Below are 72,089 nucleotides of genomic sequence, written 5' to 3'. Positions count from 1 at the left end.
CCACAAGATGATCCTCGAAATGATAAAGTACTTCACTCTTCCTAAATGATAAGATATCCTCATCTACTACAGACTTCGCACTTTAGGGGGCAATCTGTTACACAAAAATATCATCACCATGATTATTTGCAATCAGTATGGGTCTATCATCACGTGTACTATCCTCCTAAGCAAGTCTCAGACCTCAACTCTTCAAATCAAGCTTTGGAAATGAGAGAAAGACATTAAAAATCAATGTAACTCTGGTTCTGCACTTTCTCTCATGGTCACCTGCGGTCCCGCACCTTCTCTATACAAAAATTGCGGACCTGCCCGCTTTGTCCCTAACGGTGTAGGTGCGGACCCCTGTGAAAGTCAAAAGGCTCAAGTTTTATCTTAAAAAACTCACTTTGGTTTAATTCTAGACGTTTCTAGAAGGAATTTTGACGTGGATTGTTCGCTCTGAGGTGGTTCATGCATCCCAAAAGAGAAGGAGCTAATCCCTTGATGAGAGGAGCTATCCCTTTGAAGGAGGGCTTTATCCCTTTGAAGGAGGACCTAGTAACCTCCCTCCATTGCACTATAAATACAGGCATTGGGCTGGTTGCTAAGGGGGTTAGAAGCTGAACATTTTTTAGGGTAAATGCTGGTGAAATTAAGACTTCCTAGTTGAGCTTAAGAGGAGAGATCACACATCTTTTTGGCTTCATTGGGGAGTGAGTGTTACACAGTAATTTGTCACTGCCTTCCTGTCAGTCACCCTGCTGTGTCAATCACTAAGCTTCATGCCTTCTGAACTAGCCCAGAAACCCATTTTTCTAAAGTTTTATGCATCAGCACGTCTGTTTGAAAAATATCCGCGATTACTGGCGCTCCATAGTGTATTCAATGCGCTGAAAGCTCGGAAGGACATCACTTTTCTGCGCTGGTCGCTAGCGCGCCTTTCCCATGTGCTTCCGCGCTGACATGACTGTCCCAGTTATGTAGACGCGGTGACATCGCGTCAGTTTCCTCATTATCCGCGCTGATCCAGTTTGGGCGAATTTGTTCAAACAACCAGCCTTCCAGATAACTCCAGGCTTGGTTGTTAGCTTTGTGAATGTCGACTCCCTTCTATGGCATGACTGTTCGACCCTTTGTAACCGTTTCCCTCAAGGATAAGCTCATCCTTCCACCCTTTTAGGAGACTCCTTATCCTATATAAACTTCCACCATTACCATGAGCAGCTAGTTAGACTTAGCTTGAAATAGCTTGGATTGTACAGAGCTTGTAGTGCTCAGATTGCTGCTATAGGTTTGGTGTGCTAGGTGTGGAAGTGATTGATTGCTTAGGGAAGGTTGTTTTGTGCTATTTTTGTGAGAGAGAGAGTTGTTTGTCTTGGGAGAATCATCCTCAAAGGTGAATGCTTGAGATACATGCTGACTGGCCCCTCCTGAGAAGGTTACCGACGTCAGAACATTTGGTTGTACTCTTCTCTATTCTGATTAATAATAGATGACTGCTATTATTGTTCCATTCTCATTTGTCTATGCAATGGTTAAATGTGAATTACATCTTTTCTGACTGATGTATGGTTACTTTTACTAGATTTCACGCTTGTGTTTGTTTCCTCTTCGTGTGTGTAGGTATCTATTCGCGGAGATCGCGGAGGATTGTGACCAGCCGAAGCGGAGGAGCGAAGGCAACATCTCTTCGTCAAACGACAGCGCAGGAATCCAAGTAGGTGCTTTTTACCTCTTGTTTAATTGTAATTAGGAACATGCGTAGCAGCATTGTGTGATTGTTGCTAGACCCCTGCTGGGCTAGTAGGGATCGCCTCTATCCGTAGAGGGGATTTACCTCTCCAACAATTTGGCGACTCCACTGGGGATCAGCCTTTTTGTCTCTTGAGTCCACTTTTGTGTTTGGCTGTGATTGATCTCTTTTCGAGTTTTTGGGATTGTCTTTTTTGCTTATGAACTTTCTAGGCGTTTCTGGGAAGCATCTTTATTGTTAAAAAGCTCTTGCCTTTGGTTTGGGAAGTTTTTAGTTTGGCCTTGCTTGTTTTTGCGCTCAGCGCGTTTTAATTCCAAACAGTCGCGCTAACATCGCGACCCTGTTTTTGGGTTTTCTTTCCATCGCGCCTGTATGTCTAACAGTCGCGCTGACCTCGTTTTCAGAGACAACGCGCTTTATTCGTGTCCTTCCGCGCTGGCATCGCGCCGCCGCTTCTTTGTGTTTCTTGTCATCGCGTCTATGTGTTTTCTTTCCGCGCTGACCTCGTTTTCCTGAGACAGCACGCTTTATTCCTGTCTTTCCGCGCTGACGTCGCAAAGTTGCTACAGGCCTCCCCCTGTCAGCGCCGAGTTGCTGAAGGCTACCCGCGCTGATCCTGTAAAGCTCATTTTTGACCAAATTGGCCTCCTGAACCTCTTGCTGTGACTTTCCCTTCTTCTCTCCACCTGTCTGATGACTTGTTTTTCATTGTTTGAACTCTAAACTGCTTGATTGCGGAGCTTGTTTCCATAAGGTTTCGTTTTTGCTCAGTTTCAAGTTTACAAATACCTTCCCCTTTTTGCTTTCGCTGCTTGGTTTGTGTTCCCATCATCGCTTTTGCAATTGTTGGATTGTGTTGTGTCTCTAGTTGACTGGTTGTGACTCTCGTCCTTCGGGTGTTTGCTTTTTTCTATTGATTTCGCACTCTAGCTCTAGGACATCTAGAGGCCGTGTGTGTGTCAAGCCTGCCGTAGGGAGCTTATTTGCTTGTTCGACCAGCCGAGTTCAGATCTATTCATGCACTTGTTCAGTGATTGTTGGAGTGTTTTGGGTTGTGTTTCCAAGTGGTTTCTTTTCGCTTCCTCCTTGCTTGCGATCCTTGCTTGTCTTGCAGAGCTTAGATCACATAGCTCGTGCAGACCTTTGTTTTCCTTTGATTTGGAAGCTTTGGTTGAGTGTTTCGGGAACTTTGCGTGCTTTCATTAAGTAGTTTACTTGGTGTTCCGGTTCCTCCAAATTATTTTAGATGCTTTGTGTCACTGAAAGAAAATCAAACTAGTGGCTTTGCTTTTGAAAATTGAAAAGGAAAAGAACATTTCGTTGATTTGCATCTTCAAAAGAAAAGTTTCCTTTCCTCGCTTTAGTTGCATTAAGTGGCTTGTTTGCTTGTACTTGTTTTGTTTGGTTAAAAATTCCTTGCCCTCTCGTAGCTAGAATTCATCGAACAAAACGAAATCCTTTGGCATATAGATTGCATCTAGGTAATTGTGAGCGAACATACGATAGAGCTTGAAACCGAAACTTAATCTCAAGATCAACTATAAAATGAACCAAATGAATCTAAAAACGCATTGGAACTAAACGCAAATATCTAGAGGTCTAGGTTAGAGACGTGTTCCAGCGTCTTTAAACATAGTCACTGTTGTTTCACATTAGGTTGGGTGATTCCTCCTTCTGTGACTCGATAGTGGTCTAACACGGACTGCGCTCCCACGTACCGTCGCATATATAGGGAGACCCCACTAGGCTTTTATCCTTTATCCATAGGAAGCCGAGTCGGCCGCCCTACGATTCGCAATGCAGTGAACACAGCATTCACGAAGATTGACCACCCGTACCCTAAAAAGTATTATGTGGTTTTGCGAAAAGTTTGGCACACCCTCTACCTAGAATTCCAGAGCAGTCACTTTGATCCTTTTCGGACTCCCTAAACGAAAAGGTGCCTGTGAGCGTCTTGTCACTTCGTGCTCATTAAACATTCGAAGGAGACTGGAGTCATCTTTTCGTCCTTTTCTCGACTCCTGAAACATGAAAAGGTCAAGTTTGGTTCTTGTGTCTTAAAATTAATTTGGCCACGATAACATCACCTATTTTAGATCTTGTGTGCGACAGTTTTGAGTAGGGTTTTATCGTTAGTTTCCTTTAGGTTTTCTAAGGGGTCTAGTCATCCTGGCTGACCCATCAACTCCCGGTCTAAGTGATCAAGGTTCTCCGTCCTCTGTTGCTCCAGAGGTACCAGTTGTAAGCGGTACTCTTCCCATTGTTCCGAGTATCCGGCCTATCAACGTACGTGCCCCAGGCAACGAAGATTACATAGAGGATTGGAATCCCATCTGGGAGCCCGATTATACCCCCCGTACCCCTCGTACCCCTCTCGGTATGTCGTCTCCAATGTCTTCTTCCCACATGGATGAGACAGCTTCCAGCACCGGTGAGACACCCGTGGTCACAGACATCGAGACCCCGATCCCGGCTTCCTCTCCCCTCCCTCCACGATATCAATCACTGAGGGATAGGTATGCCGCTAGAACGAATTCTACAACTATATGGGATCCTAGTCTTGCTGCCTCCACCGGGCCTTTTGTTTCGCAGCCCCTTAGTACACCCCTTACGACAGGGCTTAACACGCCCGTCACCTCAGTTCCCACTCAACCTACTGTCTGTGTAGCACGTTCGACTCCGGTCGTCAGTGCTGTACCGGTTTCCTCGTCTGAAATCCCTCAAGCTGGTTCCTTTGTTGGTGGAATTCCAGGATCAGGGTCGTATGATGCTTATGGGGAACCCATAACGAACCCGGATTACGAAGGTCCCTTCTTTTTCTATGATGAAAACGGTGAGTTCCTTGAGAGCGTCTCAGGCCTCCCTCATCGCCCTTTCGAAGAAAACGAGGAACCCTTGCATATCATGTACGATTACGCTACTCATATGTTCAAAGGGAACTGGGATCCTCCGAGGCAACCCATAGGACCACCCAATCAAGGCCAGCCATTCTACGTGCAAACCCCCCAGGGGCAACCACTTTATGGCCCGCCTGACCCGGGACAATCTGGGGGCCCACAAGGTCAACCTTACCAGGAACAACCCATGGGCATTGGAGGTCCGCCATATCCATATCAAAATCAACCCACTGGACAACCAGAGCAACCTTCTTTTCAACAAGGCCAACTCGGTTTCCAGCAAGGGTACCCTCCTGGACAAACTGGCTCAGTTTACAACCCTCCAAATTAACCGGTAGTCCGGCAAGGGTATCCTCTTGGACAGGGTGGACAACCCTATGTACAACAGGGCCAACCTACCGCCCAGTCTGGTCAATTCCCTGGGCAGGGTGGACAACCCTATGTTCAACAGGGCCAACCCACCCCTCAAATCACGAATCCTTCTGGGCAAGGGGGGCAACCTGCTCTACAGCAAGGCCAACCCTCTGCTCAGCCCATACATCAAGGAGGGCAGCCTGCCATACAGCAAGCCCAGCCCTCTTCTCAATCTGCTTACGCTGGGGGACAAACGGGCCAACCGTCTATACAGCCAAATCAACCCGGTATCCACCCTCATCGTCAAACTAGACAAGCTGGCCAACCTCGGCGTCAACCAGCTATCCAGCCAATTCGACCATCCGTTCCGCAAAGACAACCCTTGGTGGCACATGGACAACCTGGTGCCCAGCAAGGCTATCCTGCTGGCCAACCAGGTCCATCTCGAATCCGACCAAGTCAACCTTCGGGACATATGGTTCAACCCCAGCCGGTTCAAGGACATTACTCTGGGCCCCAAACTCAAACAAGTTATCAACCCGCATACCAAACGCAGCCTGTCTACCAGGCTCCGTATGGGACCCAGCAGTCATCTGGCTACCAGCCACCCCAGGGGCAAAATCAGTATGCTCCTTATCAAAATTATCAGCAACCACAGGTCACTCCTTATCAAAATTATCAATATGGTCAACCTGTCGGACAAGCTGCTAATACTTGGGGAGCTTGGGGGCAGACACAGGGACAGCCGTCCGCATATGGCCAAAATCCATACGGACAAAACTCCTACGAACAAACTCCCTATGCGCCAGGTCCTTTTGGACCAGGTCCATCGGGACAAAATTCCTACGCGTCGGGTCCTTTTGGGCCGGGCCTGTCCGGACAAAGTTCGTGGGGGCAACCCCAATCTGGGTGGAACCCTAATGTCGCCTCGAATCCGCAGCCACAGATGTCCTTCAACCCGCAGCTACCATTTTTGGTAACATTGGAACTACCTGATGTGTCCAAGTTAACAAATGACCCTATTTTGCATAATCCATATTGGCCACCGGTTCCAACCAAAATACCAGGTGACTGTTCAAAGTTCGACGGCAAAGCCGGAGAGGATCCTCAGGCACATGTAATGACTTATCACCTTTGGTGCTCATCTAACTCATGGCTTGATGATTCTATCCGACTTCGCCTCTTCCAGAGGACCCTCACTGGTTCAGCTGCTAAATGGTACATCGAGCTCAATCGCGGCATGTTTTCTGATTTTAACTCGTTGGCTATGGCCTTTTTAACTCATTTTCAGTTACCCATTCGGTACGAGACTGGGACCCATCTTCTCACGTCTCTAAAACAGGATACGGCAACGCACATCTCCGATCATATACATGAATGGAGAAGGCGCCGTCACTTGATTAAATTTTGGATCCCTGATCAACTCCTGACCGACTGGTTTACCACGTCCTTTGTCCCTAAAATTGCTAAGGATATCGCAATGGGGGCGTGTGTAACTGAGGAGCAAGCAATCGCGCGAGCTCAATACTTGGACTTAGTGTATTCTCAGTCAGGTACCTTGTATGAGTATTTGCCAAATGCCCCGAGGCACGGACAACCCAAAGCTCCACCAAAGCCTTCTGTTGATGGAGTTATCGGTTCCGTAAACTCATCATCTAAGAAATCGGCCGCGAACCCTGGGAAGCAGAAACAAAATGCCTCTAACGAAAATGCTTCTCAGAGCCAATCTATTCCTGGGAATACCTCCGAGGTAAATGCCGTCCAGTCCACCGCGGCAGACAAATCCTCAAAAGGAAAAAAGAAAGGGAAGGGCAAAGATAAATCTGGACAGCCGAAGCAGAACCCTCCTAAACCTCCCTCCGAGGAAGGAGCCAAACGGAAGCCTAAGTATTCTTGTCTCATTTGCGAAGAGGATCACTACACCAAGGATTGCCCCAGGCGGTTCGAGGTTAGTCGGCTTTTGAAAGGTGCTCCAGGGTCCCCTGCCGTGCTTAAAGAGCCTTTCCCGTCCCAGCAGACGCATCAGGTGGCAGATCCTTCTCAATCCTCTTCCTCGTTCGGTTCTCAAGTGTTCATGGCTGGAACCATCCCCATCCAAGTCACGACTCGAGTGAAAGATTATCCATCTTCAGCCGGGAAAGAGCCGGAGGTTCCCTCCAGCGCTCCTCCGTCCAGTTCTGGTCCCCTTCACATTGAACGGCCCAGCACCGAGACGATCCCCCGACCCCCTCCCAAAGGTGTACTCAGGAAGTCATCTTATAACCCCAATGCTCGTGCTGCACAACATTATAGCATTGTCGAGGACTTAGCTCAGGCTCCGTCTGCTATGTCCGCATTAGAAGTCCTCCAGAGCTGCCCCTCCCAGAGGAAGTCCCTGCTATCAGCGATTGGTGGCATAGACCCGGCAGATTCGGATTTAATCTCTTTTGATCTCGAGGGTTTTACGCAGAGATTGCCTCACCAGGTGGCCTTCCTTATACAGGTTCTCATCAATGGCAAAACGATCCATCGTATGTTCATTGATGAAGGTGCCTCAACCTGCATCATGTCGGTTCCCCTGCTCTGAGCCAGTCTCCTACCACCCTAGAGGCTTTCGATGGAAGAGAATCTCGTCCATATGGTATCCTCCCGCGATTGCCTATCTCTTTAGAAGGGAAAACGGTAGAGGTCGAGGTTGAAGTCGTTGACGCTAATCTCACTTACAACCTCCTCCTTGGATGAAGTTGGACATATACCATGCATGCCGTGGCTTCCTCTTTGTTCCGTGTCGTTCTCTTTCCCCATCAAGGGAAAATCGTCACAATGGACCAGCTGTCCTTTTTCGCTTCCTCTTCTGAAAGGAATGTGCCATTCGTAGAGCATACCTCCAAATCGCTAGTGAGTGTGGGTGCTGGATTATTTAAAGATCCCTCCCTGATGGGAGTCTTTCCCCTCCCACCTCCAAATCTCGCCTCTGTTAACATGATCTCAGTGCGTTCCGATCCATGGGTTCTCCCTCCCTTGAATCAGGAAGACTCTTGGGGCGAGATGATGCCGTTGAGTCCCGCCGAGCTCAACTACATCGAGATAGTCGCTGCATCGGCTCCACCTCCCGAACCTGCTTTTCCAAGCAGCGTTCCCGATTCATATGACCGCTTCCCTTGGATGGGAGGAGAGGCCACTTCGGATCCCCTGAAGGAATTATTTCCCTCCGACGAGGCTATCATTGAGACTATGTCTCCCGAGGAGCTCCCTTGGTCAGATTACCACCATCGCTCTTCGTTTCTCCCTCCTCATTCGGAAATGGCCACATGTCTCGAGCGGTTTGCTTCATGTGTCCCATCTATCCCTCTCCAAACGCCTGTTCAGTTGTATCAAGTGTCTTCGGAAGGAAACATGGGTAACATTACGCAAACTCTGGCTATCGACATCTCTGTCAAAACAGGGGTTGTCGAAAATATTCATATTGGAGTCACATGCACTCCTGAGGAAATTCAACTTTACACTGATTTATTTCGTGAATTCCGTGACGTTTTCGCATGGTCTTACGAGGAAATGCCCGGCATTGACCCCAGTATCGTGGAGCACGAAATCCCTACTTATCCCGGCGCTAAGCCTGTTCGTCAACGCTTACGCCCAGTGCACCCTCGAAAGGCTGCAGCCATCAAGGCCGAAGTTGAAAAACTCCTTCGAGCTGGTTTCATCTATGCCATTCCTCTCACGGAATGGGTATCTAATATAGTCCCTGTGAATAAAAAACAGGGTACTATTCGGGTTTGTGTTGACTATCGCGACATCAATCGCGCCTGTCCAAAAGATAACTTTCCTACGCCTTTTATTGATCAGCTTATCGACGATTGCGCAGGAAGCGAAATGTATTCATTTATGGACGGCTTCTCTGGTTACAACCAGATCAACATAGCCCCCGCAGACCAGCACAAGACTGCTTTCATTTGTCCTTGGGGCACCTTCGCTTACAAGAAGCTACCTTTCGGTCTCAAAAATGCCGGTGCCACTTTCCAGCGTGCGATGTCGTATGCTTTTCATGATATCCGACAGATCGTACAACCTTACCTGGATGACCTACCCGCTCATTCAGCTAAACGTCAAGACCATCCATCTCATTTACGCGAAATCTTTCTCCGCTGTCGACACTACCGTATTCGACTCAATCCGCATAAGTGTGTCTTCTGCGTAGAATCTGGCCGACTGCTCGGGTTTATCGTCTCCCGGGAAGGTATCCGCCTGGATCCCCTTAAGGTCGAGGCCATTTTGAATCTTCCTCCCCCTGCCTCTCTACAGCAGTTACAGAGCCTGCAGGGGAAAGCCAATTTTCTCAGACGATTCATCCCAAATTATGCAGAGGTGGCTAAGGGTTTCACGCGATTATTGAAGCGAGACCCACCCTTTTGCTGGGACGCTATCGCTCAACAATCTTTTGAGCGTCTTAAAGACCTTCTGGTCTCAGCTCCACTCCTAAGACCTCCAAATTACCACCGTGACTACACCCTTTATTTGGCCGCCGCCGATACCACCATCGGCATGGTTTTAGTGCAAGATGACGATGATGGCACCGAGCATGTTGTATATTATCTTAGCCGCAACCTTCTGGACAAGGAAACTCGCTATGCATACGTCGAGAAGTTGGCATTGGTAGTTGTCTGTGCCGTCCAACGTTTCCTTCATTACATCCTGTTGCGCACGACGACCGTGATCTCTGATTGCAACCCCATGACCTATATTTTGTCACGTCAGTTGCTGGGGGGCAAATACTCAAAGTGGATCGTAATCCTCCAAGAGTTCGACTTGGAATTCACTGCAGCCAAGTCTAAGAAATCGCTGGTCTTCGCCGAACTACTCTGCTCCTTACCATCTCAGTCTACACCATCTCGTTCAGAGGAACATATTCCGGATGAAACGCTATTTCTCATCAGCACTCTCGACCCATGGTACGGGGACATTATCGTATATTTACAAACGTCTTCGTTTCGTCCCAACACATCGAAAGATGCTCGACGACGAATTCGTCACCAAGCTCAACCATACCGCATTTTGGGCGATACCCTGTACCGCCTCGGCGTCGATTCTGTTCTTCGCCGATGCTTAACCCTTGAGGAGGCTGAGCGAGTCTTGAATGACTGCCACTCCGGCGCTTGTGGCGGCCATATGTCCGGATATGCTACCGCTCAGAAGATCCTCCGCGCTGGTTATTTCTGGCCTTCTATCTTCAAGGATTGCATCCTTGCTGTACGTGCATGTCATGAATGCTAGGTTTACCACCGGAAGATGCGTGCACCTGTTGCACCACTGCACCCTGTCGTAATCGTAGGTCCATTTGCAAAATGGGGCATCGATTATACGTCCTGTAACCCTCGTTCGGCCGGGGGGCATGGGTACATTATCGTTGCTGTGGACTATTTCACCAAGTGGGCCGAAGCGATGCCTACATTAAACGAAGACGGTTACACCGCGACGCAGTTTTTATTCAATCATATTATCACTCGTTTCGGAGTCCCTCAAGCTATTGTTACAGATCATGGAAAGCATTTCCGAAATCATATGATGACGGAGCTAACGTCCCAGCTAGGCTTGCGCCAAGATAGTTCGTCACCGTACTATCCACAATCTAACGGGCAAGTTGAAGCCGTGAACAAAGTCTTGATCACTATGCTTCAGCGCACCGTCAATATGCACAAGTCTAACTGGCACCTTATGCTTTTCCCAGCCTTGTGGGCCTACCGGACTTCTGTGAAGGATGCCACCGATTTCACCCCTTTCCAGTTGGTTTATGGACTGGAGGCTACCCTTCCCGTCGAATGCGAGATTCCTTCATTAAAATTAGCTGTCGAGTTACTCCCCAACACCACTTCGGTGGAGGAACGGCTTCTTTACCTAGAACGGTTAGACGAGACTCGTCGTTTGGCTTCTCTGGCTATCGAAGCACAGAAGAAGAGAGTCAAGGCTCACTTCGACCAGAATATCCATCCGCGTTCCTTTGTTGAGGGAGATTTAGTACTGCTCTACGATCAAGCTAAGGATAAGCTGGGGGCAAGGAAACTCGAATCTATGTGGTTAGGTCCCTACATCGTGAAAAGAGTTTTACAAAAGGGCGCATATGAGTTGATTGATTATGAAGGAAATCCTCTTGACAAGCCCCGCAACGGGCTGTATCTGAAGAAATATTATGCATAACTTCGCGCACTCACTTTGTATATACGTGTGTTTCGTGTGTTTTGTGCATGTTTTCGTTTTGCCTTGGTGTGCAAGCGTGTTTTCCTCTTATTGTGTTTTCTTCTTCTTGTGCAGATGTCTAGTGCACCTTATGTTGGTTTCGCTGATGGCGCCTGCCGTAGTACTTGCAATTTGTCATCTGCGGCGTGGGTGATCTACGATCCTCACGGAGAATTGTTAGACCTTCAGGGGGTCTGCCTAGGTCGTACCACTAACAACGTTGCCGAATACAGCGCTGTAATTGAATTACTTGCCGAAGCGGTTGACCTTGGCATCCGCGAACTAGTGGTGAACCTGGACTCCCAGCTAGTTGTCCATCAACTCAACGGGCGATATTCCGTCAGAGACCAGCGCATATTAAGGTTGTACCTACGTGTAAGATTGTTGGAACGGAACTTTGATTACATTACTTATCAACACATTCCGAGACGATTAAATACGTTGACCGACGCATTGGCAAATCATGTGTTAGATAGACATTTGCGTAACAGATAAACATCATGCAAGAAGACATAGAAAGCATAATAAAGTTAAGCATATGTAAATAAATCATTTCAAGCATAGTTTGCATATAGATGCTTTTTAGCTTGCATCAAAAAATGTAAAATCCATGGGTCATGTGTCGTGCAAATTCATACATAAGATCACAATTGTATTGAATAAATGCATAACATAAACAAAACATCATCACATGTAACAATGATCCATCCAAAAACCGGTATGTATATATATATATATCGTATGGCGCACTAAGGCGCTCAAAAATAAGTGTATATGTCCAAAAATCAGTATGTCTGAGTCATGAGTCTCAAAATAACAGTGGAAATAAAGCCTAGGCGACTATTCGGCTGGATGATGCTCTCTGTAGTACACAGCTGCTCGTGCCACCCGCCTCAGAAGGCGGTGCACCCTGGGTTGCACCCCCACTATATGGATCTGATGCTCTATGGGGACCTCCTCGACCCCCTGGTAGTCAGGCACCCCCTCCAGCAACCCCTCAAGGTTGCGAGCCACAGTCTCTGACGTATCAACCCCTAGAGGGGCTAAGGCTAGGACCCCAGCTCCTTGTCCTTCTCTCCGTGCCGTGGCAGCCAGGCCAATCGGTCTAGTAGGCCCCACATCTGCATACCATGACATTTGTTAAAGACATGTACATAAAAAATCCAAAAACATTAAAAAATTCAAAAGTCAAAGTGTTATACCTGCATCATCCCACTGTTCACCTGGGGGCAGTGCCAGATCAGGGTCATTGCGGAAATCCATGCCCGCATATGGCCAGTCCTCCACAAAGATCTCCTGCTGATCCAGCCAGTCTCGGAAAAATGCTCCCCAGGTATGTGGCCGGCCGCCACCTCCGCGTGGCATGATGCGAGCCCATCGTGAGGCCCTCGTCTCCCGAGGATCCCTGGGAGCATCCACGGCCATCGTCTGCAGCCGCATGGCTGGCACTCGCTCTAGAATGAGCGGGACTAAGATGGACCCGTAGCCGAACTGTTTCGTCTCCCCACGACGACAGTTGCTCAGCTGCCTCTTCATGTTATTGGTCACTGCTGTGCACCAATCAAACACTGTAGGCTCAAGGCAATCGAGAGCTAGCAAGAGATGAGTCTTTGAGGCCTCGTGGTTGGCCATACTACCCGCTGCCTGGGTCACCATGAATAGAATGGTGCGAAGCACTATGTTTCCCACTGTGGGGATTGCTACTTTCCCACTTCGCGCTTTCTCAGCCTCCGGACATACCCGAGCCATCAGATCATCTAGCGTGCCGCCGCTAGGTCGCTGCCCCTCTATGATGGGCCTCGCACCTTGGCGTGACAGCCCGGTCAAGAAGAAAATGTCCATGTGGTCAAATTCGATATCCTGGCCCCGGATAGTGAATTTCATATCCACCGGGTTCCATGCCCTGATCAGTAGCTCGAGAAGATCATGCTGAGCTCTTAGGCGAGGTGTGAGGAAAAATTTCATAAAACCGCAAGCCCGCATGGCATTGCAGCAATCCACATTTGCCCAAGCAGCAATATCTTCGACATCATGCACTCTTTCCTGCCATTGGAAAGCCATTACGTCCTGCAGAAACCATGAAAAGAAATTAGAAGTGCTGGAATTGGATTTTTTACGTCCAAATTAAAATAAAATAATTTTTCCGCGCCAGCGCGGCTGTTTTAAAAACAGACGCGCTGGCCATGACAGCCCTTTGTTAATTTTCGAGGTCAGCGCGGAAGAACACGGGTTTTCCGCGCTGACCCGAAGTTGGCCACGTTTTGTCCTAATTCGGCCAGCGCGGACCCGCGTGGGATATCCGCGCTGACCGAGAGCGCATCCATGCACCAAGAATTCGCCCGATTGGGCAGATTCGACCGCTAAAATTCCACCAAAAACAACCAAAATGCAGGGCAAAGGAGCGAGAACCTACCTGGAGGAAGCTGTTCGAGAAATGGTGTCCGTACGGGCTGGAAATCACTCCGTCAACTTTCTGGCTTCTCCACGTCCTTCACATCCAGAAATGGTAAAATGGTAAAAATGAGTTTTCACCCTCTTCTATTTATAGCAAAAACTCATGAAATTGTCATATTTTTGGGTTTTTGCCATCTTTTGCCATAAATTTAGCCCTAGTTTTGTCAAATACATGTTTTAATATGTTTTTTACTCATATCGAATGGATTTATGCGGGTAGTGCTCTTGTGCAGGTTAGTATAAACGGTGGAAATCATCATGGTTCTGAAATCGCTTGGTCCCAAATATGTCGTCTTTAAGCTCTTTTCCGACATTAAACAAGAGAAGATAGCCGAGTCTCCTTTCAGCTCGTTAAAAGGAACGAGAGGCGGTCATTTTCAGCTCTTTTTCCGACCGTATAACTTAAAAAGATTGCCGGGTGTTTGTCGTTTCGCACTCATTATTGGTTCTAAAACGACGTGTTTTCGACCGCTTTTTTACTTTTTCGGGTCAAGAACACTATTTACGAAAAGTACTCCTCAATCGTAATGGTCGGGCGGTTCTTTCGAGCATTGTTTCATACTTTTTTGGGCTCGAGAGACACAACTGTACGAAAAAGGACCCCCCTGGAGTCTCCTTTTCTGCTGTCTTTTCAGACTCTCTAAACAAGAAAAGACGCCGAGTTTTTCCTTTGTCAGGCTCGTTAAACACTTGATGACATCGGGTATTGTCGAGATGACACTCTTCAAGCATATGCTATCCCCGTCAAGCTTGTCATCCAAAAATAACCGGGGTACCTGCCAGAAATGGTGGGGAAAATGGAACTGTAATCGTAGTCGTGTCGGCAGTATGTCGCTCTTGAACATAGCACTCTTTTGCTTCATGTCTGGGTGGGACCATCTCGTCTTGTTTTTCACTGGCCTCCGTGGGTTTGGGTTATCCTATTCGACCTCTCATCTGCCCATTTCCATCATCACTATACCCTTTGCTCATTTGATGTCAAATACTACCAAACCCGCTACAGTGCCGCCGATATGTTCAAGAGAAGTTGACCTCTGCAATAATACAACCTCATCTGCCATCTCACACAAATCATTTTTCCTCTGTCTCGCGTCGATGATGTGGGAAACATTATGGCCCACCTTCGATCAAGGTCCCTTCCTGTCGACTTCAGCTCATTATCCGGGAAGGTGACTTAGAGACTCCCTTCAGGTGCCTTAGAACCTGCATGCCTCAATGGCAGGTTCTTCGTGTTCGACGCGAGGTTTACATCATTGGCCTCCGATCGAATGATTTCGTGGGTGTTCGACACCAGCACATTGATTCACATGCCGCGGATTGTACCTATAGTACCTTGAGGGCCATTGTCATTATTGGTGGTACCTCTCGCGTCTGTTAACAGTTTTCATCATTGACTGGTAATCAGACGATGTTCATGCATGTTCGACTTCAACCCATATATTCACATGCTTGAACTTGTACTTTGTTCGGATCGGGACGGAGCGCAAGACCCTGGATCCCTCACTGTTGTGGTCCAGGTTGCGATTTTGTGGATGATCATTACATGACTCATTGATGGATGGCTGCGCCCATACCTGAGTCTTCGTGGATGGCTGTGACCATACCTTATCATTATTATGGTCTCTTTAGCTGGGTGGCTGCGTCCATTCCACAGACCTTTTCGCATGTCTTCGTGGATGGCTGCGCCCATGCCTAGACTGCATGTACTTGATTATCAGAGATATTTCGGTCCTTCCTGGTGGTGTTCCAGTTCGGCGTGTGTTGTAAAGCATTTCACCCCTCCCACTCTCTCGGTCTTCATGCTTTAGGGGGCATCTGTTACACAGTAATTTGTCACTGCCTTCCTGTCAGTCACCCTGCTGTGTCAATCACTAAGCTTCATGCCTTCTGAACTAGCCCAGAAACCCATTTTTCTAAAGTTTTATGCATCAGCACGTCTGTTTGAAAAATATCCGCGATTACTGGCGCTCCATAGTGTATTCAATGCGCTGACAGCTCAGAAGGACATCACTTTTCCGCGCTGGTCGCCAGCGCGCCTTTCCCATGTGCTTCTGCGCTGACATGACTGTCCCAGTTATGCAGACACGGCGACATCGCGTCAGTTTCCTCATTATCCGCGCTGATCCAGTTTGGGCGAATTTGTTCAAACAACCAGCCTTCCAGATAATTCCAGGCTTGGTTGTTAGCTTTGTGAATGTCGACTCCCTTCTATGGCATGACTGTTCGACCCTTTGTAACTGTTTCCCTCAAGGATAAGCTCATCCTTCCACCCTTTTAGGAGACTCCTTCTCCTAGATAAACTTCCACCATTACCATGAGCAGCTAGTTAGACTTAGCTTGAAATAGCTTGGATTGTACAGAGCTTGTAGTGCTCAGATTGCTGCTATAGGTTTGGTGTGCTAGGTGTGGAAGTGATTGATTGCTTAGGGAAGGTTGTTTTGTGCTATTTGTGTGAGAGAGAGAGTTTTTTGTCTTGGGAGAATCATCCTCAAAGGTGAATGCTTGAGATACATGCTGACTGGCCCCTCCTGAGAAGGTTACCGACGTCAGAACATTTGGTTGTACTCTTCTCTATTCTGATTAATAATAGATGACTGCTATTATTGTTCCATTCTCATTTGTCTATGCAATGGTTAAATGTGAATTACATCTTTTTTGACTGATGTATGGTTACTTTTACTAGATTTCACGCTTGTGTTTGTTTCCTCTTCGTGTGTGCAGGTATCTATTCGCGGAGATCGCGGAGGATTGTGACCAGCCGAAGCGGAGGAGCGAAGGCAACATCTCTTCGTCAAACGACAGCGCAAGAATCCAAGTAGGTGCTTTTTACCTCTTGTTTAATTGTAATTAGGAACATGCGTAGCAGCATTGTGTGATTGTTTCTAGACCCCTGCTGGGCTAGTAGGGATCGCCTCTATCCGTAGAGGGGATTTACCTCTCCAACAGTGAGTGAAACTTGTCAAAGTAGAGGAGACTTCTTGCTGGACCTTGGGAGGAGCTTGTACAGCGTCAAGGCAAAGGTTGTAAGGTTCTTCTTCTTTTGAATTAATACAATCAAACTCATTTTTCTCAACAAGTATCTTATGTTATTTGTTTCATGGACTCCTTGACTTTCATGTTAAATATGTTTTATGCAATTGGCTTTTCAGGTGCTATTTAATTTGTTTTCCTTGTTTGTGTTTGCAGATTCACGAAAAGGATCTCATTTGGATCAAAAGAGGTGAGGGCATCCACAAGCTTGCGTTGGACCTAAGGTAGGCCCTAAAAACACTTGTTTGCTATTGTTTATTAAAGCATATTTAGAGAAAGATAGTGTCTAGTTGGTTTGCTTGTCATTAGGTCTTCTTTAGATTCTAGGAAGGTCTATCTTGTCTGCAAGATCGACTTATTCCGTGTGACACTTGGTAGTTAGTTTCAGTCATGAGTTTAGCCAATCCCTATCCTTTTACAAGTTTTGTAGGTTTTATTTCAATACCATACTCTAATATAGTAGCAATCCATTTACCTCTCTTTCCTTCAATCCCCTCTTGGGTTAGGATATCTTTGGCAACAGTGCTTGGCACATAAGCTATTATATGAGAGTATCGTATGTAGAGTCTGAAATATTTTATGGCTTTCACAAGTGCATAAGCTTGTTTTTCCATGATTGGGTATTTTAGTGGTGCATCCCTCAGTGCTTTACTAAAAAAGGCTATGGGTTTTTCACATCCTTGATCATCTTTCTGTAGTAAAACAGCAACAATAGTGTGTTCTAATGCAAATGAGAAGATTATGAAGTCTCTGTCAAATTTTGGGCTTGTAAGGACTGGTGTTTTGGTCAAGGCCATTTTGATTTCCTCAAATGCTTGTTTGGCTTCTATTGTCCATTTAACCTTGGAATCCTTTTTCAGCATATTATTCAGCAATCTGATTAGCTCAGCCAAATTGGGTATGAATCTTCTTAAAAAGTTAATTTTCCCTAGGAAAGCTTGAAGTTCTTTGACATTTCTGGGATGGGGTATTTGTAGGATGGCTTCTATTCTGTCAGGATCAATTTTGATGCCATCTTTGGAGATTATATGACCTAACAGTTTGCCCTCCTCTAGACCAAACAAGGATTTCTTAGGGTTCAATGATATACCATACTTTCTGCATGTTAAAAACACTTGTCTCAGATGATCTAGATGTTGATGATCTGATTTGGAAAACACAGTAAGATCATCTAGGTATATGACTAGAAAATCATGAATTTGTTTTGCGAAATCTATGTCCATTGCACGTTGGAAGGTTTCCCCTACATTCTTGAGTCCAAATGGCATTTTCACATATTTGAAAGTTCCCCATGGGGTTGTAAAAGCAGTCTTTTCCTGATCATCAAGATGAACTAGAATTTGGTTGAAGCCTGAAAACCCATCCAAAAGTTAAATTCTAGAGGCACCTACTACCCTTTGTAAAATGTGGTCCATCTCAGGTAAGGGGTAGGGGTCTTTCAAGGAAACTTTATTTACATTCTTTAAATCTACACACAGTCTGATTTCTCCTATTTTCTTCCTAGTGGGCACTAAATTGGACACCCATTCTGAAAATCCAATAGGTGCAATTATCCCAGCTTCATACATTCTTTTGACTTCTTTTTCAATTAGAGGGAGGAGTACAGGGTTAACCCTTCTGAGTTTTTTCTTGAAAGGTTTCTGATTTTCTTTGAGGGGTATTGTATGTTGAATCACAAAAGTGTCATAGGATTTGAGATCTTCATAGCTCCAGGCAAAAACATCCTGGAATTCCTTGAAAAGTTGAACATATTTAAGCTTTTGGTTAAGAGGCAGAGTTTTGGATAATTTAATCATTTTAGGATTTTCTTCAATTTCTATGTTACAATCCTCAATGTCTGGGTTTAGAGGCTGAATTTTGGGTTTCTTTGGAATATCATTAGAATCAAAGAAATCTTCCAAAGGAGTTATTCCCGTGGGAAAATAGTTGTCTTTTAAATCAATGACTTCGGATTCTCCTCCAATAGCCTCATCAATGTCTACTTCTTTAAGCTCTTGCAACTCTTTCTTGGTAAATTATGGTGGGTGAAGTATTCATGTTGCAGTTTCTGTTGAAATGTCTGTTTCAATTTTATCTATTTGATGAACCTCAACAATAGTGTTCGTGTCTATATTAGTTCTGGAAAATTCTTCTTTTAGAGTCAAGAAATTGTTAATCTGGGTGTCGCTGTCAAACACTTGCCAGTTCTTTACATTGTCAGGTACAATTAGCCTATGTTTAATCTCAGCTGTAAACTGATGATTGGGTTCAAATGGCAGTTTACAAGTGCTGGTGAATGTTGCCAAACTGTGAGCATGCAAATTGTGTTTCCTTGGAATTTTGGCAAGCTGTGTTTCCAGAAAGGTATTGAGTATTTCAATTGCTTCTCCTCTGTAAGATATAAATATGGGATTATTTGTGAGGAAATTCCCTTTCATTTTTTGAATGACTAAATCAGAGTCTCCCAAAACTAATACCCTAACTGCCCCTAAAATTTTGATCAATTTGAGTCCTAGCAAGAGGGCTTCATATTCAGCCATATTATTAGTGCATTTAAAATTCAACCTATAAGCATGTCCTTCAGCATGATCATCTTCTAGATTATGTACCCAAATTCTTGCTCCTACCCTAATTTATTAACTGATCCATTAAATTCTAAATACCAAAGGATCTCATGTTCATAGTTAGTATCAGGAGTCTTGGAAATTTTTACTAGGGAGATCTGGATTTTTAATTTCATCTGGTTTCTCTTGAGTGTTTGTTATATCAATTATCTTAGAAATTTCTTGAATTTGAACACTGGAGATTTGGTGTATAATCTCTTCTTGTTGAAGTGGTAAAACCTTGATATTAGTTGCAAGATTAACCTCAACATTGTATAGAATGAAGGAGTCCATGTCATAATGCATGGAGTAGATGGGAAAATTCTGGGGTTTCTCCTAGCTGCTCACCACGTATTTCATCAAAGTTTCTTCGTACAATCTCTTTGGATGACCAAATACTGAAATGGTAGCATAGGACATGTCCAATTGTAAAGATCCTTGGAGCTTTGCACCCCACGATTGAGACAACAACATGCCATATTTTGGTGGAATATCAGCAACCACTACATCCATTAAAATTGTCTTGGCAGGGTATTGAACTAATGATACACATAAATCTTTGATCAATCCTAGATATCTGACCTGGCTTGAATCAAAAGAGAACAAGTCTTTGTATGGCCTAGTGATATCTAGGTCCAACTTCTCCATTATAGATTTAGGCATTAAGTTATGAGAAGCACCAAAATCAAACATTGCATTATGAAGTATATTATCATGAATGTTCAGGCTTACATAGAAAGGAAGGACCCCTCCATCTACTGATTTACCATTTACCTCAGGGCCACAAATTAATTTTGGTTGGTCATCAAGGACATTTACTGCAACTTTGTTTTTTGAAATCTGAAGTGATCTGCTAATTTGATCTCTGTAGACATCATGCTTGGCCAATTCTGACAATAGAATTGCTATCTTTAATTTTCCTATTTCAGTCTCAAGGTTGAAAGGTTTTTCTGTTTGTATTTTTGCACTTCAGGCAGTGAGATTTTCTTTTTTTGTTGTATTTCGGTGCTTTTTTCATTTTCAGGAGTGCTGTTATGGGCTGAAGTTGTTTCCAAATCAATTTATAGGAGTTCTTCCACAGTTTCTTTAGAAGGAATGGAAGTTGAAGGTTGTGTGTTAGGTGGTTGATTATCTGATATATCTTCAACTGTTGGACTATTTGAGTTAGGATTTGATTGAGAGTATGAGCTTCTTGGTCTTCTTGGGTCAAGAAAAATTTGTTGTTCACTATTGAGACCCATTAAGTTAATTTGAGTATCTTCTGTTGGTTCACTAGAAGTTGAAGCTTCAGCATAATTTTCGTGGAATGGAGGTCTAATGTTTTGGTTGGGACCAACCCAAGGGGATTTCCTCTCAATTGTTTCTACTCTATCACCCATTCTATCCATTCCTTTAATGATAACATCTAATTTTTGTTCAAAGGCAGAAGGTTCTTCTTTGATGGGTAACCTCCTTTCAGCTCTAGCTCGAGCTCATTTAGAAATCAGGTTGGCCTCAACACTGACAGCTATACTCTGCATGTCTTCTAAGCTCTTTCCCGAATCTGATATGCCATATCAGAATCAAATGCATCAGGGAATTTGATCAAGGCTAAATCTGGAGGAGGTCTGAGATTCTGAGGAATAGCATTGTATACATTATTAAATCTGAAACAATAATCTTGAACAATTTCTTGTGGGCCTCTTTTCAAGTTTTTGTACTCTGATAAAATGTGGAGAGGATCTTTCTTCTTTTCCCATCTATTCAAGAAGGTATGATAAAGGGCTTCTGGGTCATTGATAGCATTTGCAGGGAGGGCTCTAAGCCACGTTCTAACATCCCCAGTTAAACTTTAAACAAAGACTTTCATTCTGACATCATTATCATCAATCTCATAGTTTTCAAAATAATCTGCCATTTTCTTGGTATGTTGCTGAGATGTGTAAGTGCCAGTACCATCAAAATAGGTGATTTTGCTTTGCTAATCTTGAGGCATAGCCCTTGGATTTGCAGGTAGTTGCAGGGGACCATATCGGTTTTCCATGTTTGCAAATATAAGAGTGACAGTTGGAAGAGCAAGGATAACATTGGAAATGTAAGTTGTGGATGGATGAGTGGAAAGGAGGGTTTGAAGTGCTGATGGTGAGCTTGAAGAAGCTGCAGTAATGGCAGAAAAGATTGGTGTTTTTCCAGAAGTAAGCTCAGATTGGATAGGGTTCTGTTGATGTGTGTCGAGGGGTGAACTAGCAGAATGTTCTTGGCTTTCTTAGTTTCTAAGGATTCTGGGAATCCGATTAGGATTTTCAAACACAGTTGGGGGATTTGGATCAGGATTTGATCTAGTGTAATAGATCTTCTTCTTTGGAGCTAGCTTCTGAGTATGTTTTTGGTTTTTCTTGAAATAGTTTAGGAAGTTTTAGATGAGGAGATTATGAATTTTCCTAAAGATCTACTGAAACAAGGGACTGATCAAGTATTTGAGACAATTGTTCAATACATAAACTAGATTGGAGATAGACTGAAGTAGCATTCATTTATTTCTGCAATTGCAAAAAAAAAGCAGTTTCAAAGGCTACCTGGCCAACTTCAAGCTGCATCTGTAGCTTATGAAATAAACAATAGTAACAAACAATTTTTCAGGTCCCCAGTGGAGTCGCCAATGATGTTATCACTCTGGTTGTTCCCTAAAGTTTTAAGAAAGGGAATACGACCGAGGTAACCACATACCAAACTTATAGATATAGATTCTAGCCAATCTGCATCCAGAGAGGGCTCTCTCTTTATGTTTTTAGCTTTGTTTTGAGGTATATTAGGCTAGCTACGAAGTGCAAGGGTTTTGTTTTGAGTTTGGTTGGAGGGATGGTGATTCAATAGAACAGTGAGGTAAAACTGAAGAATTTCAATCCATTGGGCATGATGGAGTCAAAGGAGGATAGCTTCCTGGATTAGGTTTCTTAACAGACGAGGTATAATAGAGCAAGGTACTCAAAGATGGAACAATTTATAGGCTGGAATCAGATGGAATGGAGTCAATTGGGTGAAGGGAAATTAAGAATCCTTCATCATATTTGACAGAGGGAAAATGGATGATTACCATTAAGAAGCAATTAAGAATTACTTAGAAAATATTCAAAATGAAAGAATTAGGGGAAACATGAGCAATTAAGAATTCATTGTTTATTCTAATTCTGAAGAACACATAGAAAACAACAAAGATTGAAGACATAGTGCAGTCAAGCAAATTCTGAATTATTCTTTTTCTTTATAATTGAGATCATGAAACATAGATGATATAATAAACATAGAAACTGTAAAACACAGGTTAGAAGGACTTATTGATCCGTAAGATGATTCAATAATTCTCTAACATGGTACTTAGCATCAATTCCTTATCCAGTAAACCAGACAAAAATGGTTCCAACAGCCATTTATTCCAGAAAATTTCAGTATTACAGTCAAGAAGCTATGAACATCCACCAACTAACCCCAAATACTTTGTCTGGGGGGTATTTATACAAAAATGTCAAAATATCTTACAAAATATCTGATAGAAATAATATTTGATGACAATTAATGCTTCTTTTGCAAGAGATAGAGACGAACAATCTTAAAAACAGGGGAACAATAAATTGATGTAATAAATTTGATGTTGTGCTGGTTGTTCCGTCTTTATGAGATGTACAGGAGGTAGGTGCTGCGAGTCGGTTTGCGGCCGTCTTCTATTGATACTTTGTGCTGGTTGCTCCATCCTGCGTCGGATGTTCTTCAACTCTGATGTGATGCGCTTTGACCCACATGACTTTGATTTATTTCTGTTCTCTGCATTATAGTCGATGGTCCAAAATTTTCAATTGACTAAAGATAAGTTTATAGAATTTCTAACATACTTTGCCACCACTCCGGTCCTGGTAATTTATGTCTCTGAAGCTTCCTCAAAGTTTCTTCAGTCTCTGTGTACCTGAAGAAATTAGGTGGGATGGTGAAAAGATGCTTCACCTCATGCTTAATGTAGAACAAATTTTCCAGGCTGTCGTAGAGGGTTTGACTAGATGGAAGTGCCTTCTCTCCTGAAGTACTTGATGATGTATTAATTTGGTCAACAGCATATGTATTCAATTTAAGTGCATAGTCTTTGTGTTTCATCAGATGATCATTACTTCCCAAAGGACTTGGCAAACCTTTTTGATGCAAGACTGTAAACTTTTCTGTGAAAGAATTAACCTCTACCTGCATGTCCTGAAATCTTCTTTCCAAATTTTGCATTAGAGTTCTCATGGTTAGAACTCTCTTGATGTCTAAAATGGTGCCTGTTCTATCTCTGATTTCCAGTGCCTCCAGTTCTTCACTAGTATTGGTGTTCAAAAAATGTATTAGCCAGTTAACTTGTTCAGGCATCTCTCCCAATAAAGCTCTTGTTTTTTGAATCTCCATTTGGGCCACTCTTATAAGGTCAATCTGCTCATAAATGATTTGGATAGACCTCCACACATCACCAAGGGATTGATTGATGTTGGTCCACAGACTTCCTTTGATTTCTGCTAGAGGTTTATCCAGAGAGATCTTTTTCCAATGCTCTTAATTTGTTCTCTAATGTTTTTACCTCCCTTGTTTTCTTTGCCACATTAATTTTGGATTTATCATAATTTCTTTCCACCTTTTCCAATTTCTCTTTGACCAGTTTCAATTATGATACTTGCAGCTTTAATTCTTCCATAGCTTTGATCAGTTGTTTTGTACTCATAGTAGTATTGCTGCTTGGCACTGTTGTTGTTGCTGAGGTCCCTGTGATGATCTCTACTGTTGATGCCGGGACAATGGGTGGCAATGCTGTTATGAGTGTGGAGGGGGCAGTAGTGACTGTTGGGACCACTTCAGGTGGCTGGGAGGTCGACTCTCCCTGCTTTTCTTGTAGAGATTTCTCCAATGCCTGCTCTGTCTCACTCAATGTTTCATTCAGTCTCATGAGCAGGTCCATCATGTCCTCTTCAGATTTCTGCTTCACAACATCTGCAGTCTGTGGATGCATGGAAGGAGGCATTTTAAGTTGTTTTCTCAATGTAGCGATGTCCTCTTCTTTCTTCTTCATCAATGCCTTTATTCCTTTGGCATATTTGGGATCATGACTCAGTTCAATGATAATTTCTTCCAAGGATTTTATCATGTTGTCCTTAGCTAGATAAGAAGCTTTCTCCAAATCTAATTGAGCAGAGGTATTATTCAAGGAGTTTTGCAATTTATGAGCTAACATAGCTTTATCAGCTAGTGTGGAGTATACCATCTCTCCAGTCTGTTTATGAATCTCAATTTGGTTGATTGGATGAATATCCTTGGACAAGACCTCCAGATTTGTCCTGATGTAATAAGCTGCTGATTGTGGTTGCTGCACCTTGGGCTTGAAATAGGCAGACATCAATCTTTGTTGCTTTGTGGGGGCCATCTTAAGATACTGGTTATAAGTCTGAAGCCTTAGTGGATCGTTTCTAGCCTTTATCTCTGTGAACTTCCTTTTGATGTCAAAGGGCTCCTTACTTGGTGGCCTAGTCGATGAAACTTCCACGCTATGCTATCTTTCTAGCTCCTACCTATGTGAGCTAGTTGATGTTTCTATCACTGGGGAAGTCTACTGGTTGGTTACCCTCTCACCTCTTAAACTTTCAGTCGTTTCTTCAAAGATTTCCTCTTCTGACAAAGGATTGAGTCTTTGCCTTTTTGCACCCGGTTGTTCTACAGGTCCACTGATGGGTGTGGCCTCTTCTCTGTCTCTTTTCTTGCCTTTTTCCTCATTTAGAGGAGTCTGTAATGTAGGAATCTCTGCTGCTTTGGTTTGGACCAGAGGAATTTTCCCCTGCTGATCATTCATTACTTGCTGCTCCGTGTCTGCCACTTCCTTGCCCTTAGAAGACCCTGTAATTGGTGCATTGGTTTCTTGTATCGGCTGCTGTGAAGTTCCAGCAGAGGATGTACCCACTCCGGTTTGCTGAGGCAACTTGAAGGATACCTGTCCAAAAGAGTCTAGGTCAAGGGTTTTTTCTAAATATTTCATAGCTTTTTCCATCTTCTCTTGTTCAGTAATTTCTTCTACTAATGTACCCTCTACCCACTCATCCTGATTAGAAAATTGTTCAATTTCAGGGATCCTATGATGTATATAAGTCGATAGCCTGTTTCTTACTTTTCTGTCACTTATAAAGCTATTTGGGTCATATGGAACCCACTAAAAAATTTTCTTCAATTTAAGGTCTTCCCCTAATATCTTATCAGACTCTTCCCATGCCTCCCTCTTATGGATGATAAAAGGGCCTAATTGGGTTTTTATTCTTAGTTGAGCCTTTTTCTTTACATTGCAAAAGTGGGTTAAATCTGCATTGATAAGCTGCTTGAAATACTCCAGTGCAAATAGTCTCACGGGCACATATTTGGGCAGCTTGAAAGGACACAGTTCACAACCATATATTTTGATTTCAGTGTGATTCTGGTAAAGGTACCAGTCACCTATCCTGTACTGTTTGTACATCTGTAAAATTTTCCTCATATCACCAGAAATTCTAGGAGGAGGAGCTCCTATCAACAGGGTGGAGGTTGGATGTACAAACAAATCAATGAATTCACAGTAGGTATAAGGGGATTCACAAACATTGTGGAAGACCGAGGTCCAAAAGATCACAGACCTCCTTTCTCCTTTGAAATCCAATTTCCTGATGGGAAATGAAAAGTTGTCTGGTTGATAATATAGCAGAAGGTGATATATGAATGAGGTGTACTTGAAGACTCCTTCTCTATCCAGATCTATGAATTGCTCATTGATTTTATTGGAAATGAAAGAGGCATAATCATACTTGACAGGGGGGGTTGTCCTGGAGTAAACATTGACAACATAACTAAGATGGTCTCATCAAAAAATTCACTAATTTTGAATCCAAATATAAAGGATATCATGTCAAGAATAAGCTTGCATGTTTCAGTGAACCGGGAATGCACATAGGGAGGTGGGCCTTGAGGCTGGAAATCTGGTTTCATGAATAATTGATCAATCTGGGTTAATTCTAAACTCGGCAATTAAGAACCTTGCTCAAGCAAAAATCCCATGGAAAGAGGAGCAAGGGGCTGAGTGGGATGGAAGTGTAACATCTCATTGATAGATTCAGTAGTTATGTAAAAGAGAACAGTTTGGGATGGGGTCATAACTGCTTTACTGACAGGGTCATAGTTGGCACAACATTGGTGAATAATATCTGGGAACACATTGATTGAGGGAAGGTAATACCTGGGGAGATTAGATTCCCATATTCCATAGATATCAGAGTTGCTCAGATAACTATTCCTAATTCGGAAAAATGCTTGGAGATGGTTCATATCACCAGATAAATCTTTTATTTGAAAATCTCTGTTAGCCAAGGGGTAACCAATCCAGGTCTTTATGAGGCACATTGAGGGGTGCCACGTTCAGGGCAAAGGGATCTTCCATGTTTGATTCTTGTGTTTTCAAACTGGGTGCTCGAGCAATCAATGAACGTAATGTGCATGGAAACAGTTCACAGAAAAAATGAATGAAAATGACATTTTATCGTGGTTTTTAACAAAATTTGGCTTTGGCAGGGATTTTTGGCATTTATTGCGTGGATGGCATTAGCGTGAGTTAGTGTGATGGGACCTATTGTCATGTAGCAGGGGTACGAGAGGGTGACATGGTGATGACATGGTAGTGATGTCAGCATGAGGGCCAATGGGGAGACAGTAAGCAGTTTTGGCCCGCACCGCTTATGGGCCAGAGTGGTTTGGGGCAGAGAGGCAGCGAGCATGGCGCGAATGCCCCACGTATCCATGGTATGGGAGAAAAACCATAGTTCCCCATGCTCTAAACATCAGATAGAAGGGGGGGCGCAATATAGATCTCTGCCGTCAGATGGAGCGCCGCTGATCGGACGGCTGGCACTTTATGAACAAGGCAGGGAGTCAACATTGTTGGCCCGACCCTTATAAAATGTTATCGGGGGTATTTCTATTGGATGGGGCTTGGTTATTAATCAGCCTGAATGGTGATTAATCCCTTTAATGCGGCTTGGGGGAAGTTTATTAACAAGTTCATTGATTTCTTTGAACAACAGTGATATGGTCGTATTCGACCGGGGTGGGGATATTAAGTATTTAGGGGTTTTTAGTATATTAACAATATATGGGAAAGGGGAATTTATACAAGGGATTTATATAATGAAGTTAGCAGTTAATATGAATATGGTTTATGAACTGGGAAGCACTGAGTCTAATGTTTGAGAAACTTAGGTTAAGGGAATGAAAAGGGTTTTACACAAGAAATGTGGCTTCTTTGCCTAAAGTAAGAATGTGGTTTTACTTAGGCCTTTTTCATGAAATGAGATGGAGTGATTTAGTGATATTAAGCAGATCTTAATATCCTTGGGGGGAGGTTAGTAAGTGATTTTGGGAGAAGTGTGAAGGGAAGTTAGTCATGCCTCACTTGATTTGTAACCAAACAGTTGCCATGGTACTTATGATAACAATAAGATGAACATCTTGAGAGAAAAAATTAATCATAAGCATGCTTCTGCAACGCCAAAATTTCCTACCCAGCCTATTATACCTAACATTTTTTGTTCTTATTCCATGGGTGCACTTGGACTGGCAAACCCTCAGCAATCTTATTTTCTCTGCATGATAAGCCTATCTAAATCAATACTTGTAACTTCCAAGGGCTCAGATTTAACTGTTGAGCTCCTTTGCTTCTCTACCTAACTATTTATCTGCCAAGTTTAAACAGTTTGGACAGATTTTATTCTCTATCTCTAAAAAAGGAAATTGAAACATGAACTAGCCAAGATTAAGTTGTTTGGCCATTTATCATTAGTGGCATAACTGAACAAGTTGCACACCATCAGATTATTGCAAAAATAGAATAGTAGTGGTGTTTTGGACTTGCACACTTTCCTGGTCTATTTGATTTGGGGTTCATTTCTTTCATTTTTTGACCATTTCATCTTTTTTGCCCTTTGATCTTTCTTTTAGTGTATACCCTCTTTTCATTTTTTAAATTTTTTTGAATTTTTCACAATTTGGAAATCTTTACAGCAGGGAAGGATGAACATATCAGGGATTTCAACCAGTCAATCATGAAATATGACACCTATTGGTATAGGAGAATAATAGAACCTACCTTGACAACAGGGGAAAAAATATCACGAGAATAAATTCTCGGCACCTGGGAATAACCTTTTGCTACCAACCAAGCTTTGTATTTCTCCACCTTTCCTTCTGCATTTGTCTTCTTCTTGAACACCCATTTACTGCCAATGGGTTTCCTTCCATCTAGTAACTCCACGAGATCCCAGGCCTCATTTTTGAGCAAAGATGCCATTTCATCAGCCATGGCCTCTTTCTAGAGTTTTCCATCCTCTAAATCTACTGCTTCCTTCACAGTTATGGGATAATCATCAGTAATAAATAAAGTAAAATTTGAACAGAAATCAGATGGACTATACCTTTCTAGCTACCTTTTTTCTTGAACTGATCTTCTCACAACTGGATTTTATGGCTCTTCATCTTTTGATTCCTCTTCTATTGTAGAGTTTGATTCTTCCTCCTTAAGCTCAAACTCTATCTTCTCAGGTTCCTTTGGTTGGACTTCATGTTTAATAACATCTTTCACCTCTCTGAACACCAGATCTCGATTGTACACAACCTTATTTGTTACTGGTTTCCAAAGCTTATAACCCTTTAAACCATCCTTATACCCAATAAAGATGAACTTTAAAGATTTACTATCCAACTTTGTTCTTTTCTCCTTTGGGACATGTACATATGCATCACATCCACATACCTTTAGATGTGAAAGAGAGAGTTTCTTACCAGTCCATACCTCTTATGGAGTCTTATCCTCCAACGTTGATGAAGGTGTTGACTAGGTAACATGTTGTCTCCACCACCTCTGCCCATAATTTTTGTCCTAACCCAACACCACTGAGAATGCTTCTTGCCCTTTCCATCAATGTCTTGTTCATTCTTTCTGCAACTCCATTTTTCTCAAGTGTGTATGGAGTAGTCCTTTTCTATGCAATACCACACTTCTTACAGAAATATTCAAATTCCTTCTTGGAAAATTTTCCACTGTTATCTGTCCTCAGCGCCCTTATCTTCTTCTCTGCCTGGTTTTCCACCAAAGCCTTAAATTTTCTGAACCTTTCAAATACTTCATATTTCTTCTTGAGGAAATATATCCATGTATTCCTTGAGAAATCATCTATAAATGATACAGAGTATACAAACTTACCTAGTGATAAAACCTTCATAGGTCCAAACACATCACTGTGCACAAGCTCTAATATATGTTTCGCCCTCTTACCACAAGAGGGGAAACTCACCCGATTCCACTTCCCATATACACATTTTTCACATAAATCAAAATCCAAAGAGCTATTAGTCATACCTTTACCATGAAGTATTTGAAGGCCCTTCTCTCCAATTTGTCCAAGCCTTTGATGTCATAGCATGGTCTTTTCTCTAGAGATGACTAGATTTTCTGCTCCACTTTCAGGAACCACAAAACTACTGCACCCATCAATAATAGTGCTACCTTGTAGCTTGTACAGAGTTCCAATCTAAGCTCCCTACATCAATACCAGTGTTCCCTGAACCATCTTAAGGGTATCTTTCTTGAATATTGTTTTTACTTCTGCATCATCCAGCTTGCTTACAGAAATCAGATTTTCTGGCTAATGCAGGAATATGCAGAACACCCATAATTTTTCTAATCCTTCCACCTTGCAACTTCAACTTGACTTTTACGCGACCAAGGATTCTAGCCTTCCTGTCATCCCCCAAGAAGACATCACCGCCATTATATTTCTCATACTCGAAGAACCACGCTCTATGGGGGTGAAGTGAAAGGATGCACCTGAGTCAATCAACCATACCTCATGATATACATGTGTACTTGAAGAAGAATCCAAGAACACATCCCCGCCTTCATCTGAGGTGGTTTTTGCCTCTTCAGAATGATCATAATCAGATCCCTTTCCTTTGTCAGGAGCTTTAGATTTGCAGTCCCTTTTGTAGTTCCCTTCCTTTCCGCATTTCCAACACGCCTTTACAGGTTTTCCAGGAGATTTAGATCTCCCACTTGATGACTTATTTTTTGTTTATGTTCTGGGACCACCCTCTTACAGACATGACATCACCATTCTGGCTCTCTATATTTTTCCATCTCATCTCCTCCGTCAACAAGGATGAGACTATTTCATCAGACTGCAAGGCAATTGCATTTCTACGTATTGCAATAACTAGACTATCCCACGAATCTGGTAGAGAACACAACAAACTGATGCATTTATCTTCATCTAAAATTTTAATATCAATAGATAATAACTGAATTACCACAATATTAAATGCGTTCAGATGCTTTGTCGTCGAGTCTCCATCTTTCATCCTCAGGTTATACAACTTTTTTCATAGGAACAATTTATTCACCAGAGACTTATATTGGTACAAAGTCCCTAACTTGTCCCACAAAACCTTCGATGTAGCTTCCCCTGATCTACCATGATCCACTTATCTTTATCCACCAACATATCCTCCATATTGAGTTTCCACAACTCAAAACTCTGACCATTAAATTTTTCGATCTATATCTTTCCACTTCTCACCATCTTCTTTCACCACCAAAATCGATCCCACAGATCTCCCACTGAATAAGGTCTACCACAGGCCTGAGCGAAACCCCTCAGCAACAAGAGCATCCCCTTGAAGCCAAAAAAACTCTGATATCAAGTGTAGGTTTTAACACGATACAAAAATTACCTGCATACGAATTCTAAAATAGAAAATAAACAAAGGTGAGAACATAACACATAAAACAAATATACACAGATATTTTCCCTGGATCCCAAAATTGGGACTACCAGATTGATTTTTCATTTTTGTTCCTTTCAATGTTACAATACATATATATACATGCCAAAGCATCCAATACCATGGACCGAAAACCATCGTGCCCAAAACCATGTGCAAAAACCATGCACAAAACCATGGGCTAGTCGTGGAAACAATATAACACAACCCAACAAAAGAGAAGCAATAAACGGAAATATAATCCCTTAAACTTAGGAGTTACCTTAGTAGAGTAGGAGAGAGAGGCATAAGAAGAAGAAAGGAAGAGTCAGCGGGATTAGTTGTTGGAAAAGCAATAAGCAAAAGAAGAGAAGAGGAGGATAGAAGAAGAGAAACTAAGGCAGTCCCAAGAGGAAGAAGCAACACAAAGATTAGAGGAAGAATAGTTGACTCAAGATATGGAAGAGGAGCAGCTCGAGGAAGAAGATATCACCCATCCAATGGAGGAAGAACTGGATACTATAGGATATCGATCCTCTCACAAGTGGTCATCTTCCAGATGGGGATCACACCTCCATTAGTAGACAAATCCATCGATGTATACAATGTAACATTCGATCCGTCGAAGAAGAGGATCATGAAATAGAGGCGCAGGTATTTCTTGAAGGATGCTTAGAATGCAGTCTCAATGTCTATATGGAAGGTGATCACTGCCAACACTAGAATAAATCTGAGGGCAGTCATGGTGGAAAATGTTTCATTAGCTACAGTGGCACAGGATAAATTTGAGTACTTGTGGAACTAGAATTCCAAGTTGAGAAGAGAACTTGTTGCGATGAAGAAAAAGGAAGAACATATTGCAGCAAAAAACCAATGGCTTTCATCACAGAACTTCAACATCATGGAATGGCAGTCAACCATGCAAGAAGAGTTGGGGCAAATGGAGGATACCATGGTGCGACTATATGATGAGATGATACTCGTACAATAGGTCATGGATCCTCTCATTGGCATTCTGAAGAACGTATAGGAAGTGGTGAAACTCCTGAAGATAGTAAATAGAGAAATTGATTAGATGCAAGAGTGGACTACCAAATATCTAGATGCTCCAAAAAATTTGGAAAAGAAGGACAAGATTGTCGCAAAAATTGACAGATTTTAGTTGAAACTCCACTTACATAACTACCTGCATATTGGAGTACAATTGATTAGTATTATGGCTTCATAAAATCCACTACGTAATGGGTATGTCTCTAACATAGAAACACAAGATGCCCACAATTGGATCTCTTGAAGTAATTAGAGGCTAAGAAGTCTTCTTCTAAGAGATTAGCGAATATATTGAACAAATCAAGCAGGCAACAGAATGGGAAGGATTGGAGGTAACAAAATAAATTATTTAGTAGTACGCCTTTGCACCAATCAAAGCACACATTAAGCTCTCATGGATAAGGAATAATGTATAGTGAAGCTCCAAGAACATACTAATGGATGCATTGGAGATGAATATGTGCTACAAAGGGGACTTGCCAATTTGGGTCAAAGCAATAAAAAATGATTTTAGAGCATGGCACACTTACATCACAAGTGAACTCGATGAGGAAGAAAATGGTTTATCCAATTGACGAGTTTTGTCACATTGTTAGTTTTGTCTTATTAAGCCACTATCTCATTTCTAAATTGACTTATGTAATAAATGTTATATAATGAAGTATAAAGGACACATGTGGAATATGAAAATTCACACATTGGAATGTAATGATTCATGTATATAATATGAACAATCATAGAATTCAAAGAGTCATGAGGAAGCACAAAGGTCACTTTCAATTGTTATAAATATCTCCTCATAAAGAAAGCAAAGGGTTTTTGGAAGGATTTAGATTCTAGAGGTATTTCCTTGGCTTCTCTTGTAAGACATGGGAGATAGATCATGTAACAATGTACTTGGGATCTTACACTTTTATTCAGAAGATCAATGAGCTAGAATTCCTTCATACATGTATCATAGATGTATTTGGACTATTCTGGTCATGTTTGTGGTATATGTTGCTTTATTTACATACTAACTTGATGAACTAATTTTTTGCTTAGTTATGGCTATTATTGAATGAATATTGTCATTATTTAAATATTTTTCTTTACTATGTGGAGTAATATGCAAGTATTCAACAAGTCTTCCTCTTTATTCCTGGACCCCCCATTAGGATAATATTGTAACCGCCCTGGTAAAAATTAATGAAAAAAATATAAGACTAAGGTAATGGGACACATATTCCAAGTTGAATGGTGGGAAAAACATCCTAGTGGGTGTTCATTTTAGTTATTATGGCTAAGGAAATTGGAAAAGGCAATGGAAAAGGCTTTGGAAAGGAATGAGGCATTAATTGGCATTTTATTTATGAAAATAATGGAAATTAGGAGAAAAGGAATGTGAAAGGTGAAAGGTTGCATGTGAGGAGGAAAATGAAGAAAAATAATGGAAAATTGAAGAAAATAGAGGCCTCATTAATAAAAAGGATTCTAAGGTTCAGTTTAGACTTTTGTCAATTCAGTTTTGGAGCTCTTGCTATTCTCTCCCTCTCATACTCTTGGATACTTAGATTTTTCTTGGAGCACTCTTGGAGGAGTGTGGCATGCTTGGATTTTTGGAGTAAGAATGCAAAGGAAGATAAGGAAAGCACACAAGGACAATGGGATCAACAATTACAATGGGTTTTTCTTTGTAGGTATCTAGTTGTGTGTATGGTTTCCTTGCTAGTTTTGGCATTCATGGCACATGCATGTTGTTTCTTGGTTATGATATGTTAGTGGCATGGAGGATTGCCTGAATTGACAATGGTTTTTCCTAGCCTTTCCATTTCCTAGATAGTCATGTTGTTGTGGGGTTTACTTTTATTTTCTAGTTGGTTCTCATATTTCTTTGGTTGTGGGTTGATTTATTAGTCCCTAGAGCCCTGGTTGTACAAACGCTTTGGAGCCCTGTAGAAACTTAGGTTGAGTTACTACTCCTAGAGCCTTGGTTGGAAAAATGCTCTAGAGCCCTTGGTAGGTCAAGTTATTAGTCCTCGAGCCTTGGTTGGACAAATGATCTTGAGCTCGACAACAGTTGTGGGTTGAGTTACTAGTCCTAGAAGCCTTGGTTGGAACAAATTCTCTAGAACCCTGGAAAACTTGGGTGGAGACCAATCTGGTGATGGTTAGTGATGTCTGACCATGAGGTGGAGTCACTAGTTGAGGGTTGAGGTGCTTTTTCCTCTGGAAGCTCTGTTTCATTTTTTTAAATTTGTTCCATGAGATTCCAAATTCATGTTGGCATATGCCATGGGGGTGATTGGCTGAAAGAGAGATTTGATTCAACTCAATCTATGGTCGGGTGGTACATGGAATTCCATGGCTTGTTAAGAAGATGTATTTTATATTATGATCTATGAGCATATGTATTTATTATTATGATGATATTATGGTTGAGTTGTCATGGTTTATATGTTGGTTATTAGGTGGTTATATGATGGTTATATGATTTATATTACTTATGTCTCTTGACATTTTTGATGAATATGTGATTGGTTATCTAATGCATGACCTAATAGATGTTGTTTCAACTAATATGAGAGGGAATTAGACCTTCTTGATGATTCTCAGATAAGTATGAGACCCCTATTTTTAGATCTATTGTTATGACCTGTAGATTTCATATTTGTGATATGTTTGACAAAATGAATGTCATGGTTGGGATTGGTTAGGTTAAGTCCTTGATCAAGTTTTGTGTTAAAGGCTTTGTATTGGTGTCACTTATTGTCTTGGAAAGTCTCATCAAGTTTCGAGCAGTGCTTTAGAGAATAGCCCTAAAAAAGTGGCTTAAATATCCCAATCTCTGGCACATAACTGACTAAAAAATACTATAGTCTCTCTCTTGCATACATTGTGGGAGCAACTGGAGGGTCCTAGTCACATGCATGCCCATGTCATGGGAGTGACTATGGGTTTAATTCATTGAAAGGATAGGTTAACTCAGGGGCTGGGACCTGGAGTGGTGGATTAGATCTTAGGGGTCTTATAGCACCTAAGGGAGGTCTGTAAAGTGTTGGTTCAATGGTTTCACTTCCTTAACTACACTTAAGGAGTTGAATCATATCATAGTAACTCTTCATCACTTATTTACCCCGGTGGAAAAGTAAGCTTGGGTAAGTGAGAGAGGAGGGTGTTACAGAGTGGTATCGGAGCATGGTTCAACGTTGGACTAGATGGGTGGAATTTGTTTTTCATGCATGCATGAAGGTTGTATATGTTCTTATTATATATGCATGGTGATGGTCATTGTTGCAATTGTGTTTTCATGTAGGAGTTGATGGTGTTTTTGTTGGGACACATTAGTAATCAATGCATGTCAATTGTTTATGCATTTTTTATGCATATCAATGTCTATATATTGTTATGCATGCATTGTCATGGTGAAGGTTGTCGTGCATGAGCTCATTGTATGCAATTAGGTCATTATGATACTATTAGTATGTTATGATTCTAGTGTGTTGACTAATATGAAGTAGGAGATGCAGATCATCAAAGTGAGGTTGCGGCACTAGACTTTGGAGTAATATCAGATCGTCATATAGGTTTGTATGTTTAGCATGCATGTATGCGATTACTAGTTGTTATAAGCATTAGGGTTACTTATATTCTTGTAATTCTATTGTTATTATGGTTACATGTATGATAAATGCTAGTTGATTAGTGTGATCATATGTACATGCATGGATTAGTCATGCATGGTACTTAACTTTTTCTTATATGCATTGCAGTCATATGCATGGTAGTTATGGTGATTACAACTGAGATCCTGATGTTATATGTATCATGCTAATTTGTATTGGCCTATGCACATGGTTAGGATTATGACATTTAGGTATGAGTTGACCTATTTGTGATATTATGGCATACTAATCTAGACTGATTGTGCATATGTGATTGTTATGTGTGAATGAGAATTGTTTATGAGCTTATGATGTGAACATGTTAGTTAGTTATTGTTATGGATATACTGACCTTATTTATTTTTGAGTTACAGTGTTGTGAAGTTATCTCATGCTAAACTAGATTGAATGTGCAGATAAGATAGCCTCCCTTGAGATACATCAAGTTATGTGTTTGCTTATGTTGTCTATTTAGTGCTTGAATGTTTGATTTTGTCGTTTATTTCGTGTTTGATTGTTTGGTATCTATTATTTCATCTATTTGTTGTTTGAATGTTTGATTAGTTTCATGCTATGCGTATGTATTTGTAAGATTGCATGAAAGAGTGGTCTTGTTTTAACATGGTTGTACTAACACATTATGTGTTGAGACAACTGATATGTACTTAAGTGCAAGTGAGTGCTAATTGTAGTGTTATGATTTTAGGCTATTAGTTCACTGTTGATTATGACATGTTTGTTATTCTTTGTAAAAGATAATTAATAGATATGTTGTCTTGATCTTTGGAACATGTGGTTGACATGTGTGTTCAGTTACAAGGCAACATGCTTGGCACATCAAGGTAAAATAATTGGTCTATTGTCATATTTATTTATACACTGAAAAATATGTGTTTATGGAAGTATGATGTAGGGATTGCATGGAAAAAGAGACTAAAATGAAATCTTGAAGAAGGCTCAGGTTGAGCTTTCCCTTGGAAGTGCTGCAAAGCATGGGGATTGAGTCATGGTGTTTGTCACTAGCCTTGTGCTTTCAACATTTTTGATTTTTTTATGCTTGATTTGCGGTCTTGGTTGCATCTAGTGCATGAGCATGCCACTTTTTTTGTGGTGTCATATTGTGATTTGTTTTCATGTTTTTCCTTTGGTTGATTTCTTGGTATTTCCTTTTCTATTTGGAGGGTCTTGTAAATTGGTTTGGTAAAGAGAAAATTTAATCAAGCTTAGGGAGATATGAATGAAACCTGATAGGTAATGTAAGACCCAGATGAAGCTCAGTGCATGTATAGGGGCAGCTGAAGGCAAAATTATAACAGTGGGTTGTGTTAGCACTCCGTAAATCCCTTAAGGCTGAGGAAAGGGATCCCAGAGGTAACCACAAACCACTTGTAGGCTAAGTTACAGTCCCCATAACCTTCAAGAGGGCTCTCTCACTAGATTAACTATCAATCAAAGACTCATATAATATGGACTTTAGACTGGTTATTAAGCTTATAAGTAAATGACATAAAATTGAATGAAAAATGTTGGGAGTGAGGGCCACTGAAGTATGACTTTATAGAACATCAGGGCATGTATGATCCATCTAGATAACAGAGGCAAGGTAGGCACATATTTCAAGTCAATTATCGATTGTAGTATAGTGAAGAATGAAGGAAATAGATATATACTCGGTCAAATGTAGCAAAGCATAAGGTTATGAATTTTCTACACAACTTATAACAAATATTTAGAAGAAACATGATAGAGCAATAAATAATTCTATCATGTATAAGATCCACAATTCTCTTGAGCATATAAATATGAATTCAAGACAACAACTTCATAAATAGATATTAAAATAACATAAAGAAAACACAGACTTGAAAATGCACAGCACAGGAATCTCTGAAAACAGATGACAAAGTATGCTCTGAGCTTTTTCATTAAAAATGTTTACATATAGGGCCTCTTCCTACTGTCAACAATTCCCCATTCCCCTATTACATTGTATATTTAGCCATTAAATACCCTTTTAGCCTAAGACCAAATACATTGCATTTATCCACCTAAGTGGATAAAAAGGTGTGTTTTATCATTTTTCCTAACAGAACAAAAAGATTCATGTCAACACAAGAACAACACCTTTATCCTCATTTTCCTGGTCTAAACAACATCAATCTCACAAAATCGCTTTTATGCAGTTGTCCATATTCCCATGAAAATCTTGAACTTCCTGTTTTGGTGCCAAAAATCTTGCTAAAAATATTCATGATTCCTTCGTTCATTCCCCCTCTTCCTTTTAAATTTCCACAACAACTGCTGACTCACTTTATCAGACCTTTCTTTATATCGAAGCTTTCTATTTCGTGCCACTTTGGACTATGCAGGATATAAATATTCCGATAGGCCTAGCCCTTGGGACTTAGGTGGAAATTATATAATCAGGGCATGGGGAATTAGGACCAGAGCGTTTTGGGGCTTAAACCCTTTGGCTAGAAAGGGGGCCGATTCTTTGAAGTATTGCATTATATACAGTCCAAACATAGAAAACATAAAACCACTACACATATGCACCTGAGTCCTTTTGAATACCGAAACTTGGCAATCAGTGATTTTGTAACATGGCATTTAGTTACACCTTTCAAAACTTGTGATCTTCAATGACTGATGTGTCCTGATCCACATGGAAAGGGAATAGGGAGGGGCCACGCCAAGGCCTTAGCATATAAAACATTTGTTAAACTTTTTCTGCTAAACATTATGATTTTAACACGTAAAACATATATTTATGTTTCCACTTGCCTTATGTCAATAGCCCTTGCTCCTTTGAGCTCTTTGTAACCATAGTCCAATCCCCATATCAGAGTCCCTCTATCGAATTCTTTTCAATCGTAGGTTCTTATTTGATGTAGTGACATTGCTCAACCTGCAATTGTCGTTATGTGATATGATGTCACCCTTTGCAATGTGTCACATGGTGAGTGGTGACACGTGTCACACTGAATTGCCCCCTTAGGATCTTTGAAAATGTCAAATTTTCATGCCACATGTCCATCGTATAGCCACATCATGATGAAATCAGCTGCCATGTGGATTAATCAGAACCAATCACTGCTCACCACATGTCTCGTTGGACGAGAGACAAAGGACCCGAACCTTCTCTGGTTTGTCAATGAAATCATTTCTAAAACATTTTAGCCATCCTCCTGGTGCTTTAACACTAACAACAATTTTTCTGGTGATTTAATCCTAAAATAATTATTTGTATATTGCACATCACAATTTCATTAGGATTGACCATTTGAAAATGTCGATCACTGATATGCGATATGGCCTGGTCACCGACTGCCGATTACACTATGTATAGGACCCCGCAGATACGCTGATTGGACCCCACCGATATGTAACTTCATTGATATGTTGTTTTGTTTGTGTTGTGTATAGGACCTATGATTACTGATATGTGATATCAAAGATCGTTGATTGTTGATTCACTCTGACCTCCACTGCTTCTCTTTCCAAATCTTCGATATGCAGGATGCAGGATCAACACTTAGTTTGTTTTCCTTTGTTTCTTGGTTTTGAAGAGTAAACTTGAACTGGCTCCAACATTTGATCCAGAAGTCAGTTTGAAGAACTGGATATGCCTTTAGAAAGCTGCCTCTGAGCACTATATAGTGAAAAAACTTGCAACATAATCTGAACTAGACTTCATATACAAAAAATCTCCCAAACATTTTAGACTTATTTTAACCACAGGAATTCAAGTATTGAAAGGCTCCTTTGACAAGTAAACCTTTAGGCTATGACAACTAGTGATTCATAGGCTAAACTAACCAAAATTAATAGTAAGATAAAAACATCACTGATAGCTATTATGGGACCCTAACACTATCTCTAATGGGGATGGCATCCTCCTTGTGAGGTTCCAAGAACAAAAAGTAGACTAGCAGCCTAACCATTGGGAAATGGAGTCAACATAAAAACATAAAACTAACTGACTAACTGCAAACTAAAAACTTTAAAGGAAATAAGAAAATTTATAACACATCACCAAAGTCTTAGGTCCTTCTCCTTGGGCTTCAAACCATGAGGATAGATGTTTGTTGTTGATAATATGTACAATCATATGATGTGATCCCTCTAGTGTAGCTAATTAAGTAAATGGCTACTTGAATGAATTATGCTATTACTTCTCATGAGTAGGCAAAAAAGATATGAAACTGGTAACCCAAACTTCCATTGAAACTGTTGTATGCAATCCAAAAATGTAAAAACAACCATTTTCCTTGATGTCTGCAACAAATCGGCCAAAGGATATTGAAGAACATGAAAAGTCACCTCTTTTGATGATTGCAGCAAATCAGCAAAAGAATCTTCAATAATCTAAAGCATTAGCCAATCTTGAAAGCCAACTAAAATACAAGCACTCTCCTTGTTTTCAACCACTAGCTTATCAACAGTAAAAATGTCCACATCCACAGTGTTTTCAACAATCTTCTCTTCTTCATAATTTTCCTGCAATGGTGAGTGGCTAGCACTTAGAGCAATTTCATTATCTAAAGCCTTTATGCATGAAAATTCAAAAATTTGATTTTCGCAGACTTCTTCTTGAAATAATAATTAAAAAAATGAATGGGTTGAAGAATATCTCAAAATAGTAGCTTGATCTTCTTCTTGGTTACTTAGCCATGGGAAAGGATATTGAATATGCCCATCAGATTCAGGAGGAAAGACATGAGATTCATCATCAAGAGTACAATCTACTTCATTTTCAGCAAAAGAAGAAACCTTTGTCTACTGGAAATTTACTTGAATACCTTCGTCCTTACCATCATCTTACAAAAAATTACAAGCCTGCTGAAAATTTTCCTATGACTTTTGTGATGAAACCACTATTGGAAAAGATAATGATGTTGGCTGCCAAACTAAGTCTCCATCACCCCTATTTTCATACTCACAACTAGCTAAAGGAGGAGAACTTTGACTGCATAAATCATCCAAGTAATCAGCTATTGGATGATCAAAAACTAAAGAAGGCTACTGCAATATTTGACTGAAGGAGTCTTCAATGTAACAAGTAACAGGGTCCTCAATATCAGAAGGTTGCTTCAAAGTTATGTTAGATTCAACTTTCTTTCTTTCCTTCTTAGTGATCTTATAATTTTATTTCAACAATTCAAATGTAGCATAAAATAAAGGTAGAGAGGTACCATCAGCAAATTCATTGTTTTCTTCATGTTCAATGTCAAAATTATAAGACTGCTCACTTGAAACAATACTTCCATCATATTCTTTAGGATTACTGCTTTCCTTAAATTGATGAAATTTAACATCCTTTTGCTAAGAACATTTCACTAGTTTCTCTTCAAAACTGTCTTCAAATGAATAGATAAAACAACTAGTTTTTGGTTATTGTGACATAAATCAACAATCTCTTCTTCTTCTACCAAATATTCTTGGAGAGGAGTTCTTCTTCGCTGCCCTCTAACAACAGTTTTGTTTTTCATAATGAATGTCTCTGTTGGGCCTCCAAATTAACCTTAATTTTCACTCCATTTTCACCTTTTATCCTCATTTTGTCATCTCATTTCACCATATTATCATTACATCACCCTATATTTCCATTACCATATGAGTTTATATTCTCATTTTCCAAAGTTATTAATTTCATGTATTTAGAGTGAATTTATGATTAAAAGTTAGAGAAATAACATGTATTTGCTTATCCCTAAAAGTGGCTTGAGTTTAATGACAAGTGTAGATCATTTGGAAGCTTCCAAGGCACCCTTATGTGGCCTCCCAAGATCAAATTCGAATTTCAACTCAAGAGGTGGACCATATTCCAAGGAGAAAGATCATGGAGATTTTGATGTGTCATGGGATTTGTTTCTAGTATTTAGGGATAAGTTGAGACAAGTGTGGGTCTAGTAGATATTTAAGGGATCTACATTTATTGAGTAGATATCCCTAATTCATGTATAAATAAGAGGAGCATCCTCCAAATCATGTAATGAAGGAGGAGGAGGGAGAGAAAACAATTATCAGTTATTCATTAGTATTAGATTTATGATCATTCAACATGAATAATACCATTTTCTCCAAATCATGAGTTATGAGTGTTGTTTGATTCTTAAGGTGTGATAATTGTTCATGTGTGCTCATTGAGGAATGGAAGGATCCCCATACTAAGATAAGTGCACTTTGTTGTAAAGTAATGTTGTGAATATACTAATCTTAATTATGATGTTCATCTTATTTCTTTCTTGTAAATACTTGTAGATAATTTTAGTATGAATTCATGTTGTGGCCATGTTTTGTTGTGTGAAGGTTGATCTCCTTTCAATAGCTAGTTTTGATGTGAGAAGGAAAACTAGGAACTCCTAAGTTAGGAGTCTCTTCTCCATGAGCTAGATTAAATTGAAATAAGATTTACTTTCTCTTATGCTTTCCTAGATTACATTTATGTGAATATTGATTCCCTTTCAGTATCTAGAGAAATCAAGTCCTCCTAAGTTAGGAGACTCTTCTCCATTAAGAACTGAACTGAAAACAATATTTACTTGCTTTCATTTACATGCTTTCTTTCCTGCTTTCTTAGGTGTTTGGCAATGTTATTATAGAAAGATGGTAGAAGGACAACCAGGACTCTTGAACAAGAGACTCTTCTCTATCTTCTAAAGTAGAATAATTCCATTGATCAAACATTATTTTTATGCTTTCATAGAATAGATCTGATAGTTTAGATTTGTAATATGCATTTCCATTCTAAACAAACTTCTTACACCTGTTTCATCTAAGGTCCCATATATATTGGTTTGCTTCTAAGTTTACGATTCCCCGGATTGATAAATTAAATGACAGGGATTTAGCGGACAACTAAATCGCCCAACAGTCTCCATTAACATTTCCATGGTTTTCATCAATGCATCCTGCTTATGATATGACAATGGAGAAAGATCCTCCTTGACCACTTCCCTTCCTTTAGCTTCCCTTTGGGATATTTTGGTCAAAAAAATTTCTTCCACATCAACAACACTTTTATGCATATCCTCCAAAGTGGTAGGATTCCTCTCTTTAAGATAATATGAAAGCTCGACATCAAAAACATCTAAATAATGGAGCATAGCCAATCCAGGGGGAGGATTTACATCAATAGGGATGGAATTATAAACACTATTAAATTTGGTTGAGAAATCTTGGACTGTATCATAAGGCTACCCCTTAAGATTCTGATACTCATCCATAACCTAGAAAGGGTTCCTTTTAAACAACCATATGTCAAAGAAAATGTGTACAAACCATTGGAAATTACGAATGCTTCTAGCTCTCAAATTTCTTTACCAATTCCTAACTTCTCCTGAAATACTTTGGGTAAACAACCTTAATTTGACATCGTCATGTTCTACTTCCTTAATTTATACACCTAAGCGCATTTATCCACCTAAGTGGATCAAAAGGTGTGTTTTATCATTTTTCCTAATAGAACAAAAATATCTGGGTCAACAAAAGGAAATCATCTTTATCCTCATTTTCCCAGTCTGAATAACATCAATCTCACAAAATTTGTTTTATAAAACTCTACATATTCCTTTGAAAATCTCGAACTACCTGCTATGGTTCCAAAAATCCTGCTAAAAATCTTCCTGATGCCTTGGTTCATTCCCCCTCTTCTTTTGAAATTGTTGCAACAATTGCCGCCTCACTTTATCAGAGCTTTCTTTATATTAGATCTTTCTGTTTCATGCCACTTTGTACTGTGCGAGATATAAATATTCTAATATCCTTTTGGGGCTTAAACCCTTTCAAAAGGGGTTGATTCTTTGAAGTATTGCATTGTATACAATCCAAACATAGAACACATATAACCACAACACATATGTGCCAGAGCCCTTTTGAATGTCAAAAATCGGCAATCAATGATTTCGTAACATGGCATTTAGTTGCACCTTTCAGAAGTTGTGATCTCTGATGAGTGACGTAGCATTTAGTTGGCATTTAGTTGTGAAAAGGAATAGTGAGGGTTTGTGCCAAGATTTAGCACATCAAACATTTGTAAAAAAGTTTCCGCCAAACCTTATGATTTTAACATGTAAACCATATATTTATGTTGCCACCCGCCTTGTGTCAATATCCCTTGCTCCTTTGAGCTCTTTCTAACCGTGGGCCAGTCCCCATATTGGAGTCTATCTATTAACGCTTTTTTAATTAGAGGTTCTTCTTTGATATAGTGACATTCCTCAACCTATGATCGTCGATATGCAATCTGATGTCATCCTTTGCCACGTCTCACATCGTGAGTGGTGACATGTGTCATTTTGAATTTCCCCCTTAGGACTCCTGAAAATGTCGAATTTGCATGCCATGTGTCCACCAGATAGCCACATCATGATAACGTCAGCTACCACATGGATTAATTGAAACCAATCAGTGTTCACCACGTGTCCTATTGGAGGAGAGAGAAAGGACCCGAACCTACTCTGGGTTTTCAGTGAAATCCTTTATAAAATATTTCAGCCATCCTCCCAACACTTTAACACTAACAACACATTTCCCAATGATTTAACACTGAAAGCATTATTTGTATATCGCACATCGCAATTTCATTAGGATTGACCCTTTGAAAATGCCAATCACTGATATGTGATATGGCCTGGTCGCTGACTGTCGATTGCACTATGTACATGACCCCACTGATATTCCACTTCATTGATCTATTGTTCTATTTTCATTGTGTATCAGACCTCCGATCATCGATATGCGATATCAGTTATTGTTGATTGCTGATTCACTCTGACCTCCACTACTTCTCTTTACAAAATCTCTGATATGCAGGATGCAGGATCAAAACTTAGCCATTTTTCCTTTGTTTTATGCTTTTGAAGAGTAAACTAGAACTTGCTCCAAATTTTGATCCAGAAGTCAATTTGAAGAACTGGATATGCCATCGGAAAGCTCCTTCTGAGCCCTATGCAATGAAAACACATCCAACATGATCTGAACTATACTTCATATAAAAAAAATATCCCAAACATTTAGACTTGTTTTGATCATAGGACTTCAAGGACTGAATGACTCCTTTGAAGAGTAAACCTTTAGGCTATGAAACCTAGTGATTCATAGGATAAATTGACCAAAATGAATAGTAAGAGACCAACACCACTGATACCTATTATGACCCTAACAGGTTGAATTGTTTGGTTCCAATGGGATAAATGGAAAATGGTAGGACATTCATGAGAAAGGTAACATGAAAGGTAAATTAAATATACCTTCGCCTAAGTTGGGAACTGTTTCTCTCAATGTTATGCATGTTTTTCATGGATAAAGGAAGTTCTATTAACCTTGACCTTATGCCATCTAGTAATTATGTTGTGAACATGATTATGTTGATATTTATATATGTATACATGTATGTCTGTATGTATGCTGTGTTTGTTAAGATCGTCATGATCATGATTGTTTAATTTTGATGTTTATATGTATATATGTATCTATGTGACTCTCTGATAGGGTTGTCAAGGATCATTCTTGTGGAGGAATGATTTCTTATGCAGGTGAATGGCATGAAGAGGTTCCTAGTCTTATGAGGAATCAAGTGGGAAGAGTAGCCATGAAAAATATATATGGTTAGCATCATGTTCATATGAATTGATATTATGTGATTATACTATATCTATGTTATGGCGGGTAATGCTAAGGGATACATCAAAACAATGAAAGCAATATGACCTACGGCTTGCTGGGGAAAGCATGGATGATGGAAGGACACTAGAAACAAAGTTTCCTAGTAGAGATAATGTGGTTTTAGATGTGCATTTCTATTGTTGTGTATATGTTGTGCATATTGTATATTTAGTGATTGTAAATATGGTGTTGTGTCCAAATTGTATATATAGTGTTGTGTGCATATTGCATATGCAGGACTGAGTATAGGTGGTTCTATGTACATGTTGTGTACATATTATACTATGCACATGATAGATATGTGGTGTTGTGTGCATATGGTGTTCTACGCATGTTGGATATGCGGTGTTGTGTACATATGGTGCTATGTACATGTTGCATATGCAGTGCTATGTACATATGGTGTTGTGTTCATGTTGTGCATGTGGTGTTGTGTACATGTTGTATATGTGGTGTTGTGTACAGGTGGTGTTGTGTGCATGTCGTTCTTGTGGCGCTATGTCATGAGTCACGTCAATAGGTATATCTTGACGTTCATTATGCTATCCTCCAGCCTTAAAACTATCATTTTCTCACATTAATTCACATGTTTGGTTATAATATGCTTAGTAAGAAGAGTAAAAGGTGTTTGTCATAATATGTGGCATAATGGTTAAATTGCGGGAAAACAGAAGCATTTTTTAGGCATTTACTATGCAGGGGCTTGATGAAGACAACCAAGAGGGAATCTAGGGAGGCTTGTCCACATCCTTAACTCTATAACGTGACTTGAGATCACCAAATCCTCACTCACAAGATCAAATTCACTAATATTCGAGTAACTCCAAGTGCATGAGAATCTCAAGGAGGACAAGATCCAAAATTTTTGATATCAATTAGGGAGTCAATCCTATTTTCAATGGAGATACTATAAGCTACCCTTTTGTACAAATAAACAAGTTGAAAGGCTCATTAGGATTCAAATTTTTTATTCAGCTAGGAGTAGCTATTGAGCCCAAGGCTTGACATTGTCATTGTTAACTTTCATGTGATGTATGAGACTACTATTTTATGAGAATGAGAAGCTGGTTATTAAGTTGCATCTGAGCTAGTTTTAGAGGGCCGAAACCGTTGGGTTTGGGCCCAACCTAGAGCCTTTCGTACCTCTTCTGTATTTATATATTATTTTTAGTTTAAAGCATTTCATGCCTTTATTTTATTGTAGTAGATGTTAAGCTATAAAAACCTATGATTGCAGGCTTCTATATCACCTCTCTTGGGGAGAATGGTTGGAAGAATTTACAATCTCAGTATAAAAACATTTTTTTATGATTTCTTGGAAAAAAGTATATGCTAGTTCTCCTTATTCATATTTACTTTTTGTAACTTAGGAGTTGGTTCAGTGACCATAATAGTGTTCTGGCATAAAATAGATGTTATTCTAATTCAACTCATCTTTTCCATCATTATTTATATCACTGTGTTATGATCAATTGATGCATGGATGTGGCTAGTTACAAGGTTATGTTGATCTATAGGTGAGGGCACCTCTTTCATATCCACTTTGACTTCTCCATATTATCATTCCACCCTTCAATTATTCTCCCAACACTCTATTTCCACAGTCACTCTGTTTAGACAATTAAGGACACCATGGGCATTCATCCTGGTACAAGATAGACCTTTGAGAGGTCATGGGCTCGGCTAGGAGGCTTCCCAAACCTTCATTCACTCCATCCTAAGTTCATCAACCTATTCATTCCCTCAAGAAACCATTTCCACCCTAAAAAGGCTCTCGAAATCCCTCTTATAGCAATACAGGTCCTCCGGTAGCAATACATGACCTCCTATAGCAGCATTGATAGCAATTCTATAACACCATTTTCCTACAGCTATTTTTCTCCCCACTTCAACTTTAGCTTATTCAAGATGAATAATGACCCCAATTTTTTATTTGATGATTAAGAGAATCTCTTAGACCACTCCAACCACATCTTTTACTCGATACAGAAAACATAGTAGAATTAGTATTTTTCATTCACAAGAATGATACAAGTTAGGTTTATGTTTTTCAAGAAAATGTGAAGTAGATCAATGATGGATGCAACTGGGATATTGATTTAATGAATTATGCAAGATAGAGTGGCTTTACCTCTGTAGGTAGATTAGCCCTTTCTCTTTCATGTAATGTTAATTAACATCTATAAGTTTAACAAATGGAATTTTCAATTTCATAGTTAAGAATAAGTTTTTCAATTGTGTTTTCATTGGAAATATTTCACTATAGTTAAGTTGAAGGAATGGTCTCTGAACATCTTGATCTAATGGTATAACTGAGGATGGCATGAGTAGAACCTAACCTACTATGCATATAGCATTGTCATCTCTAAGTTTGTACAAACCCCAGATTGATAATTTAAGTTGAGGAGGCCCTGGGAGTTGTAACACTCTCGGTGCAATAACAGGGCTCACCACTTTTTGGCACAATTGTCGAGAAGGTGTCTAATTACGTGTTGTTTATGGTTAAGCATTGTTTTTCTGTTTTACATCAGTATTATTGGTTTGAAAAAGTAGAAAATTCAAAAGAAATAACTTTTTATTTCATGCCTTGTAGGAGTAGGGATAACTAAGGAAAAATATTACCAAAAACCCCCACACCCTCAAGCAGTCAACCTTCATTCTTCTTCGATGATTGTGAACTTGCCTCTCTAACTACAGGGGATTTAGAAGACCCTCTGCATGAGAAAATTGAATTTTTTTAAGAACCTATTGGGGATGAAGATGAATACATATCACATACCCAAGCCATGGTTGAAAACCAAAACAATGTGTTCTTCCTTATTAGAGACACCAATGGAGAGGCTAGAATTAAAAATGTTTTTTTTTGTAGGTAAGGTAGTTCCATTCTTTCCATTCATGCTAAACATAGAGACCAGATACAACGTTTTGGTGGCCTCAACCAGCCCCGAGGGGAAACCAGGTCTGTTGTCCACCTAAGTTTACTATAGGCATACCAAAACCAAAATTTGATAATTTTGTCCATATTGGCTATATATACCAAGCAACTAAAACTACCTATTAATCTTCTGTTCAGCATAAAACTGTAAAAGTAGAGAAGCACAAAACATCCAGCATAGCTTCCAGAGAATCATGCCTTTCTGGTTCCAGTATCCTTGTCTGTCTCCATGGGGGAATTCATTTGTTCTTCCTAGCTTGGGTGCGAGCCTACCATCTTGGATAGAATCAGGGACATCTCCTCCAACTTATTATTCGGGTTGATCATAATAACTTGGAAATTTTTCATTTCTTTCTGCAGGTGTGGTAGCCCATTGGCAATATCTGCCATTTCTTTTGCATCTTGTTCCAGGGCCTTTGCCAGAAGGCTCTTTAGGACCCAATAAATGTGCAGAGGCCTCCGGTAAAGAGTCAGTCTGACCCTTGTATATCTTGGGTCACTTACCATAGCTGCCCACTCTTCAGTTTCCAAGTCCGACTGTTCTTCCAAGACTCTGGACTCCAAATTTTGGATTATGCGATGAATGTCTTCGTCTATTTCTTCCTGATAGGTGTGGGCTGCCTATTGAGCTACGGTCTGGGTGGACTGCCTCCCTCTGCATTGGTTCCCTGGTTCTTCCACAGGCCTATGATCCGGGTTGCTTTGCCTCGGATGGCCTCTGCCTTCACGACCTCACCTTCAGCCCTGCCGAGCCGTCCTATCCTCTACCTTCTCCTGTTCACAATTATCAATCACAGGTGTTAGTTTGTCAACATTTTCATCACCGTCATCGTTTACCACTTGACCTTTGGAGGCTTCGCTAATCCTACTGCACTCCCCTTCATTTTTTTTTCTCTGATCCTGATATCCCTTCCCCGAGTGCAAGAGATGAATTAATCCCTCTGTCTTACGGGTCAGATAAAGAGATAAGGGCTCTATCGTCGACTCTTCACTACCTAACCTCCCCTCGGTTCCTACCATAGGGTTCACACGTTGGTTTCCCGCCTTGCTCCTAAGACTTTGCTCCCGATGGCAATTTCCTTTTTCTTCAGGGTACTCCCCCTGGGACCCCTCCGGGTGACCCTCGCAATGAGATATAGGGGGCCGGACCAGCTTTCTCAGGCTCTTTTCTACCTCCAGATCCTCCCAAGACTGACAGTTATCCATTCTACTTATAATAATGGTTACAAGTAAGATGGAGAAAGCAGTATGCACATACCCAAGCTCGCAGATCACTCTGGTGATGCTTCCGACCTGCTCCTCGTCCCGCTCCTCCAATCTGTTCGTATTATCATTTCCTTTGCCCCCCGCCACCTTCATATGATTCCTCTTCGCCATCCTTCTCTCCCTGCCATTACCACCGCCATTTTTCCTAATCATCTTCACTCCTCCTGCCCCACTCCCGCCACTTGAACCTTGAGTTGGCCTAATAATCATTGCTTTTGTTGGGAAGGTAGCCTGATCTCTATGGTCACGTCCGACTGTCCTGTCCTTATGATAAATGCACCTGCCTTTGTCACCTCCACGCTTCCTCATCCTGATCGGGAGCCATCTGTCCCTACTAACTTTGGGTTGTGTCTTCATGGTTGTCTTGGTTGAGAATCATACTTAGTTGTTCAAATCCTGAATCTTTTGAATAGCTCGTCCATAGATTATCCACTTTTCTTCCTTGTTCTTGGCATCCCCTATTCGCAAGGAAGTCTGCTGCTCTATTTGCCTCTCTTCTAGCATGTTTGATAATCATATAGTCAAATCTCCGAAGAATGATTGCCAATTCTTGTATTAGGTTGGTTGTCCTCCAGGTCTGAGTGACTTTGTCCCAGGAGGTCCCATTATTGATTTTTTTGAGAACTTTTATGACCATTAGAGAGTCGCCCTCCACTTCCAGGTTATTGTACCCATTCCTATTTGCTATCTTTAAAACCTGGCGAGTTGCCATCAGTTCCACCTCATTGTTACTCATAATACCTCCGTTGTCTGCATAAATCCATTTTGTTCTTCCTTGTTCGTCCCTAAAAATACCTCCTATCCCTGCTTGGCCTGGGTTCGAAGTTTAGCTTGATAAATCCAGACGAGGGATTAGTATAATGCATGGTGCCATTGTAAGTCGACCTAAGTTCTTTCCACAGCTGGGGGGTAACCATCCCTTGATTCAGATTGAGTTTCTTAAGGATCTGCTCTTCTTCCTGTGTCACCTCCCAGTCTTCTCCATTCTAGGTATCCACTAGTATAGTTTCTCGTATATGGCTCATGATTTTTTCCCAGAGTTGGTTCTTTGTCATCTCTCTGTTTTGGAAGATTCTTCTGTTTCTCTCTTTCCAGATCATCCACATGTTCATCCCAGCTGCTAGGCTCCACACCCTTCTTACCACTTGGCTCGTGAATTGACCTCTTCCCCAAATTTTAATAGTTTTCTTAATGCTTTGCTGGTCTCGGTTGGTTTTGCCAAAGAGCCTCTTAACCTCTTCCCACTGATGTTGGGATTCTGAGCACAAATTTAGGAGGTGTTCTTGCATCTCCTTTTCCTATTTACATAGAGAGCATCTTGATGGACCATGAATGCCTCTTTTTTGAAGTTGGTCTCAGGTCAGTATCCAGCCTTTGGCAACCAGCCATAAGAAATAGGCCACTTTTGGCCACCAATTACTATTCCATATTTGCTTCCAGATATCTAGCATATCCTCTGAATCTCCTGTGTTTAAAAGATGGTATGCTTCCTTAATTGAGAAGTTTCCTTTAGTTGTGTGACCCCATCTTAAGATGTCTGGTCCATTTCTTATGGGAATCCTCCTTGTCTGCATCTCCTTTTGATATATCTCTTTTTGTTCTCCTGTTATCTAATCCATCCATTCTTCTGAGCTCTTCCATGTTCTCCATACTTCATCTTGGCTTTCCCTCTTCCAAAAGTCCCTGACTAGAATCATTCCTTTCTCTGCTGCTTTTTGGCCTACTTCCATTAGGCCTTGCAGTCCATTCATTCTTTCCCTTTGTTGCCAAGCCTCATCCCAAAATTTTGCTAAGCTGCCTTCCCTTATTTCCCAGAACGCATGCTTAGCAATCAATTCTTTATTGAGACTGGCTAGATTCCATATTGTCGACCCTTTCGGATTGTCCCTTATCCTTAGTATTTCCTCTGGTTTTGTAGGCATGTTATATTTTTTTGTCCATATTCTTTTCCACAGGTCATTTCCCCCATTTAGCCACCTCCACCATAGCTTTGCTCCCAAAGCCTGGTTCAGAACATAAGGATCTCTGAGACCTAATCCTCCTTCCATCTTACTTTTTATTACATCCTTCCAGGATACCAGGGACCATTTCTTTTGCTCTTTCTGGCCTCCCCATATAAAATTTTTGAATATCTCTGTCATCTTAGCACACGCGCCTTTAGGGGCTGCCATTGCTGAAAGTTGGTAGATTGGTATTGATTGGAGAACCGCTTTAACTAAGATTGTTCTACCTGCAAAATTCAAAGATCTGAAGGACCAATTTGATAGTTTCCTGGCGATTTTCTCAATATTTTGTTGCCAGTTAAAAATCCTCAGGGGGTTTAGGGCCAGCGAGGTTCCAAGATACCTAGTTGGGAGTTCCCCTCATTAGAATCCCAAAGTTCTAGTCAGGAAGTTTTTGATGTTTCCATTCGTGTTGAAGAAATACGTGCAGGATTTTTCATTGTTGATTTGGGTACCAGAGGTTGACATGAAAAGATATAAAATTGCCTTGATTCTTCTGGCTTCTCTCAAGGACACCTTACAGAATAGCATGATGTCGTCAACAAATTGTTGATGGGTAATTGGGAGGTTATTTCCCCAAAGTTGGATTCCTTTAAGCTTCTTCTCTCTGACTTCTTTTTTAATGTACCTTCCTAGCCCTTCTACAGCTATGATGAACAAGAATGGGGACAGAGGGTCTCCATGACGAAGACCTCTAGACGCTTTAAACGGTTGGGAGGGCGTTCCATTCACCAGGATAGAGAAATTAGTTGAAGAGATCGTGGATGCGATCCATTCAATCCATCCATTACAGAATCCATAAGCTCTTAAGATTTCTCTTATATATTTCTAGTTTAAATGGTCATAGGCCTTTGAGAGATCCAATTTGATCATCATGCCTGCTTCCTTTTTAACTTTTAGAGAGTGCACTATTTCTTGGGAGACCACCAGCCCATCCAAGATTTGCTGACCTTCAATAAAACCTGTTTGTTCTGGGGAGATAATGCTAGATAAGAGGGGTTTGAGTCTTTTAGCTACTAAGGTAGCTATGATATTATATATCACATTACAGAGGGCAATAGGTCTAAAGCCCTGAGGGGTTTCAGATTTAGCATCCTTAGGAATTAGGGACAAAAGAGTTAAGGCTTGTACTTACCTTTTGGTTCCTTCATGATTCTTCCACAACATCCAGGATATCTTGTCCAAGGAAGTCCCAACCAGCTTGATAGAATTCTGTTGTGAAACCATTAAGGCATGGGGCTTTATTCTTTTTCATGCCTTTCACTATCTCTTCGACTTCTTCTAGTTTAGCTGCCCTCATCAGAGCTAGGTTTTGTTCTCTAGTGATCATGCTTGGAATTTCTTTGCATATTTCCTCTATCGCTTCTCCTCGGTCGACATTTGGTTCCATGAGTAGATCCTTGAAGTGCTTTGACAATACTTGCTCTATTTCCTCATGCTGTGTGACTCTTCTCCCTGTGTCATTTTTAATAGAGAATATTCTATTTATTTGCCTCCTCTCGATCATTGCTTGATGGAAGAACTTTGTGTTTCGTTCCCCTTCTCTTAGCCAGTTATCCCTGGATTTTTTCCTCCACAAGATTTCTTCTTGTTTCTGCCTCTCTTCAAGTTTCCCTAACAAGATCCCTTCCTCCTTGGCTAGGTCCTCACTCCTACTTGTATTTATTATTTCTTGTTGTATTTACTTCATCCTTTGTTGTAGCATTTGCTGGTCCTTGAGTATATGACCAAACTCTTCCTCATTCCATTTCTTGATGTGCCCTTTAAGCTCTTTTAATTTCATCTGAAATGTCTGCATCTTATTTCTTCCTCTCTAGCTACTTTGTTTCCAGCAATTCTCTACTTTCTTCATAAAGTTTTTGTCCCTAAGCCAAAAGGCCTCAAATCTGAAGGGATTTCTCTTAGGGCTTGCTTATATATCCATTTCGACTTTAACCGGCTAGTGATTTGATCCCATCCCAAGGAGGATCACAGCTTCAATGTAAATATCCCAATTCATGATTTGTTCTGAGAGGAGGAATCAATCTAGTCATGAGGCGATCTGGTTTTTGCCTCCCCTCTTGTTATTCCAAGTGTGTATTCCATTTGTAGTCTGGATATATACAAGTCTTTACTCTGCTACCCATTCCCCAAATGCTTCCATGTTTGTCTCCGTTCTTTTGAGCCCACCTTTTTTTTCCCTTAGATCTTTATCATATTGAAGTCTCCTCCTACTATCCAAGGAGAAGCATCGTAAAGGGAACGCATGACTGCCAGGTTCTGAAGGAAAACCCTGCGTTCATTCTGTATATGAGGCCCGTATACATTTGATAATAGGATCCATTCTTGAGAGCCTAAAAGTCTAAATCTCCCTGAGAGGATGTGGGGTATGCTAGTCCAGTCTTCAAATTGGACTTCCTCTGGGTTCCACAAAATTGCTACTCCCCCAGCACTGCCTGTTGCATCTTGTCCCATGATCTCATAATACGGTTTAAAATTTTTCATCACTTCTCTTAGTTTACTTTCCTTTAGTTTTGTTTCTTGGATTAGCATAATGTTTGGCTTATCCCTTTTGAGTCTCTCTTTCAAATATCTTTGCTTACCTTTGCTGTTCAGTCCTCCGATATTCCAGGTTGTGATTATCATTTTAAAAGTTTTGAGGGTTGTTGGAAGACCTTTGACAATGGTACAACTTTCCCTGAATTCACTAGCATCTCTCCTACCATTTGAATGGTCTCGATCATCGGCCTTCTTCCTCTTTTCCATCCGCCTTTCCATGTGGTTCCTATTTCTATGTTCTGGTCTCCTTGTGATCCAAGTTGCTCTGGTTGTTTTGCTTTCCATCATCCTCGTTTTTCCTTATATCTTTGGAAACTATCCTTGTAGAGTTGTTTTTGATCCTTTGGTATAAACCGCTCATCCAAATGCTTCCACTCCTATAGTAGTTTCCTCATTATCTGTTCTTCCTCTCCTTCTTGTTCCTGCTGCAGGTCTATTTCCATTTGGATCTGTTCTTGTATTCGATCTTGTTCCCTATCATACTTTTCTCCATATTTTTCCACTTCTATGTTCTTCACTTCCTTGTTATTCTTTCTATAGTCTTTCTAGATTTCTGTTAGTTCCTCTTCCTCTTCTTCTCGTTCCTCCTCCATTTCCAGATCCCACATGATCTCGAACTGATTCAAATTTCTCTGGTTGCCTTCTGGATTTGGAGGGTTTATTTTGGTTTTTCCTTTTTGAGATCTCTTTCTTTTCTATACTTCCATGAACCCTTCTATGCTCCCTTCATTCATCTGCCTCTCTTGCTTTGTCCTTTTCTTTTCCTCCCCTTGGTTTGGTGGGTTATTTCCTTCATTCAGTGGACAATGTTTAAATAGATGGCCATACTCATGGCACCGTTTTCACCTAAATGGGATATGTTCATAATCAATTAGCTGTTGCCATACTTCATCATGGTATTCTACTTCAATGTGTTCTGGCAGGGGTTCTTTAATATTCATGTACACGAATATCCTGGCGTATGATGTATATCTTCCTCTCTTGGCGGTTTCTGCAACCTTTACAAAGGTCCCAATCGAGTTCCCAATTCCTTCTAATATTTTTGGGTCCCAAAACTCGATAGGAAGTCCAAACAGTTGTACCCAAACTGGTGCTGCTAACATCCTTTCTTTTTCCGGATTGTAACACTCCTCCCATTGCTGCATGAATAGTCCTGCGTTGTTGAAGAAATATGGCCCTTCCTCAAATATCCTCTCCTTATCCTCCAGGTTTGTAAATACTACTGTAAAAGACCCTTTTTCTCCTAATTTGAGATCTATATGGCCTTTGGGTTTCCACTTTAAGTGTATCCATTTCATTAACTCTTTTTCAGATGACCATGTTCCTACAAACTTGAATATAAGTGCATGATCCTTCATATAACCTCTGTACTCTTCCAATTTGTTATTCGGGACTATTAACCTGGGTTTTTTGGATGCCCTCGATAGGCATTTGCTTGTTGTTCACGCCTGCCAGGCTACTCCCATCATCGGTGATGTCTTGTCGTGATTTCCTAGTCGGCCATCTGCTCCGACTCGGCTTGTTTCCCCTGCCATAACCTCCTTGTATGAGGGGATCTCTACCCTCCCACTTACTTCCGTCATGTCCTCGCAATTTGACTTAGATACTGTGGCTGCTCCCCTCGTATTTTTTCGCCGTTGTTTTGTTTTGTGGTTCCACAGGAGGCCACTGATTCCCTGCACTAGGTCCAACCCCGGTCTACCAGGGCACCTGTTCCTTCACCCTAACCCTTGTTCACCATCGTTCTTCCTCAGTCTGACCCTGATCCACCTTTTCCACTTATTTTCTACGTGCAACACCAGGCTAGAATTAAAAATATAAACCCCGCTTCCCTTCCACATTTACATAGCCTAACCTATGAATATCATGATAGCTTCATGTTTGAGTTTTTTGTTCCTTGTAGGACCTATGACTATGCGTTTGATGATCAAAAGTTGAAGTTGTTTCCTTCTGCCCTAGAAGATGTAGCCTTGTGTTGGTTTCTGAGTCTACCTAGAGGCAACATCACTACCTAGGCCCAAATGCAACAAACCTTCAATGATAAATAATAGGATTACTGTAGGTCAAAAGAAACAAAGGAGGAAATATTTAGGATGACCCTTGGACCTGATGAATCTTTGGAAGACTATGAGGAAAGGTTTCAACTCAATTATAGGAGGGCCAATTATACCCTTGATGTTGAGTCACTCAAGCTAGTTCTTCTCTGAGGGATCAGGGAAGATGTAATGGAAACCCTAAACATGTTATATGGAGGAGATATCTACCAATTTCCTTATGATGACATCAAAACTATATTCAAGAATTACTCTAGGGTTGTTAGGAAGAAGGGTAGGTCTAGCCAAAACTTGGTTAGTTCCTCTCCCTCCACAACATCCATCAAGCATGAAATAGGGAATATGTTGGAGGATTTCAAGAGTGAAATGTTGCACACCTTTTTCCTACAAATGGATACCATGCAAATCAAAAGAAAGAAAGAGGAGGCAGAGAGGGCATGTTGATGGTGCTAGAAATCCGTTAACCAAGGGTATCTTCCCAATATGAAGTCCCAATTAAAACTTACACCGTTTGGTGTAGGAGTCTCATATGATATAAAGGATCGGTTGCCAAATCCTCAAATATTTTCCTTGGCTCTAGCTATTAGCACAAAAGAGTGATGCAATGGTTTCTTCAAAAAGAAAGGGAGGTGTGTCTGGTGAGTGTGTAGTTGCAACTGTGTCAAGGTTCTTATATTGTAAAGGGGCGACAAAAGTGGGCCTCTAAGTGAGAGGTAATAGTACCACCCAGGAAGAGACACACATAAACCAGAAGGCTCCATCTAATATCTAAAAAAATAGTCCACAATGGATGTGACGGTCATTACAACAAACAAACAAGGAAGGACTTGTATAGTATCCTACATAATAGTCCACAAGGATGGGAAAAAAATAACAACCATTACAACACATCCTCAATAAGATAAGCACTCAAATAACCAAAATAGTTAAACTATCTGAGTACATGTGAAAGCAAACATGAAATACAAACATCCATAGAATAGTCTTACAAACATTCATAGTCCATGCATGAAGAACATGCTGGCCTTAAGAGGCTTTTGTTATTAAGAAAAAGTTCCAAGACAGATGTTTACAATGTACTAACCCTAATAGTGGGACCTTGGAGCCACTACTTGCTCCTCAAAGAACTAGATGATCTATCTAATGCCTTGTAGGAGGAGCCAAGGTCAAAAAGTCCTTTTCTCATACAATGAGGGGGTATATATAACCAAGGGGTGATGCTTCCCCTTTGTGACTCTTTGACTACCCTCATGACTGTTCAACTCCCTATGAATTTTCAACTTATATGACTCTCCATATTCATGTGTGTCCTTTGGAATTCCACTTTACAATACATTTGAATATATTATACATGGTACACAATAGTGATGTGGCATATGACCATTCATCACATGACATGTCATGACACTACTGACATGGACTACTTGGTGATGTGGCAATGTCAAGTCATTGTTTCTATTGAGTGTAGGATGTCTTCTTGGATATTATTTCTCTTCTCCTCTATATGTCTTGGTGATGAAGAGTCTTCAATGATCTTTAGTCTTGGATGCTAGTTGCAAACTCATATCCCTTTGCTTTTCTTTGATAGATGAACTTGCATTTTTTGCTGCAAAGATGTCTTTATGCATGTTCCCGTTCTACATCTCCTTCTTCATCATCCTGTCATGGTGTAACAGAGTACCTTCATTTGCAACTCACTCATGACAAGATAACATTAGTCTGAAAAACCCTAGGCTAATATAGAGCATTTAGATTTAGGGACTAGGTCAGGACTGGGTGCTAGGTCAGGAGAGAACGCCAAGTTACAACATAATTGTGTAGTTTAGGCAGCCAAGGGTAAAGCTTGACCACTGAGACTACACAGTGTGCAAATCAGGCTAGACTAAGGGAAATGTTTTGTGTAGTCCTCACTTAGGGAAAAAATTTCACAGTTCCTACTAAGGGAAACATTTGCATAGTGCACACTGAGGGAAACATTTGTGTAGTGCCCATTGAGGGAAAAAAATTGTGCATTTCAAGTAGGGAGTGGAGGCTATAGGATGGGGCCCTAGGAGGAAGAACCATGCATTTTCATAAGGTAAGGGGCACTGGGCAATTGAGACTGCACAATGCATAGCTCAGGGGGCCTTGGAGGATAGAACTACGCAGTTTCTAGAGGTAGTGAGGTCTAGTTGAGTGAAAGGACATTCGGAGAAGAATCAGCATAGTTTTGGGTGCCAAAGGGAGGCTGAGAGTCTACACATTATGCAGTTCCAGTAGATAAGGGAAAAGCTTGAAGCATGAATATTTGAAGTGCACAATTCAAGGAAGACTAGGAGACACAACTACATAATTATGGAGGTCAAGATTGGGAGTTGGGCTCAAGAATTTTGTAGAGAAATAAACCTAGAGGATAGGGACTACACATTGCACAGTTCCAAGCAGCATGGGTAGAACTTAGAGGGCTGAGACTGCACAATTTGTAGTTCAGATGGGGCTTAGCGAAGCTAAGTTTCTTGGTGGAAAGATTATCCAAAATGGCTTAGTGTGGGATGGGTGATGAACTGGAATGAACCTTGAATGTGATCACAATTTTGGCATAATTTGACAACGTAACAACATATATCATCAGAACATGTAAACAAAGACTTTCCCTTTGTATGATTTCCTCATGACAAAATACAACAAACACGACACTTAAGATAAAGCTTTAGGATGATTGTGATGACACTTGTGCTACAATGCTCAAGACTTTCTATATGGATGCAACATATGTTTACATGGTTAAGACAACTCATATACACAAAGACCGACCTTCGAAAACATAAAAAAGGTCTTGCAAGCATTGTATGACAGTCAAACATGCCAAAAGACAACAGTTAACACAACATGCAAAAGGGACCAAAAAACTTCGAGAAAGCTCATGAAATGAGTTGTAATGTTTGCAACCAAAATATAAAAGACCAAAGAAGGATATGAAATTTGAGTGTAAGCCAAAATTTTGGAGGGTATTGCAGTAGCTACAACACTTGGCAACACATTGGTTGAAGTCCAAATTCTATTCCTTGGTTAACTTCTTCCATGCAGGGCCTTGGTTCTTCTTGGAGTATTGATTCATAGTGTAGACTACCTTGGACTTCCCACTTACCCTATGAACATACATTGTCCCCTCTATACCTTCTTAGTTGAACACAACATAATACTCATCATAATCACAAGGTTTCAAGTTGGGAAGGGTAGTGTAGCTCGCAACCTTAATAATTTCAAAGTATAATTTTTCATCTCTATTGTTGCTCCGCTACCAACAAGCTTAGACAATACCCTGGCAGAGTCATGTAGGAACACAAACATTGATCTGTTGCCAGCGAGCCTAGACAATACCCCGACAAAGTTTCTTGCTTCACCTCTCTGTGTAGGAATCATTTCTCTTTTTACGTCATTATTTATTTATTTAAAGAGAATTGTGAATTGGCACTTATTTATTTTGGGGCGGAAGAGGGATCCCATCTTATTGAGAGCAAAAGAGGTTGTTCCTTCAGAGAAGCATATTGAGACCTCTAATTTAGGTTTGCTTGTTTAGACTTTTACCCTTATCCATTCCTACTAGTTGGATAAGATTGGGAACACCAAAGCAGAAAAGACTGAGTATAGGCATGAGGTTTCCGAACTATACGTAGGTTCATGGTTGGACCAAAATTCTCCTTACAGATGGATCGTATTTTTTGTTAGAAATTCATGAGCCAAAAGATGTAACCAAAACAAGGAAGAAAGACAAAAGACTAGCCAAATGTTGAAGTGTCATGAGACTCTTTATAGTTTGGCCACACACATACTAAGAAGCCACAACATGTCCAGGCACAACGCTTATTCACATGATGAAAACAAAAAAAGAGACAAACAAAAAGAAAGAAAAACAAAATAAATAAAACAAAAGGAAAGACAACACACAACAAAGGAACAAAATCAGAAGACAAACAAAAGTAGCTAAACCAAAGCATAATGCAAGAGAAAGTATGAAAATACAAGAGAGACTAAAGAGAACAACATGGGATGGGTGCGAGAGAAGGAAACTAAGGTGCAACTAATCCTACTCCTAAACTAACAGCTACGAGGTTGGGGTCACATATAATGGAATTTCCAATGAAGCCATAATAGTTGTTCTTGACCTGCATTCACAAAGATACAAATAGTTAAAACAAATATAAAGTGATATGCAACATAAAAGATAAGAACTTTAATAACTTGCACAAGAAAAGGGAGGTCTTGCATGTGGGCAGAAAGGTGTGTCACAACCACTAATTTCATCCAATTCACATGCTTACATTTTTTATGAATACCATTTTTTAACAAACCTCAGAAGCTTCTTGTAGATGTGTCTTCATCTACACCGAGCTCCTTAGCAAGTGTAAGGAAATATCAAAACTTTGTGTTTAGTACACAACTTTCCAGGTAATATTGTTCCATCCATTTAGCGAGTGGATCGTAAAATTTATGATGGCCCTCTTGAAAACTCTAAAATCTTAGAAAAGGTGAATTTTCAATTAGAGGAGTAGGATCACAATGGGAATCTTGTGAGGAAAAATAGATCTGATCATACTCAATAGTCATGTCAAGACAATGAGGACCTACCATAACCATCAGTGAAGGTTGTAGTGCCTCACCTACTTGATAAAAATTTGAATAAAGAGATGTTGGACAATGAAGATAAAGGGGTGTGAAACAAATGTCATTGGATGTGCCGATGGGAAAATGATAAGCTGAATGATAGTCACAAAAGACAAAAGAATGATCATATGGGCTGATTAAAGCATCAAAATCCTAGTTTGCAATAAACAAAGAAAAATCAATTTGAACAGTCTTCCGAAAGCTCTGAAAATTGAACCAAGTTCCTTGTGAGCCAAATATGACAAACCCATTTCCTACAACTAGTGACATATTGTACGAGAATTGTAGTCATCGAAAGAGTTTAAAAAGGATGTCAGCACCATAAATACATGGTGAATGGAGAATAGCTCGATTCATGAGACAACTTCTGCATTCATTATCACTCAAGAGGATTTCTAGTGTGATGAGAGGACATATTTGCAACATAAAATTCACAAGAAGACCCAGGAGCTGACCATTAAGGGATAAATTCAATAAGCATGATTCCTTTGGGAAAATATAGTCCTTAGAATGATCAAATTCACAATTCCATCACTCTGTGAAATATGCACATTACCAACCCGAGTTTGATGTGAGATATTTGGATGAAGATGAATGAACTATAATATATTCTTGAATTCAATCAGAAGTAAAATCTTGAAAATTTGAAAGGCCACACCTGGAATACCAAACATTTTTCACATGGAAATTTACATTGAGTGAAACAATGTATAGAGACAGATTGTGTGAGAGAAACCAAATCTACCTTAGTTTGGGGGGCTTACCAAAGTCATGAGATCCTGACATATCCATCAATGTAATTTGAAGTGCCTCGACTCCCTGGCGGGTCCCAAAATATTTTAGGATTGTAAAATCGAATTTTTAAGCCTGAACCAGATCATACATGGTTTGAGGATAGTTGTTATTGTTGGTTTTAGTAAGGCCACTTCTCATCGGATAGCATCCATCTCTGTCACATATTTTACCATATTTTTCAAATTCAACAACTATATTGCTCAAGTCGAAAGACTCTTCTCATCGCAAATTCAAAGATAAATGAATCGATGAGATCTCATGATCAAGATGATTTGAATATTTGTCTTCATGCAAGAGAAGAGATGGTGAAGGTTGGGAAGAGTACTCTATGATTTGACAATCATAGAATATTTTCAATTTTAGCATGGACAACCTCGCCTCCTTGTGTCAATCGAGGGGATAACTCATTAGATGAAGAAACTGAGGAGCATGGAGTATCATTGTCATAAGTATATGCATTGCAAACAACAAGGCATAAGGGATAGTGAGGTGAAGAGGAAGTTTTTATATGAACATCTTTTTTGACTGAACCAGATTCTAGATCTAAATTAAAATATTCATGAGAAACCGAAAGATCATATGATGTGCTTGGGCATTTTTCATGACATTCAACAATAGAGTCATCATCATTGGAATGATTACTAACCAAGGATGAGGGTTGATTGAAATAATTGATTGCATTGGATTCTCTATCGAGATTAGTAGATTGAGAATCATCAAAGAATGGAAACACATTGTTTTGACATGGAAGATTATGACAAAGAGAGGAAATATTGAAAGGATCTTCACCTTTCTTCTCCTATACCTGTGTAATATGACTACCTTGTACATGCTTGCGGTTTGGAGAAGAAGCTTGAAAACCAAGACAATGTGGAAAGATAACTGGAGGAGCAGACTGATCGAGCGGATCATGGTTCGGAGATTCATGGCATGTGGATGATATAGGATGATAGAAATTGAGATCAGCTTGGAGACTAGAGTTATGAACTGTGACAACATATTGTAAAAACGAGGAGTCAATCGTCACCATAGGCTTCATGAGCCATTCTGGACTTTTCTCCATTGTATCTAAATCATGAAAATGGAAGAACAATGAAAACATGGATTGGAGATTTGATTCGCAAATTTCCCAATTTTACAACCACTACAAGGAGGCAGCCACATTAGGACCAAAAAAGGAGGAAGGGACATTAAGTTCCTCCTTTTAAATTTGAGGTGTCTCATTATTCAAAAAAATTGGGGAAGAAGGAAAAACTATGGGTTTAAGTTCACCATATGAAGAGACAAGAACCAAGCACTCAAACTCTTGTTTCAAGAAATCCCAGTTCAATTGTTTTTCAAGAATTTCATAACAGAGGTGAAGGAATCTATTAGAAAAATCATCAACTGATTCATTAGACTTCATTATTAAAAGATTGATTCTTATACAAACATATCAATAGTTATACTTATCGAAGGCTTTATGAAGGTTCTTGGCAAGCTGGTCGAATGAATGGATAGAAGCAATGGGTAATGTATGGCACCATCAATTAACATGACCTTGGAATGTGAGGTTGAGTAATCTAGCCATGACATATTTCCAATATATTGTGTTAGAAACACAAAGATGGACAACTTGAAATAGATGTTCATGAAAATTTGATTCACCCTCACCATCGAACTTAAATTCATACATGTTATGAATAACTTTCACAAGGATGGTACAATTAAGACCTTTATAAAAAATCCCAAGATTATGATTTGGGGAAGGGAAATTTTAAATAAGAGATTCAAATCAGACTCAATGGGCACAACCTATCATCTAGCCCTCCTTCTAGTGCCATTTTTTGTTGGTGCTTGAAATCCATCAACCAAGGGGATCTCCACGGTATGAATTCCCAATCAAACCTCACACCATTTGGTGTAGGGTTCCCATCTGGTATAAAGGCTTGGTTGTCAAATCATCAAATATTTTCCTTGGCTCTAGCATCAGCACAAGAGAGTGATCCAATGGTGTCTTTGAAAACAAAGGGAGGTGTACCTGGTAAATGTGCAGCTGAAATTATGTCAAGGTTCTTCTACTACAAAGTGGGGAGAAACGTGAGCCTCTAAGTGAGAGGTAATGGTACCACCCAGGAAGAGACACACATGAACCAGAAGGCTTCGTCTAACATGCAGAAAAATAGTCCACAGTGGATGGAACAGTAGTTACAACCAATAAGAAAGAAAATAGTTTTATAGTATCCCATGGAGAAGTCCACAAGGATGGGACAATAATAGCAACGATTACAACACATCCTCAATATGATAAGGACTAAAATAACCTAAATAGTTTAATTATCTTAGCACATGTGAAAAAAAACATGAAATAAAAACATGCACAGAATATTCTTAGAAACATTCATAGTCCATGCATGAAGAACATGTTGGCCTTAAAAGGCTTCTTCTATTAAGCAAAGGTTCCAACACACATGTTTACAATGTACATCACTAGCCCCAATAGTGGGAAATTGGAGCCACTCCTTGCTCCTTAAATGATCCAGGTGGATGTTGGTGGCCACCCACCTATCCCATTTGGACCCCCACAACTGTCTCTTTCAGTTTTTTAGTTTCCTTAATTATAGCATAGTTTACTATTTTTAGCAGTTTTTTGGGTCCTAAACCTCCGAAGCCGTTTTGAGGCCCTAAACAATGTTTTTTGGGAAATTTACTGCCAACAATTCTTTTGTCAAAAAATCATATTTTTTGTCGTAGTCCTTGGAAGGATATTTCCAATGGGCTATCGTGCGCGTCAAATAGAGATGATATGACCAATTCGTGACCCCGGGAAGTTGGCTATCCAACTCACCCCAACGGGGCCCACAAACTCTTGGTGTTACATCTCCTCGGGTTATGGTTTTGGTTGTTTAGGGTTTTCTCTTATTGTTCAATAATAAAAATGCCCTTGAGCCTCATTGTAAGATAGTTCAGAGGCATGTAGCTGCCACATCTCTTCTCAGAGATAAGCTACCATCACCCTTGCTGGTTTATGTCCATTTCTGTTTGTAAGCATATTTCAGTATTTTACAGTGATGAAATGAAGTATTATTTCCATTGCATATCTGTCTTTATGGTTATCTTTGTGTTTTATTGCTTTCTTGTTTAAGTTCAGATCATTAAAGAACTATTTAATCTCTCTAATGCCTTGCAAGAGGAGCCAAGATGAAAAATTCCTTTGCTCATACAATGAAGGAGTATATATAACCAAGGGTTTATGCTTCCTCATTGTGACTCGTTGACTACCCTCATGACTGTTCAACTTCCTATGAATTTTCAACTTATATGACTCTCCATATTCATGTGTGTCCTTTATACCTCCACTTTACAATACATTTGAATATAATATACACGGTCCATAATAGTGATGTGGCATATGACCACTCAAATTCAAATCATTGTTGTTGTTGAGTGTTGGATGTATTCTTGGATATGATTTCTCTTCTTCTCTGCATGGCTTGGTGATGCAGAGTCTTCAATGATCTTTATCTTTGGATGGTAGTTTCAAACTTGTGTCCTTTTTCTTTGCTTTGATAGATGAGCTTGCATGTTTCAGCTGCAAATATGTCTTTCTGCATGCTCCCCATCTGTATCTTTTTCTTCATTATATTGCCATGATGTAAGAGAGTACCTGCATCTACAACCCACTCATGATGAGATGGCATCAGTTTGAAAACCCATATCTTAAGATAGAGCATTTTGATTCATGAACTAGGTCAGGACCGACTGACAGGTCAAGAGAGAAGGCCTATTGACTATGTAGTTCAAGCATCCAAGGTTCAATCTTAATCACTGAGACTTTGTAGTGTGTAACTTAGGCTAGAGTGATGGAAATTTCTACGTAGTCCTCACTGAGGGAAAAGAAGTGTGCAGTTACCACTAAGGGAAACATTTGCATAGTTCCCACTGAGGGAAACGTTTGCACAGTGCCCATTGAGGGAAAAAAAATTGCACATTTCAAGTAGGAAGTGGAGGCTACAGGATGGTACCCTGGGAGGACAAACTACATAGTTTCAGGAGGTAAGGGGGATTTGGAAACTAAGATTGCACAATGCACAGCTCAAGGGGGCTTAGAGGACAGAACTACGTAGTTTCTAGAGGTAGTGAGGTCCAGTTGAGGGTAGGGACACTAGAAGAAGAATCTGCATATTTTTGGGTGCCAAGGAAGGCTGTACTTCTGCACATTGTGTAGTTCTAGCAGACAATGGAAAATCATGAGGGTTGAAGATGCGAAGTGCGTTGTTCAAGGAAAACTGGGAGACACAACTACACAATTCTGGAGGTCAAGATCGAGATTTGGGCTAAGGAATTGCATAGAGAAACAGCCCCGAAGGAAAAGGACTACACATTACACAGTTTCAAGTAGAAAGGTCACAACTTAGAGGGCTAACACTGCATCGTGCGACCCAGTGAAGCTAAGTTACTAGGTCGGGAGGATTTTCTGAAAATGGCTAAGTGTGGGATGGGTGATGAACTGAGATGAAACTTGACTATGATTACACACTTGGCCTACTCTGATGACATGACAACATAGATCATTAAAACATGTAAACAAATCATTTCCCTTCGAATGACTGCCTCATGAAAAAATACAACAAGCGCAACACTTGAGATGGGATTTAGGATGATTGTGACGACACTTGTGCAATAGTCATCAATACTTTGTTTATGGATGTGACAGATGTTTACATGGTTGGGACAACTCATATACACAAAGACCAACCTTCGAAAACATCATAAAAGGCTCACAAGAATTATATGAAAGTCAAACATGCCAAAAGACAACAATTAACCCAACCTGCAAAAGGGACCAAAAAAATGCGAGAAAGCTCATGAAATAAGTTGTAGTGTTTGCAACCAAAATGTAAAATACCAAAGAAGGATCTAATATTTGAGTGTAAACCAAAATTTTGGAGGCTAGTGAAACAACTACAATAGGGAACTAGTTATTTTCTTCCCTAGATATACTAAAATAAATCCTAGAAATGAATTCCCATTGAATGTCATAGAAGTTTTCCTATTCTGTGAAGAGAATCATGCAAGAGACAAATGCCCCTCTTTTCCAGTCCTAAAAGCTATATACCAAGGAGGAGTAGAGAGTGGGTCAGAATGGAAATGACTATCAAGATTGGACATTTATCCAAAAAAATTGTGGTGTATCCTCCTTCTCAACCTTCTATTGAACATGATTTACCCATACGGTTAGAGGATGAGGAAGAGGATGAATTGTATCATACAACCCCCTACCTAGTCTACACTCTAGATATTGTTATAGGATGGTGAAAACATGATGAAGATGACCTTATTGACCATATCGTTCAGAATCAGCCTCCCACTCCCATACCAATTGATGAGCTGATGAAAGAATCTAGGATTAGTCCTTGGACTGACTTGTGCTCTATTGACTCAAGTCCATAAAATGTCAAGATTCTAGAGTTTGGCCCATCCATAACTTTAAAGATTAACCACTCTCTCTTGGAAAAATAGGAAGAACAATTGTGCAATGTAATGAGGCAACACCTAGATGTTTTTTCTTAGGATTAGAAAGAAATGAAAGGTGTGCATCCCTCAGTTTGTACTCATCATATTTACATCAAAAAGGGATCAAAGCCTATGTGCCAACCCCAGAGAAGGTTGAACCCAACTCTTAAGGACATTATGAAAGAAGAATTACAAAATCTACTGGATGTAGGGTTCATATACCCCATTTCATATAGTGAGTGGTTGTCACCTCTTGTTGTATTTCCCAAGAATAATGGGAAGTGGACAACCTGTGCTAATTACCACAAACTTAACAAGTCTAAAAAGAAGGACCATTTTCCTTTGCCCTTCATTGACAAAGTTCTAATGGCCTTGTAGGAAAGAAATTCTTCTTCTTCATGGATGGATTTAGCGGATACAGCCAAATCCATATCAGCCCTGAAGACCATGATAAGACCACATTTACATGTCCTTGGGGTACCTTTGCCTATATAGTTATTCCATTCAGTCTGTGCAATGCCCATGCTACTTTTCAGAGGGAAGTTTTGAGTATTTTTGCTGAGCTTGTTCATAACTCTATTGAAATATAAATGGATGATTTCACTCCTTATGGATGTGACTTCCATGAATATCTCTCCAATCTGTGAAAAGTGTTATCACAAAAAAATGATCACCTAGCCATTTCTAACTAGCTAGATCAAAATTCACCATGTAGATTTAATTTTATCATAGTAAAATCTTTTCACTATGGAAATCAATTTAGTAAACCAACTTTATTAAGTTATTTTCTGATATAAATATTAAAAAAAAAAACCATGAGAATAATTAGATAAATCATTATTTATTTAAATTTCTCTAGGAATAATTATTAAATCATTATTTAAATAATTATTCTAAATCATATTTGACTAAATCCCTTCGGAATATTTAAATAAATTTCTATTTATTCAAATTTCCTTATTTTGACAATCAATGCAAAGAGAATAACTCATCAACCTCAACGGGTAGGTTAGGAACGCTAATTGGAAGGATGGAGAAGGGACATGCGGGCGAATATGGTTAGGGTCTTGTGTCTGCAGTACGGGTCACTGTAGTTGGCAGCGGATAGAAGGAACACATGGAGGACCCTCAACAGCAATGGGAGCCCAACCTTACCCTTCATTTTTTCTAATTTAATGAACGTTTTACTGAAGTTACTGTGTCTTGTAACCCTACCTCTCCTACGCCCGATGTATAGGCCTTTGTTTCTACTATTACACACTCTAATTGCTACTTCCTCGATGGTTACCCTTAGGTAGCTGGCGATCTGTTCTTACCGAAAATAATGGACCTCGATCTCGCTGACTACTCGGAAGAACCACTGATGGAAGGCTCTATTTTATCGACCCCACATGTTATTGCAGATGGCATGACCCCATTCAGCTGCATGTTGACAGAAAACATGACCAGTTTACCTCCATTTTCAAGCCCTTCGAATTCTTCAGTGATACTACCGGACGACCCCCTGACCTGGCTAGCCCTTTCCACCCCCCAACCGTCACCATAGTCACTAGGGTTTTCCTTGGGTTGCATTAACCCTAACCCTGTGGATAACATTTATGCCCTGCCCTACCCTCTATTGCTGTCATCCATGAACCCCTGATCACACTGCACTCATCATCCCCTCCATCCGGTAGCTTTTCGAACATCCCACCATTATCGAATGCCCTCCCTTCTGACCCTCCCCATCCCCCTGAGGCTCCACCCATTTCTAGGGATAACTCTAACCGTCGTGGTGATACAGCAGCCGAAATGTAGCCTCACAAGAAATCCAGATGCTTTAGATCAAAAGCTAAAGACATCATTCTTAGGCTCAGGGAGGACATACAGTTAGGGGATACCATGGATTTTGCAGACAGAGTACTGGTTGGAATAATCTGAGGTCAGAACTACTCTGCAACTCGTTTAAAGTCATGGGCCTCTGAGGTATGTGGACACCACCTAGCCGACATACCTATTGTGCAAACCTTTATGAGGGGTTGGTTCGCGTTAAGTTTTGCCAGACTTGATCAAATGAATTGGGTATTATCTTCATACTGGTACTTTGAGCATGCGCCTATCCTTTTGAAGAGATGGACTCCACTATTTGACCCGAAAACATAGTAGATAGGGGTCGGCCCAATATGGATTAGATTGTTGGGGCTCTTGCTATAATTTTGGTCTGAAGACATCTTCCGTCACATTGGGAATTCTTTAGGCATGTATATGGAGTATGACAAGTCTTATCAATCCATGGGTATGATGGCATATGCCAGGATATTGGTGCACATGGATACCAGAGGGGGTTTATAGGAACACATCACCATACAATGGAGGTCATACTCTTGGAAACAACTTCTGGATTATGAAGGAGTGCCTTATAGATGCCGAAGATGCCATAAGGTGGGCCATATATTCAGGGATTTCACCCTGAACAATAAGGTGGGTCAGAGGTTAAATGAAAAGGAAATTGGTACACCAAACCCTCAGAATTAGTAGTAGTCTGCAATGGAAGCAAAAGAGAAGCCACAACAGGCATCAGTAGGAGCAGGCAAGGTTCACAAGAAAGAGACAAAGAAGAGACGTGGGAAAGCACCACTCCGGCCACCCTCTCTGCCTTTGACGAGAGATCGGGCAACTATAGGGGATGCATTTTCCACGGGTATGTCAACTCCTATACTCTCCACTGATTTTATTTCATTTGCATCTCCTAGTAATTCTTCTTCACACTCTCCTGCTAAATCTCATGTTCTTACTTCGGATGCTTCTCATTGCACTGTTCGAGCATCTGGCTCTCATCAAACCCCTAGCTTAAACCATATATCCTCTATCAATCAGCACTATCCTATCAAGTCCCCCAATCCTATTTACACTTCCTCCTAGCCATACATTTTGGAGGCTCCTTCGCATCCTCTTCTTGATCCTTCTATGAGCACCAAACCTCAATACCCCCTACACTCAATGATCCGCTCACAAGGTCTTGATGCCATTGGATTTGGCATTGACACAACCCCCTTACTTCCCAAACCACCTCGGGGGTCACCCCTCCTCACTCTCTAAAGTTAAACATCTGGCAGGGGAGGAGATTGCCACTGGAAAACAAAAAAATATAGAATGGGTTCTTAGAGCAGAGCAAACCCTTGACCTCCCTCCTCCATGAAGATGCTCTCCTTTAACTATCGAGGGTTGGCTAGCCTTGGGAAAAAATTAGCCATGAGATGATTGATTGCCTAAGAAGTTGTAGATATTCCTTTTCTCTAAGAAACCCTAGGCCCTACTAGCACTATTACCCCTTTACTCAAAACATGGTTACCAGGATGGTCATTTCATTCACTGGATGCCATGGGAACATAAGGAGGGGTATCCTTGGGCATAAACAACTGATTTATCAAGATGAATAGTGTATGGGTTAATTATGGTTTCATGGGAGCTGATATGTGCTCACCCACTCTTGAAGCTAATTACAGAATTATCAACGTATATGGCCCTTGTCATGATAGGGCTGATTTCTGGAGGAAATTGCTAAATTCATCCATACTCCAGCAAGACAACATAATCTTGGGGGGGGGGACTTGAATTTTTCCATAGGTTTTGCTGAGTCTTGGGGCCATCAAGCATAGGTGGGCATGCTATTAGAATTTTTTGAAAATCTCTTGGAGGACCACAACCTTATTGACGTTCCCTTTGCAAAGATCCAGCCCACATGGAGGAATAACAGAACTAGTGAGGCTAGCCTTGCGAGAAGGCTTGATAGATTCCTAATCGAAGAAATTTTGGTAGATAGAGGCACTCATATCAGAAAATGGATAGGATCTGGGGGACTATCTGATCACAAACCTATCTATCTGGAAATGCAAGATGCCATTAATAAGCCAAAGGCCCTATTTAAATTTAACTCCACCTGGATGAGGGATGCAGATTATATGAGGATGGTGGCCGACTATTGGAAGGCTCACCCACCAGGTGTTGACAGGAACATTGTGGATGAATTTTCCCACAACTTGAAGGAGCTGAAATCCCTATCCAAAACCTAGGCTCACAGGAAAAGAACACTGGAAGACCGTTTTCTTAGGACAGTTGAGGAGGAAATCTACACTTTCGAGGAGAACACTGGAGGGATATTTCCCTCCCAAAAAATCAAAGATAAGATCATCTCTCTGATGCACATGAGGACACAAATCCTGAAGGACAGAGAAGAGAGTTGGAGGTTACGGAGTCAGGAAATTTGGCTTAAGGATGGGGATAACAAAACCAAATTCTATCACAAATTTGCCAACGGGAGGAAGGAAATCAATATAATATAGGAGTTAAAAAATGAGCATGGACAAGTTGTACAAACCTTTCAAGAGCTGGTAGCACTGGCTAACTCACATTTTAAGGACATTTACAAGGATCCCCCCATCACCACCTATTGTGCTATACAACAACCCTCCCCATTTCAAAAAATTTCATATAAAACTTTAATAAGAAATGGGTCCCCTTTAGAATATAAATAAAATCAATAAAACATTTGAAAAAAATTTATAATAGGTTTTTTGCTTTAAGGATAAGTTAAATAACAATCGCAATGTGCAAATCCATTTAACCTATGAAAGTCCTCTTGATAAGGTCCGATCCGATTTAAATTATAATAAAACCTTATCATAAAACAATTTTAAAAGGAGTATGTCGCATCGTGCAAATCCTTTGTTTCAATGTTGGACTTAAGGTGTTCCATTGACATTCGCGATGTGATAACTCCATAGAAAATCGCATATCGCTACTTATCAAGAAACCCTTCCAAGTGTCCATATAAATCCTTCGATGCGATAAGACAATCACAATCACATATCGCTAAAATCATAAAACACATACCAAAAGCCCCTTTGAAATATTCGGATGCAATTTCATTATTAGGCGCA

The sequence above is a fragment of the Pinus tabuliformis genome, chromosome X (assembly GCF_031772625.1).
Source record: "Pinus tabuliformis cultivar Carrire ecotype Pingquan chromosome X, CPIR1, whole genome shotgun sequence".
NCBI classification, from domain to species: Eukaryota; Viridiplantae; Streptophyta; class Pinopsida; order Pinales; family Pinaceae; genus Pinus; species Pinus tabuliformis.
The sequence above is the reverse complement of the archived record's forward strand: the minus strand, read 5'-3'. Positions refer to the sequence as shown.